The sequence below is a fragment of the Camelina sativa genome, chromosome 20 (assembly GCF_030686135.1).
Source record: "Camelina sativa cultivar CO46 ecotype springtype chromosome 20, ASM3068613v1".
Taxonomy (NCBI): Eukaryota; Viridiplantae; Streptophyta; class Magnoliopsida; order Brassicales; family Brassicaceae; genus Camelina; species Camelina sativa.
Window position 1 is genome coordinate 20,620,787 of NC_141899.1, and position 72,089 is coordinate 20,692,875.

Sequence of the window (72,089 nt, forward strand, 5' to 3'; positions counted from 1 at the left end):
CAAATTCTCAATATTAAGAAAGTTATGAAACTAACAATATTGAGGAATTTAGTCTTTTTCAAGTACAAGATCTAAGAAAAATAAAAGTGCAAAAGGAATAATTCCCAAAGGGTAAAAACTAGGTTTAGAGAATATCTAAAAAGCTGGACTCCTTTGGTGGCTGCAGGTACAAGGCTTTATATAGGAGGGGAGTGGAAGCCCTAAAAATAGAAAAAGTCAGAGTAGTCGACAGCTCGGTCAACTCGACCAGTGCTCGGTCGAGTGGCTGGTCGAGCTGGCTTCTCTCGTGCAATCTCCACTCGGTCGAGTCCTCCTCAGCACACGGTCGAGTGTCTGGTCGAGTGTGCGGTCGAGTTGGACTCTGGACCTTGGTTCTTCAGCCTTAACTCCCTTGTTTCCTCCTCATGATTGCTTCACATCTCTCCTCCATTGCTTCCATACTCCTTAAGCTCCAAAATCACCTGTTTATGCATGAAAAGATGCAAATGCAATGCAACTAAACTCTAATGCATGATTAGTGCTTAAAGCTACACAATAATGGCTTAAATGATTAGCAAAAGATGCAAAAGATGTGAATAAACTAAGGGAAAAACAAGGTAAAATATATGAACATCAGATATTCATGGATGATCTTTCAGTTTATGGATCTTCATTCAAGAGCTGTTTGGATAATCTTTGTAAGGTACTAGCAAGATGTGAAGAGGAGCATTTAGTGCTTAACTGGGAGAACTGCCACTTCATGGTTACAGATGGTATTGTGCTTGGCCACCAGGTTTCAGAAGCTGGAATAGAGGTTGACCGCGCTAAGATAGAGGTGATGACAGGTCTTCAACCACCAGAAAATGTGAAGTCAGAAAGGACCTTTCTTGGGCATGAAGGGTTCTACAGTTGTTTTATTAAGGATTTCAGCATGATAGCTAGGCCACTTACTGCTTTGCTGTGTAAAGATTTCAAGCTTGAATTCATGAATGCCGCATAGATTTTGAGAGGATCAAGCAAGAGTTTGTGAGTGCTCCAATTGTTCAGCCACAGAATTGAGATTTACCATTTGAGGTAATGTGTGATGCTAGTGGTTTTGCAGTTAGAGCAGTGCTGGGACAGAGGAAAGATAAGAAACTTTATGCTATCTACTATGCAAGCAGAACACACGATGATGTACAAAGAAACTATGCAACAACAGAAAAGGAGTTGTTGGCGGTGGTGTTTGCTTTTGAGAAGTTCCGGTCTTATTTAATCGATTCCAAGGTTATTGTTCATACTGATCATGTTGCATTAAAGTATTTGATGCAGAAGAAGGATGCTAAGCCTAGACTTTTGAGATGGATTCTTCTTCTTCAAGAGTTTGACATTGAAATCAGGGATAAGAAAGGAGTTGAGAATGGTGTTTTTGATCACTTGTCAAGGATTATGATTGATGATGATGTTCCAATCCATGATTTTTTACCTGAAGAACATGTTTACTTTGTTGATACAGGTTTTCAGACTGACAACGTGATGAATACACCTTCGGCTAAACCAGCATCGACCGACACCACCTGGGTGTCGGTCGACACCACCTACGAGACCAAAGTATATGTTCGAGACAATATTTCAGCATCGACCAAAACCACCATAAGTTTCAGTCGACACCTCTCTTTTACCGAGACAAATTGGCCGCTTGATGGAGATGTAGCCGCTGTGGCTAGCTCCAACCAACCTTGGTATGCTGATATAGCCAATTATCTTGCTGCAGAAGTAGAACCAGACAAATTCACAGGCTATCACAAGAAGAGGTTCTTGAGAGAACTTAGAAGATACTATTGGGATGAGCCATACTTGTATAAGCATTGTAGTGATGGAGTTTACAGAAGATGTCTAGCTGAGACTGAAGTTCCTGATGTTCTGTTTCATTTCCATGGATCAGATTATGGTGGACTCTTTGCTACCTTTAAGACAGTGTCCAAGGTTCTACAAGCAGGGTTTTGGTGGCAACAATGTTCAAAGACGCTCATGAGTTTGTCTCTCGATGTGATGCTTGTTAGAGAAGGGGACAAATTAGTAAGAGTATGAGATGTCACAAAATTTCATCCTTGAGGTTGAAGTTTTTGATTGTTGGGGCATAGACTTTATGGGACCATTCCCTTCCTCTTACAAGAATCACTACCTCCTAGTAGTTGTTGACTATGTATCCAAGTGGGTTGAAGCAATTACAAGTCCTAATAACGATTATGCTATGGTTCTTAAGCTGTTTAAGACCATTATCTTTTCTCGGTTTGGAGTGCCTCGAATTGTTATCAGTGAGGGAGGTAAGGATTTTATCAATAAAGTGTTTGACAAGCTGTTGAAGAAGTATGGAGTTCAACATAGAGTCACTACTCCATATCACCCGCAGACTAGTCGACAAGTTGAGGTTTCCAACCGTCAGATTAAGGAGATTCTTGAGAAAAAGGTAGGTGTTACAAGGAAAGATTGGGCTATGAAGTTAGATGATGCATTTTAGGATTATCGGACCGCTTATAAAACACCACTTGGCACTACTCTTTTCCATCTACTTTATGGGAAAGCATGTCATCTTCCAGTGAAATTAGAGCACAAAGCAGCCTGGACTGTTAAATTGATGAATTTTGATGCCAAGATAGCTTCAGAGAAGGTTAGTACAACTAAATAAGTTGGATGAGTTATGTTTTCATGCATTTGAGAATTCTAAACTGTACAAGGAGAGGACAAAGGATTATCATGATAAAAAGATCATCTCACGACACTTTGAGCCTAATGACCAGGTACTTCTATACAACTACCGCTTGACGCTGTTTCTAGGTAAGCTATGTTCCTCTTAATCCGGTCCTTTTGCCATTCAAGAGGTTAGACCATATGGAGCCATTGTGTTGCCGAACTCCAAAGGAGAGAAATTTATCGTTAATGGTCAGAGGGTGAAATATTATTGGGCGAAAGCCGAGATACCAGACGTACACATTGTGCATTTGGACGATCCACCCTCAGCCTAATCTGTTGCCAAGTCAAGCTAATGACTTAAAAGAAGCGTTTGGTGGGAGGCAACCCACCGGTAGAAACTAATTATTTTCTATTTTCTTATTTTTGTTAATATATTAACTTTTAGTTTTGAGTTTTATTTGTTTCAGAAAAATAATATAAAAAACAATAAAAATGTTCGGACAGCATTGATTAGAGCATAGCATCGACCGACACCACTTGGGAGTCGTTCGACACCGGTGTTGGACCGCATAACAGATAAAAGGCTATCCGGCTACATACTTTTGGATTTGTTTAATGGGCTTTGAATTTTTAGTGGGCTGGGTTTAACTGATGAGCATCGACCGACACCACTAATTGGGTGTCGGTCGACATCGAGAACAGACGCGAAAAACCTTTATAACCCTAGCCGTCTTCTTCATTATTCACCTTCCTCCAAAACCCGACCAAACACTTCAAAACTTCATAACTTCTTCAATTTTGTTCCGTCTTGAGTGATTTTTGGTGCTAACCCACTCAATTTTCCCTCTTTTTTTCAGATCCAGTGTCAATTTCCTGGTTTGGAGCGATGTCACTCCTGAAAAAACAGAAAATGACTGGTGGCAAAGCTTCTTCTTCTCGCCAGTCCGGCCACCGTCAGCCACCGCGAGCTCCGGCGAGACCCTCCACCACCTTGCCTGACCTCTCTCTTCCTTCTCCCATTCCATCTCTCCCTCCATGGCCAAAGGAGGAACATGCCAAGATTAGCACTGAAAAGAAATGGGATGATGAACCTCTTGTTGAGCTTGGGAAGCCTGTATTCATCAACAGGCCATTGCTGAATCAGTGGGGGGAGAGTATGAGACAATGGTGTACAATGCTTGGTTAGAAGTTACTATCAAACCCACCAGGTTTGTTGATCCTGCTATTATTCATAGGATGGTAATTTATGCTGAGGTTTTAGGTTTGTTAGAGAAGATGCGCTTGGGAACTGTATGCTCTAAGCAATATGATTGTTATCCGGATTTAGTGCGTAAGTTTATGGCTTTTATTAGTATTACTTATGAGGATAAGCAGGATCCGCAGTCTTATGGCATAAGATTTTCTGAGATTTGTGATATCTACGAGTGGCCCCATTTCTTTCAGCACACTTCTCTGCCAAAGCAGTATTTGGGTGTTTCTACTCTTTGGTATTTCATAGGCATTGGAGAGTATAACTCCAAGGAGTCTCTTCAGTCAGATGTCAGACATCCAGCGCTCAGGTATATTCATCGTGCCATTGGCAACACTTTCTTTTGTAAGATGGAACCAGGAAAGATGAGAGCTTGAGAGCTTCAGAGCTGTACTTGTTAGGCCTCAGAGTTGGTGACTTGATTCACCCTTTTACTGAGCGTAGTGATCCTGGAGCTATTAACTTTGGGAGTGTTTTTGCACATCACATGGTCTCTCTGCAGGCCAAGCCGTTTATGGGTATTGGTATTAAGACTGAGTCTGTGGGGAGCCTTCTTACCACGATTTTTCAGTTCAAGAACATATCTACCAACGGTTTCAGTGTCATCACCAAGAGGAATCTCATGGATGAAGGTTACTTGAAGAGTGCTACTTGGCTGAAACAGGATTTGATGTGGAGGTTTTCTAATGACACTGGAGAGCATTTGATTCGGCCGCCGCGACCTGATCTTACCACCATTGGTGATGAGGCGGAGCAGTTACGTTTTACTCCTACTGCTGATGACTTTGTTGCTTGTCCTCCTACTCGTCTCCATCGAGTACCGCGGACTACTCCTGCTGTTGCACCTGCGGTTGACCCTGATGGGGGTTTTGAGGTTGGTTCTTCTTCTGGGACCGCGGCATTTGAGTTTCCAGAGCCTCCACAACCTTTTGCTACCATGGAATAGGGAGCTTATCAGGAGTACCAGACCTCCACTATGTGTGCCATCTGAAACGCTATTGCTGAATTTTCTAGGTGTCGCTGCATTTTTCCTACTAGGCGCAGATCACCATCCCCTCCTGCCGGTCGAGGTGCTGATACTGCCTAGCTTCTAATCATGGTTTTCTTTATCTTTTTCCTTTTTAGGTTGAGTCATTTTTCTTCTTGCATTGAGTCAGTTTGAGTTTGGATTTGTATGAAACTAATGAAATATCTATCTATCATGTTGCTTTTAACTTGTGTTTGAATGCTTCTTAACAGACTAATCATCCAAGGATTACTTACCAACACAATCTAACTGCAACTAACAAAGGATTTTCGATCATGTTTTGTCCGCAGAGGGTGTCAATCAACACCTTCATGGTGTCGGTCGACACTGTGAACTTCACAGAATAACATTGGTTGACCCATGGGTAACCTGTAACCAGTTCATCTTTTCATTACAATTTTCAATACATTTTTGTTTAACTTTGCTTCTCTCTTTCTTGATAACACTGGAGACAATGTTGTTTAAGTCTGGGGGAGGTGTCTACTAACTACTAACTATGTTTTTGTTTCTATTGTGTCAGTCAAAACCGTATTTTATTTTTATTGAGTCAAATTTTTCAAATTTTTCTTCTGGGTATGATCTTTAACTAACAGTTTCTATTCTTTTGCTAACACTCTAATGACTCTTGATTAAGTTTGACCTCAGAACCGAAGTGTGGAAAAGACTATGAGTTGTATGAACAATCCCGAAAGCCTTATTCAATGGATATCTGGTTAAATTAAAGTTTTCTCAATTTTTATCAAGATTTTAACTGGACTTAATCTCTTACTTTGGGAGTTGGAAATCAATGGACTAGACTTCTTCTTTGGGCCATACAAGACAGTGCAAGTTTTCAAAATATGTCTCCCCTCTCTCTTCCCTTCAGTACTCTAAAAAAAAAAGAGAAAGATCATAAAAAAATGGAGAAACAAAAAAAGAAGAAGGATATAAGTGAGCTGAGGGATGTCGCGTAAACCTGTGCATACTTCTATAAAAAATTGTTTGATAAAAAATGTAAAATGATACTCTAGAAAATTAGAGAAAAATCAACCCCTTGTAAGTGAGAAAAGAGAGAGGAAAAGAGATGTATGAAGAATGTCTTGGCAAGAAGATAGATCATATGCCACTGATCGATATTCCCAAGGTAAGAACTCGCTTTTATTTGCTTTAATTTATTTAATGAGATTACAATGGCAAAACTAGAGACTCTAGAGGATTGTGGGATTTGAGTAAGGAATGTTGATGCTTTTTATTGACAAGTTGTATGAAGTAAATTCTTGAGAGTCAAGGCGATGAAGTGCGAAGATCAATTGCTTGCAGTTGAGTGAGTTCATATGTTTTCAAACGTCTTTAACAGGTCTAAGTTTCTGTTTTGCTTGAAGGCAAGCAAAAGCTAAGCCTGGGGGAGTTGATATATCATGGTTTTTACGGTTTTTAACCATGATATAAGTGTGCCCATAGAGCATCATCCAACTTCTTTGTCCAATCCTTCCTTGTGATACCTACTGTTTTCAAAAGAATTACCTTGATTTCCCTGTTGGAAACTTCAAATCGACCACTAGTTTGAGGATGGTAAGGAGTAGCAACCTTATGCTTCACTCCATGCTTCTTGAGAAGAATCTCAAAGACCTTGTTGATCAAGTGTCTTCCTCCATCACTTATGACCACTCTTGGAATACCAAACCTTGGAAAGATGATTGTCTTAAACAACTTCAACACCACCTTTGCATCATTAGTAGGACTAGCTATGGCTTCTACCTATTTAGACACATAATCAACAGCCACAAGTATGTAGTTATTACCATATGAAGAAGGGAATGGTCCCATGATGTCTATATCCCATACATCAAACACTTCAACTTAGTTTGAGGCATTTCATCGCTCATGCTGATGTTTCCCTTTCTTTGACATAAATCACACTTGGAGATAATCTCTTTAGTGTCCTTGAACATTTTTGGCCACCACAAACCAGCTTGAAGGATTTTTGTAACTGTCTTGAATGTGGTGAAGTGACCCCCATAGGCTGCTCCATGACAAAGTTCTACTACCCTTCTATCTCTTCTTTAGAAACACATCTTCTATAAATTTTGTCCTACAAAAAGCGAAGAGATAAGGTGCATCCTAGTAGTAGTTATTGATGTCCTTAAATAACTTTTTTCTAGCATATCCCACCAAGTTTGGTGGCTAAAGACCACAAGCTAGGTAGTTAACATAATCTGCATACGAAGGACTATTCTCTTCTAAACTTATGACCTCTACAAGCTTTTTCCAAGTCTCATGGCTCTTATCTAGAAGTTGAATTGCCATTAGCCGCTATTCCAGAAGTGAATCATTGATTGGAATCTCATTGTCAATCCTCAATCTAGATAGATGAAAAGCTACTCAATTCTCAATGCCTTTCTTATCTTTAATCTCCAAATCAAACTCTTGAAGCAACAATATCCAACTCTTGAGCTTGAACTCCAATCTAGAGCTTGAACTATTGGAGCACTAACCAACTCCAGATTTGGAGATTTGGAGATTAAAGACAAGAAAGGCATTGATATTCAAATGGTAAACTAGATTTGGAGAGTGTTCCATATAAAGAAAGAGTTGGTTAGTGCTCCAATAGTTCAATATCAATTTGGAGCTTGAACTATTAGAGCACTAACCAACTCTTCATTTATCTTCTTGAAAGCTTGTAGACACTCCTCATCAAACTCAAATGCAACATATTTACACAACAACCTTGTAAGAGGCCTAGCAATCTTTGAGAAGTCTTTTATAAACCTTCTATAAAACCCAGCATGGTCCAAGAAACTTCTCATTTCCTTGCTGAATTTGGTGGTGCTAGATTGGTCATCACATCAATCTTAGCTCTATCAACCTCAATGCCCTTCTCTGAAATCTTGTGTCCCAACAAAATCCCTTCTTTCACCATGAAGTGACACTTCTCCCAATTCGAAACCAAATTGGTTTCTTCACATCTCTTTAAAACCCTGCAAAGATTAGAAAGGCAAGAAAAAAAAATCTTCATATACAAAGAAGTCATCCATGAATACTTCAACAACATTTTCAATGAGATCCGAGAAAATGGACATCATACACCGTTGGAAAGTAGCGGGTGCATTACATAGTCCAAACAGCATTCTATATATATATGAAGGTACCGAGACATGTAAATATTGATATACGAAATAATCCTGAGTAACCGTCTAAAAAGCAATAATGACTATGGTTTGCTAACCGTTCTAACATTTGATCGATAAACAGTAAAGGGAAGTGATATTCTAGAGGCGGCATTAACTTTTCTATAATCAATACACATGCAATGTCCAATTATAATCCTTGAAGGAATTAACTCATCTTTATCATTCTTAACAACAGTGACTCCTCCTTTATAGGGTACCACATGTACCGGTGAAACCCATGTACTATCCGATATAGGATATATGATACCTGTATTGGAGCTTTAGAATCTCTTTCCTCACTAGATCTCTTAGGTTAGGATTTAACAATCTTTGTGGTTCAATGGAAGTCATTGATTCATCATCTAAATGTATCCTATGCATGCAAAGAGATTCAAAGATTCCTTTAATATCATCTAGTGAAAAACCAATAGCTCTCCTTTAGTTCTTTAATTTACCTAGGAGAGTAACAGTTTATAGTTCACTAAATTCTTCATTGATAATAACAGGATAAGTAGAGTTTTGTTCCAAGAAAATCATACCTTAGCCCTTTAGGAAATGGTTTAAAATCAATCTTGGGTTCTTTAAGCTCACTCAAATCATCATTTGAGTCCCATTCAACTGAGTTCACCACCTGCTCTTTCAACTCAAGGAAGCTTCCATTATCACTAGAAGGCTTGCGAGAGTCAAGAATCTTCTCATACCCTTCACTATCTTCCTTTAGTAACCCAAACTCTCCTTGTTTAACAGTCAAAGTGTTTTGGGGCTCATCTTCTATGGCTAACTCTTCCAAAAGCTTATCAGCCAAAACATCCATTTCTTCAATGTAGAAAGCTTGTCTTTTAATTTTAGGCTTCCTCATCACCTTGTTGATGTCAAAACACAAGGCTTCCTTTCCTAAATTCAAATGAATCTTTCCTCTTTTCACATCAATCATAGCTCCTGCGGTTCTTAGAAATGGGCGTCCCAAGATGAGTGGGTCCTTTGGTTCGTCATACATTTCTAATTCAACAAAGTTAGTTGGAATCTCAAAATTCCCTACCATGACGGGTAAGTCTTCAAGCAGTCCTACCGGGGTTCTAACTGACCTATCCGACCTATCCGCAAGAACAAGGGAGATTCTACACTCTTTGTAGCGAGTGAAACCTAATCTTTTGGCAACCGAGAGAGGCATCAAGCTCACACTATCCCCAAGATCACATAAACAATGGCTAAAAGATAAAGGTCCCAATGAACAAGAGTGAAACTACCAGGATCATCAAGCTTCTTTGCTACTATCTTGTTTTGAATGATAGCACTACACTCATGGGTTAATATTATCATTCCTTGAGGAACTTGTCGTATGATGGGTTCAGCAAGAATGCATCAATGAGTGGCATTGTAATAGCAACATCTATTATTTGTGCATCAAACATAGCTCTATACTTGTCCACTTGTTGTTTCTTAAACCGACCAGGAAATGACAATCTTGGCTCAAGCCCTGGATCTTCACTCCCATAGAAAGATCTCCAAGGAAAAGCACCAAAACTCCAAAATCTCCCAAGAACGCTCTCTTTCTCTCTGTTTCTCTCTGAAAAACGGAAACAACACTGAAACCACGACCTAGGTCGACTTTCCACTTAAATAACCCCATTTTAAGGTTTCACTTAAATCAAACCAAACAAAATAAATAATTTAAATCAATATGGTCGAACCAAAAATTGATGGTGTCGATCGACACTTCCTTTGGTGTCGATCGACACCCATCCCCAAAACCAACAAATAGATAAGATTTTAAAATTAAACCTAATTATTCTACTGAACAAAACCAGGGCCGACCCATAAATTACCTCTTAATCGATGAATCCCAAAAAAATTTTCAAAAAATCCGAAACTTTGCTGTCCACCAACAAACTTCGCAGTCGACCCAGGAAATTTCAAGTGGACTCTTCCTTTTCTTCCCCACTTCCGTTGTTTATTACATCCTTTTACTCTTCGCCAACATCTTTTAGAATTCGCCTCGCTCCATTGTTATTGTCGATTTGATACCTATCAACAAGTTCGTTCTTTAGTTCCCAAATCATACCACAACATAATCTTCATAATTTATTGAACATAACATCTTCTTAAATTAATTGTACCAGAATTGTTGACAAAAGCCACTTGAATCACTACTCCGGTTCAAACGACACAAACGACTCCTTGGTTTCTATTGTTGTTTAGGGTTTAATGTTTCATTGTGTTTTTATTATTCATTTTTTCCATTTTATAAATGAAAATGACACTTTTGTAGTTACGAAATTAATACATGGTTTAAAGTCTTTTTACAACAAATTAGTACTATTCTAGTAAGTAACACTTTATATGTGTTAGTCTAGTAATAAACCAAAATATATGCGCTACTTTAGTAATTCTTTCAAAATGAAATATTTTCAAACCTGCTATATTACTTCTAATAATTAGCTAATAAAAAGTATTTTTAAATAAAAATAGCTGGTCATAACGCCCCTAAAGGTATTATATCTAATATATTTTTTTTCTATATTTCAAATTTTATTCACAAAAGTATTCTTATATTACTAACCGCACGTTCTAGATATGTTCTTCCTTTTTTTTTTGGACAAAATTCTTCCAAATTTAACAATCTATGAACAAATTAAGCTAGATAAAATTAGTTTTAATAATAAAAATAACTTATATGTATATATATATATATATTATATTATATTAAGTAATAAGCTAATGATAATGCACCAACTACACACAGAAATATAAGGATCTATATATAGATAAACACAGTAAATTGATAAAAGATTTATTGCCTCTAATTTGGACTTAGTGATAAGAAACCTAATGAATAGGGAAATCCTTTCGTTGCTATATAAACAGTCTTTGTGCCAACAAACTAGACAAACCATACAAAATAAAAGAAAAAAGATAATGAGGAAATTGAAATTATCTTTGATAGCCAATGAGAGATCAAGAAAAAAAACATTCATGAAGAGGAAGAAAGGGATAACGAAGAAACTTCACGAGTTGACAACTCTTTGTGGTGTCCAAGCTTGTGGGGTCATATACAGTCCGTATATGTCGGTACCAGAGGTTTGGCCGTCAAAGGAAGGTGCACAAGAGGTGGCAATGAAGTTTATGGAGATGCCGATGGCAACAAGAAACAAAAAGATGATGGATCAAGAAACATATTTGCGGGAGCAGATTACCAAAATCAAAGAGCAAGTATACAAGCTGGCTGTTGAGAATCGGGAGTTACAAGTTAAACGATTTATGTTTGATTGTCTTGAAGGAAATATGTCGGAGTATCATTATGGTGCAAATGACCTTCACGATTTGCATCGCTATATTGATCAATATATCAATCAGCTTACTCAAAGGATGCAAATTCATTTAGAAAATGGTGAGTCTTCTTCTTTCTCTCCTCTTCCTGTTGGAGTTGCGGATATAGATCCTCCTGCTCTTGCAGATTTTGCTGTTGGTGTGAATACAGCCGCGGTAAGTGCTACTAGAGAGTTTTGTGCTCATATTCCATACCAAAATATGAATATGAATCAAAATCTGCAAGAACCGGTTCAATATCATACTTCGCATGATTTTTATGGTCATATTCAAGGAGTCTACAATAACATGACTTGGAATCATGATTTGAATTTTGATTTAAATCATAACATGAATTTGAATGTAGATCTGAATTCCAATCAGTAATTGAATCAAGAAAACTCATTTAATGATATGATGCTGGCACAAAATGTGGGTTATGCTGGAGGACATGCTAGAATTCCTTTGATAGATGGAAACCACTACAACTATCACCAACAACCAACTGTTGATCTTGCCATCACCAATCACATGCCTTCCATCACCTCCTCTACCACCTCTACTACTAGTGTTTATGCTTCATACAGTAACAATAATCTTTAATTAAAAGAAGCATATTTTTACTGTAGTTTTCAGTTGTCTGAATTTATGAGTTTTATTTTCTTCATTTCAGAAAAAAATATTTAATGTTGTCTTTATTTTTATTCTTTTTTCAATTAATTGTTGTTGGCTAAGGGTTCTACCTGAATGCATTTATCTTGTTTTGATTATTAAGAAATGTATTTGTGCATCATAGCGTATCAATTTTAGTTTTATTGAAGAAGTTTAGTTTTTCGAAATAAAATAATTAGGTTTTTTGAAATATAATAAAACAATTAAGCAGGTACAACCAAAGATGTGGGCAAATTAACTAGAGTTTGTTTTTTCACAAAATATCTTATTCTTATCATCATATTTGCCACCCAAAAATGTGGGCAAGTTTATTTTTTATTTTTTTTTTTTTTTTTTTTTGTGAAGTAGTATGTTTAATCACCATCAAAATTAGTTTGACTTTTCAGAAAACGATGATATTTAGTGCTAAAATTCGAAAAATAAAGAGCATGTTAAGTACCCACATTCGTAGACACATTTCAGTGACCAAAATATTTATTACATTTTTGTGGTTTATTCATTATAATTCCTTTAAGTCTGGTACTAAATTCAGGACAATGATTCAATGAAACTACCGGACGTGTTTTTAAAAATAATAGAATTAAATACTCTATTATATTTAATTACACCCAAAAATAAACCAACAACAAACCAATATGCATAGCGGAAGGAATATATACCAAACCAATTCTAATTTATTATGAATATAATATCCATTATAACCAATAAAAATCAGTAAACTAAGACCATCTCCACTAAATAACTTGTATTCACTTGCTTATAATTAAAATAATCATATAATTAATATTACACTAATCAAACCAATCCACTTACAAGTTTAAAAATCCAATCCACTAGAGATCTCCTATCAAAATTTCCTAATCATTAAAATAATAATTTTTAAAAAATTTGTTTATTATTTATCAAATTTTCATAAATTATTAAATAATCCAAGATAACAAAACAATTATTTCAATTACTTAATTACATTAAAAAGAAAACAATTATTTTTACATAATTGGGAAGTATTAGCATCCTCTAGGACCGGAGAGACGACCAACAAAATTGTACTGCAAATTATCAAATTATATAGTTTATACTTTGGCAAGATAGTTTAGGCTCTCAGCATGGAAAGTAAAGATTCATACGTTTGGGTATGTGTCGACTGGAATATCCACCCTGATTGGCTGCTTGACGATGAGACCGGACGAGCTACCGGGAGAGTTTAGCCAATTTGGTGCTGGAGGGTGATGAAACAGATCTCTGCAAAGTAAAAGATAAACCAACAACCTGTTAAAAGTCATTTAAACCTTAACGCATAAGAACCTGTCAAAGATATATATGATTGCAGCATCAAAACCAAGAAGAAAATGAAATACATTTTATCAAATACTTCTTCCACGGAATAAGGGGCAATGTATTGCATTGTCGCAACTTAGCAACCTGTAATTTCTTATCCTAATTCATAATATTCATGGAATAATGATAGTGGAATGGAGAGATATCATAGTCTCAACTAAGTTAGTGAATAATAAAAACGTTCACACTAGTTAAAATAGATTGTAACAGACTGCAAACAAAGACTATGCACTAACCTTTGCTATGATCTCTACGAAGGTCACACTTGTGATCTGTATGATATCAAAAAGGTTTTGTATGCATGGATTCCTGTGAGACAACTCAGAATAAGAATTCCAAGAAATTAGTTCTTCATAATAAGATCAACATCATTTGTTTTTTGCTAACATCTAACTAAACATTTGTTTTTTGTATAAAAGTCCTAGTTCTGACGCAAGAAACAAAAAATTAAAGTAGATCTTACGAAGAAGAAAAGAAACTCTAACTATAACAGTATGGCGTAAGCTTGTGACGTTCTAAAGATACTTGCCAACAGAAAAATTGCAAATGATCCAAATCAGTATGACCTTGAGCATACAAGAATACATGAAGTTCCACTCCTTTTCACTTAGCAATCACGTTGATAAGGGTATGTAAGAAAATGTCAGATCTTAAGCAGAGTGGAGTATTTATAGCTTCACGAAGTCAACCATCACAAAACGAAGAAAAAAGCTGATTCTATAAGATATTGAGGCACTAACAATCCATTACCCAATCGAGGCCAGACAAACAGGGTTCCTAGGTTTAGATAAATGTTTTAAAATTATAAGCATAAGACTTTTTATAGAATCCAGTACACAATTGCAGTAGTTTGAGCTAAAATAAAGAGCTTAATTTGCAGTGGTGGGTAGATAGCAACTCATATTTGAAGATCCAAATCAGTAGAACAGAGATAGAACAAAAAAAAGAAAACAAGTCAACAACAACACGAAGAAGAATAAGAAAAAAAAAACATTTAGGTGACTGAGAAGGGTGCAGAGTGAGATGGTGATTGGTTTAAATTACTTATCTTGCTCAACGGGGAAAGAAGGCTGTGATCGGAGACCACCACCATAGAAGTTAGGTGACTGAGAAGCCGACGGAGACACAGTAAAAGGCGTCGATACGTAACGAATCTCCCTCCACCAGTAACACCAAGGTAGATTAAATGATCCTGTATCTTCAAGTTTTGTTGGTATAACAGCTTCCCCAATCTCTTTTAGATCCTTCATGTCTTGTTCCTGAGCTTTCATCTTGGATAATTCAAGCAGCATGTCCTTGTAGGAAGGATTTTGAACAAATTTGCTCAAGTCAGGCCCTCTCTCCTCTTCCTTGTAAGCAATGGTAATCTCTTGTATAGCCATTACTTCCTTCAAGACTTTCACTTCCTCCTTCTTCTCAATGACAACCTCTTGTTGTATGGCCATTACTTCCTTCTTTTCAATGACTGCTTCTTCCTTCAAAGCCATCACTTCATCTTTCTTCTCAATGACAACCTCTTCTTTCAAAGCTGTCACTTCCTCTTGTTGCAAAGCCATCAATCTGCTTATTGGTTCAGCTTTTCAAACTGCCTTGCCTCCTCAATCTGCTTATTGGCTTGCCCAAGCAACAATTGTTGCATCATAGTGCATAAGTCAGGTGCTTGGGCTTGGTAGGTCTGAAACATTGGAGTGTGACACCATTGAGTCTGGAAACCTTGTTGTTGGTGCATGGGTGCATAATAGAACTCACTGCCTTGAAACATGGTTACTGACTCGAACAGACACTCCGTCGAGCACAGGCTCGAGTTGATGGTCGAGTCGACTGGGAAGTGCTGTCTATTTAGATCCGGCGTCTGACTCAATCAAGTGCTCGATCACGACTCGGTCGAGTGGTGGTCGAGTTGATGGTCGAGCTGGCACCTGAAACTCAATCACAGACAAGCAGGAGAAGAAACAAGAGCAGTAGTGAACAAGTGGTTATACGAACTTAATCTTAGACTAATATGGATCCTAAATGTCACAAAAACACACTCAAATGGGCAACGGCGCCAAATTGAAACAGGCTTATTTTGTATGGTGGTTAATGATGATGGATGTAAGCAATGGTGATATGAATGGAATGATGGATGGGTGTTTCAATTCCCCTTATGCTATTGCAGTACAAGAGGTATCAATCCTATCTGAGTGTTTGTGAACAGTTAAGATGTGCATATGAATCTAAGTTAAGACAAATGTAAAGATTGCTTGTCACTAACAATCCTAAAATGATAATGTAAAATGCAGAAAATAAACTACAAGAACCAAGAACTAATGCAAATGAAACTGAATGATTGAAACAGTAATGAAGCAAGAACAGAAATAGAAACTACTACTAATGAACTAATGCAAGACAATCAATGAACTGAAAACTAAATGTATGCAACAGGAATGAAACAGGAATGAGACAGGAATGAAATGCAAAACATAAACCAGAGTTCTGGGGATGAACTCGAGCAAACACTCGACCGAGTGTAGGTCGAGTGGGAGGTCGAGTTGGCTAAATCCGGAAAACAGAGCAACACAATAAAAACAGAGCAATGCAAATACGAATCATTCACAAGCAAGCAACAGGGTTAAGACTTTAAAATCAATAAACAAAGAAGGTCCTGAGGATGGATTCATGGGATGAACTAATCATTGTGGTTATCTAACTTGGTCAACAAATCTCAAGCAAACTTTGAGCTAACCTCTAGACATATGAATCTAAGACAAGTTTCTCCCACTCTCATGGTCAAGAAACAATCAAACCTATGCAATTCTAGACTTGTTCTCACACAGTAAAGAATCTACACAAGCAGGCATTAAGCAATACATCTCAAACCAAACAAGACCTCTAATCTCTTAGCAAGCCTAATGGTAAGCTCTAGATCTAGCCTTATCTATGCTTCTTAAACATTGGTGTGATGCTAAGGAGCTTGAAATCAGATCCTAACCTCTCAGTTCAGGATCAGCATTAAGAACATCTAGCCTAGAAGAGATCTACAACAATCAAGCTTGACCAAATCACACAAACCACAAGATCAATCCATCCTAACCATCCTCAAGATCCTAAGAAGACTACTCACAACAAGACATGATGAAACAAATCAAAAACCCAGAAAATATTGAAACTTGCATTATTAGAAAGATGAAACAAAGATCTTCAATATTAATCAAAGGATCAAACTCAAATTCTCAATATTAAGAAAGTTATGAAACTAACAATATTGAGGAATTTAGTCTTTTTCAAGTACAAGATCTAAGAAAAATAAAAGTGCAAAAGGAATAATTCCCAAAAGGGTAAAAACTAGGTTTAGAGAATATCTAAAAAGCTGGACTCCTTTGGTGGCTGCAGGTACAAGGCTTTATATAGGAGGGGAGTGGAAGCCCTAAAAATAGAAAAAGTCAGAGTAGTCGACGGCTCGGTCAATTCGACCAGTGCTCGGTCGAGTGGCTGGTCGAGCTGGCTTCTCTCGTGCAATCTCCACTCGGTCGAGTCCTCCTCAGCACACGGTCGAGTGTCTGGTCGAGTGTGCGGTCGAGTTGGACTCTAGACCTTGGTTCTTCAGCCTTAACTCCCTTGTTTCCTCCTCATGATTGCTTCACATCTCTCCTCCATTGCTTCCATACTCCTTAAGCTCCAAAATCACCTGTGTATGCATGAAAAGATGCAAATGCAATGCAACTAAACTCTAATGCATGATTAGTGCTAAAGCTACACAATAATGGCCTAAATGATTAGCAAAAGATGCAAAAGATGTGAATAAACTAAGGGAAAAACAAGGTAAAATATATGAACATCAGATATTCATGGATGATCTTTCAGTTTATGGATCTTCATTCAAGAGCTGTTTGGATAATCTTTGTAAGGTACTAGCAAGATGTGAAGAGGAGCATTTAGTGCTTAACTGGGAGAACTGCCACTTCATGGTTACAGATGGTATTGTGCTTGGCCACCAGGTTTCAGAAGCTGGAATAGAGGTTGACCGCGCTAAGATAGAGGTGATGACAGGTCTTCAACCACCAGAAAATGTGAAGTCAGAAAGGACCTTTCTTGGGCATGAAGGGTTCTACAGTTGTTTTATTAAGGATTTCAGCATGATAGCTAGGCCACTTACTGCTTTGCTGTGTAAAGATTTCAAGCTTGAATTCATGAATGCCGCATAGATTTTGAGAGGATCAAGCAAGAGTTTGTGAGTGCTCCAATTGTTCAGCCACAGAATTGAGATTTACCATTTGAGGTAATGTGTGATGCTAGTGGTTTTGCAGTTAGAGCAGTGCTGGGACAGAGGAAAGATAAGAAACTTTATGCTATCTACTATGCAAGCAGAACACACGATGATGTACAAAGAAACTATGCAACAACAGAAAAGGAGTTGTTGGCGGTGGTGTTTGCTTTTGAGAAGTTCCGGTCTTATTTAATCGATTCCAAGGTTATTGTTCATACTGATCATGTTGCATTAAAGTATTTGATGCAGAAGAAGGATGCTAAGCCTAGACTTTTGAGATGGATTCTTCTTCTTCAAGAGTTTGACATTGAAATCAGGGATAAGAAAGGAGTTGAGAATGGTGTTTTTGATCACTTGTCAAGGATTATGATTGATGATGATGTTCCAATCCATGATTTTTTACCTGAAGAACATGTTTACTTTGTTGATACAGGTTTTCAGACTGATAACGTGATGAATACACCTTCGGCTAAACCAGCATCGACCGACACCACCTGGGTGTCGGTCGACACCACCTACGAGACCAAAGTATATGTTCGAGACAATATTTCAGCATCGACCAAAACCACCATAAGTTTCAGTCGACACCTCTCTTTTACCGAGACAAATTGGCCGCTTGATGGAGATGTAGCCGCTGTGGCTAGCTCCAACCAACCTTGGTATGCTGATATAGCCAATTATCTTGCTGCAGAAGTAGAACCAGACAAATTCACAGGCTATCACAAGAAGAGGTTCTTGAGAGAACTTAGAAGATACTATTGGGATAAGCCATACTTGTATAAGCATTGTAGTGATGGAGTTTACAGAAGATGTCTAGCTGAGACTGAAGTTCCTGATGTTCTGTTTCATTTCCATGGATCAGATTATGGTGGACTCTTTGCTACCTTTAAGACAGTGTCCAAGGTTCTACAAGCAGGGTTTTGGTGGCAACAATGTTCAAAGACGCTCATGAGTTTGTCTCTCGATGTGATGCTTGTTAGAGAAGGGGACAAATTAGTAAGAGTATGAGATGTCACAAAATTTCATCCTTGAGGTTGAAGTTTTTGATTGTTGGAGCATAGACTTTATGGGACCATTCCCTTCCTCTTACAAGAATCACTACCTCCTAGTAGTTGTTGACTATGTATCCAAGTGGGTTGAAGCAATTACAAGTCCTAATAACGATTATGCTATGGTTCTTAAGCTGTTTAAGACCATTATCTTTTCTCGGTTTGGAGTGCCTCGAATTGTTATCAGTGAGGGAGGTAAGGATTTTATCAATAAAGTGTTTGACAAGCTGTTGAAGAAGTATGGAGTTCAACATAGAGTCACTACTCCATATCACCCGCAGACTAGTCGACAAGTTGAGGTTTCCAACCGTCAGATTAAGGAGATTCTTGAGAAAAAGGTAGGTGTTACAAGGAAAGATTGGGCTATGAAGTTAGATGATGCATTTTGGGATTATCGGACCGCTTATAAAACACCACTTGGCACTATTCTTTTCCATCTACTTTATGGGAAAGCATGTCATCTTCCAGTGAAATTAGAGCACAAAGCAGCCTGGACTGTTAAATTGATGAATTTTGATGCCAAGATAGCTTCAGAGAAGGTTAGTACAACTAAATGAGTTGGAAGAGTTATGTTTCATGCATTTGAGAATTCTAAACTGTACAAGGAGAGGACAAAGGATTATCATGATAAAAAGATCATCTCACGACACTTTGAGCCTAATGACCAGGTACTTCTATACAACTACCGCTTGACGCTGTTTCTAGGTAAGCTATGTTCCTCTTAATCCGGTCCTTTTGCCATTCAAGAGGTTAGACCATATGGAGCCATTGTGTTGCCGAACTCCAAAGGAGAGAAATTTATCGTTAATGGTCAGAGGGTGAAATATTATTGGGCGAAAGCCGAGATACCAGACGTACACATTGTGCATTTGGACGATCCACCCTCAGCCTAATCTGTTGCCAAGTCAAGCTAATGACTTAAAAGAAGCGTTTGGTGGGAGGCAACCCACCAGTAGAAACTAATTATTTTCTATTTTCTTATTTTTGTTAATATATTAACTTTTAGTTTTGAGTTTTATTTGTTTCAGAAAAATAATATAAAAAACAATAAAAACGTCCGGACAGCATTGATTAGAGCATAGCATCGACCGACACCACTTGGGAGTCGTTCGACACCGGTGTTGGACCGCATAACTGATAAAAGGCTATCCGGCTACATACTTTTGGATTTGTTTAATGGGCTTTAAATTTTTAGTGGGCTGGGTTTAACTGATGAGCATCGACCGACACCACTAATTGGGTGTCGGTCGACATCGAGAACAGACGCGAAAAACCTTTATAACCCTAGCCGTCTTCTTCATTATTCACCTTCCTCCAAAACCCGACCAAACACTTCAAAACTTCATAACTTCTTCAATTTTGTTCCGTCTTGAGTGATTTTTGGTGCTAACCCACTCAATTTTCCCTCTTTTTTTTCAGATCCAGTGTCAATTTCCTGGTTTGGAGCGATGTCACTCCTGAAAAAACAGAAAATGACTGGTGGCAAAGCTTCTTCTTCTCGCCAGTCCGGCCACCGTCAGCCACTGCGAGCTCCGGCGAGACCCTCCACCACCTTGCCTGACCTCTCTCTTCCTTCTCCCATTCCATCTCTCCCTCCATGGCCAAAGGAGGAACATGCCAAGATTAGCACTGAAAAGAAATGGGATGATGAACCTCTTGTTGAGCTTGGGAAGCCTGTATTCATCAACAGGCCATTGCTGAATCAGTGGGGGGAGAGTATGAGACAATGGTGTACAATGCTTGGTTAGAAGTTACTATCAAACCCACCAGGTTTGTTGATCCTGCTATTATTCATAGGATGGTAACTTATGCTGAGGTTTTAGGTTTGTTAGAGAAGATGCGCTTGGGAACTGTATGCACTAAGCAATATGATTGTTATCCGGATTTAGTGCGTAAGTTTATGGCTTTTATTAGTATTACTTATGAGGATAAGCAGGATCCGCAGTCTTATGGCATAAGATTTTCTGAGATTTGTGATATCTACGAGTGGCCCCGTTTCTTTCAGCACACTTCTCTGCCAAAGCAGTATTTGGGTGTTTCTACTCTTTGGTATTTCATAGGCATTGGAGAGTATAACTCCAAGGAGTCTCTTCAGTCAGATGTCAGACATCCAGCGCTCAAGTATGTTCATCGTGCCATTGGCAACACTTTCTTTTGTAAGATGGAACCAGGAAAGATGAGAGCTTGAGAGCTTCAGAGCTGTACTTGTTAGGCCTCAGAGTTGGTGACTTGATTCACCCTTTTACTGAGCGTAGTGATCCTGGAGCTATTAACTTTGGGAGTGTTTTTGCACATCACATGGTCTCTCTGCAGGCCAAGCCGTTTATGGGTATTGGTATTAAGACTGAGTCTGTGGGGAGCCTTCTTACCACGATTTTTCAGTTCAAGAACATATCTACCAACGGTTTCAGTGTCATCACCAAGAGGAATCTCATGGATGAAGGTTACTTGAAGAGTGCTACTTGGCTGAAACAGGATTTGATGTGGAGGTTTTCTAATGACACTGGAGAGAATTTGATTCGGCCGCCGCGACCTGATCTTACCACCATTGGTGATGAGGCGGAGCAGTTACGTTTTACTCCTACTGCTGATGACTTTGTTGCTTGTCCTCCTACTCGTCTCCATCGAGTACCGCGGACTACTCCTGCTGTTGCACCTGCGGTTGACCCTGATGGGGGTTTTGAGGTTGGTTCTTCTTCTGGGACCGCGGCATTTGAGTACCAGACCTCCACTATGTGTGCCATCTGAAACGCTATTGCTGAATTTTCTAGGTGTCGCTGCATTTTTCCTACTAGGCGCAGATCACCATCCCCTCCTGCCGGTCGAGGTGCTGATAATGCCTAGCTTCTAATCATGGTTTTCTTTATCTTTTTCGTTTTTAGGTTGAGTCATTTTTCTTCTTGCATTGAGTCAGTTTGAGTTTGGATTTGTATGAAACTAATGAAATATCTATCTATCATGTTGCTTTTAACTTGTGTTTGAATGCTTCTTAACAGAGTAATCATCCAAGGATTACTTACCAACACAATCTAACTGCAACTAACAAAGGATTTTCGATCATGTTTTGTCCGCAGAGGGTGTCAATCAACACCTTCATGGTGTCGGTCGACACTGTGAACTTCACAGAATAACATTGGTTGACCCATGGGTAACCTGTAACCAGTTCATCTTTTCATTACAATTTTCAATACATTTTTGTTTAACTTTGCTTCTCTCTTTCTTGATAACACTGGAGACAATGTTGTTTAAGTCTGGGGGAGGTGTCTACTAACTACTAACTATGTTTTTGTTTCTATTGTGTCAGTCAAAACCGTATTTTGTTTTTATTGAGTCAAATTTTTCAAATTTTTCTTCTGGGTATGATCTTTAACTAACAGTTTCTATTCTTTTGCTAACACTCTAATGACTCTTGATTAAGTTTGACCTCAGAACCGAAGTGTGGAAAAGACTATGGTTGTATGAACAATCCCGAAAGCCTTATTCAATGGATATCTGGTTAAATTAAAGTTTTCTCAATTTTTATCAAGATTTTAACTGGACTTAATCTCTTACTTTGGGAGTTGGAAATCAATGGACTAGACTTCTTCTTTGGGCCATACAAGACAGTGCAAGTTTTCAAAATATGTCTCCCCTCTCTCTTCCCTTCAGTACTCTAAAAAAAAAGAGAAAGATCATAAAAAAATGGAGAAACAAAAAAAGAAGAAGGATATAAGTGAGCTGAGGGATGTCGCGTAAACCTGTGCATACTTCTATAAAAAATTGTTTGATAAAAAATGTAAAATGATACTCTAGAAAATTAGAGAAAAATCAACCCCTTGTAAGTGAGAAAAGAGAGAGGAAAAGAGATGTATGAAGAATGTCTTGGCAAGAAGATAGATCATATGCCACTGATCGATATTCCCAAGGTAAGAACTCGCTTTTATTTGCTTTAATTTATTTAATGAGATTACAATGGCGAAACTAGAGACTCCAGAGGATTGTGGGATTTGAGTAAGGAATGTTGATGCTTTTTATTGACAAGTTGTATGAAGTAAATTCTTGAGAGTCAAGGCGATGAAGTGCGAAGATCAATTGCTTGCAGTTGAGTGAGTTCATATGTTTTCAAACGTCTTTAACAGGTCTAAGTTTCTGTTTTGCTTGAAGGCAAGCAAAAGCTAAGCCTGGGGGAGTTGATATATCATGGTTTTTACGGTTTTTAACCATGATATAAGTGTGCCCATAGAGCATCATCCAACTTCTTTGTCCAATCCTTCCTTGTGATACCTACTGTTTTCAAAAGAATTGCCTTGATTTCCCTGTTGGAAACTTCAAATCGACCACTAGTTTGAGGATGGTAAGGAGTAGCAACCTTATGCTTCACTCCATGCTTCTTGAGAAGAATCTCAAAGACCTTGTTGATCAAGTGTCTTCCTCCATCACTTATGACCACTCTTGGAATACCAAACCTTGGAAAGATGATTGTCTTAAACAACTTCAACACCACCTTTGCATCATTAGTAGGACTAGCTATGGCTTCTACCTATTTAGAGACATAATCAACAGCCACAAGTATGTAGTTATTACCATATGAAGAAGGGAATGGTCCCATGATGTCTATATCCCATACATCAAACACTTCAACTTAGTTTGAGGCATTTCATCGCTCATGCTGATGTTTCCCTTTCTTTGACATAAATCACACTTGGAGATAATCTCTTTAGTGTCCTTGAACATTTTTGGCCACCACAAACCAGCTTGAAGGATTTTTGTAACTGTCTTGAATGTGGTGAAGTGACCCCCATAGGCTGCTCCATGACAAAGTTCTACTACCCTTCTATCTCTTCTTTAGAAACACATCTTCTATAAATTTTGTCCTACAAAAAGCGAAGAGATAAGGTGCATCCTAGTAGTAGTTATTGATGTCCTTAAATAACTTTTTTTCTAGCATATCCCACCAAGTTTGGTGGCTAAAGACCACAAGCTAGGTAGTTAACATAATCTGCATACGAAGGACTATTCTCTTCTAAACTTATGACCTCTACAAGCTTTTTCCAAGTCTCATGGCTCTTATCTAGAAGTTGAATTGCCATTAGCCGCTATTCCAGAAGTGAATCATTGATTGGAATCTCATTGTCAATCCTCAATCTAGATAGATGAAAAGCTACTCAATTCTCAATGCCTTTCTTATCTTTAATCTCCAAATCAAACTCTTGAAGCAACAATATCCAACTCTTGAGCTTGAACTCCAATCTAGAGCTTGAACTATTGGAGCACTAACCAACTCCAGATTTGGAGATTTGGAGATTAAAGACAAGAAAGGCATTGATATTCAAATGGTAAACTAGATTTGGAGAGTGTTCCATATAAAGAAAGAGTTGGTTAGTGCTCCAATAGTTCAATATCAATTTGGAGCTTGAACTATTAGAGCACTAACCAACTCTTCATTTATCTTCTTGAAAGCTTGTAGACACTCCTCATCAAACTCAAATGCAACATATTTACACAACAACCTTGTAAGAGGCCTAGCAATCTTTGAGAAGTCTTTTATAAACCTTCTATAAAACCCAGCATGGTCCAAGAAGCTTCTCATTTCCTTGCTGAATTTGGTGGTGCTAGATTGGTCATCACATCAATCTTAGCTCTATCAACCTCAATGCCCTTCTCTGAAATCTTGTGTCCCAACAAAATCCCTTCTTTCACCATGAAGTGACACTTCTCCCAATTCGAAACCAAATTGGTTTCTTCACATCTCTTTAAAACCCTGCAAAGATTAGAAAGGCAAGAAAAAAAGAATCTTCATATACAAAGAAGTCATCCATGAATACTTCAACAACATTTTCAATGAGATCCGAGAAAATGGACATCATACACCGTTGGAAAGTAGCGGGTGCATTACATAGTCCAAACAGCATTCTATATATATATGAAGGTACCGAGACATGTAAATATTGATATACGAAAGAATCCTGAGTAACCGTCTAAAAAGCAATAATGACTATGGTTTGCTAACCGTTCTAACATTTGATCGATAAACAGTAAAGGGAAGTGATATTCTAGAGGCGGCATTAACTTTTCTATAATCAATACACATGCAATGTCCAATTATAATCCTTGAAGGAATTAACTCATCTTTATCATTCTTAACAACAGTGACTCCTCCTTTATAGGGTACCACATGTACCGGTGAAATCCATGTACTATCCGATATAGGATATATGATACCCGTATCATGGAGCTTTAGAATCTCTTTCCTCACTAGATCTCTTAGGTTAGGATTTAACAATCTTTGTGGTTCAATGGAAGTCATTGATTCATCATCTAAATGTATCCTATGCATGCAAAGAGATTCAAAGATTCCTTTAATATCATCTAGTGAAAAACCAATAGCTCTCCTTTAGTTCTTTAATTTACCTAGGAGAGTAACAGTTTATAGTTCACTAAGTTCTTCATTGATAATAACAGGATAAGTAGAGTTTTGTTCCAAGAAAATCATACCTTAGCCCTTTAGGAAATGGTTTAAAATCAATCTTGGGTGCTTTAAGCTCACTCAAATCATCATTTGAGTCCCATTCAACTGAGTTCACCACCTGCTCTTTCAACTCAAGGAAGCTTCCATTATCACTAGAAGGCTTGCGAGAGTCAAGAATCTTCTCATACCCTTCACTATCTTCCTTTAGTAACCCAAACTCTCCTTGTTTAACAGTCAAAGTGTTTTGGGGCTCATCTTCTATGGCTAACTCTTCCAAAAGCTTATCAGCCAAAACATCCATTTCTTCAATGTAGAAAGCTTGTCTTTTAATTTTAGGCTTCCTCATCACCTTGTTGATGTCAAAACACAAGGCTTCCTTTCCTAAATTCAAATGAATCTTTCCTCTTTTCACATCAATCATAGCTCCAGCGGTTCTTAGAAATGGGCGTCCCAAGATGAGTGGGTCCTTTGGTTCGTCATACATTTCTAATTCAACAAAGTCAGTTGGAATCTCAAAATTCCCTACCATGACGGGTAAGTCTTCAAGCAGTCCTACCGGGGTTCTAACTGACCTATCCGACCTATCCGCAAGAACAAGGGAGATTCTACACTCTTTGTAGCGAGTGAAACCTAATCTTTTGGCAACCGAGAGAGGCATCAAGCTCACACTATCCCCAAGATCACATAAACAATGGCTAAAAGATAAAGGTCCCAATGAACAAGAGTGAAACTACCAGGATCATCAAGCTTCTTTGCTACTATCTTGTTTTGAATGATAGCACTACACTCATGGGTTAATATTATCATTCCTTGAGGAACTTGTCGTATGATGGGTTCAGCAAGAATGCATCAATGAGTGGCATTGTAATAGCAACATCTGTTATTTGTGCATCAAACATAGCTCTATACTTGTCCACTTGTTGTTTCTTAAACCGACCAGGAAATGACAATCTTGGCTCATAAGGTGGAGGCACAAATAGAGTCTCTTTGGCAGCCACTTGACTCTTCTTGGAAACTCCATCAATGATCTTGTCCTGCTTAGGATCCTCCACCACTTTACTCTTCCCTTTGTCAACCACAACCTCTTCAGATTCTATGTCTTTACCATAATCTTGCTCTATCAACTCATCTTCAACTTCAATCTCAACCACTACCTCCCCTTCTTTAGGCTCAATGTCCCTATTGAGCTATTGAGTAGACAACTTCTTATCACTTCTCAGTGTTATTGAAACGACCTAACCCTTTTTTCTAATATTAATAACTAATAATCTAGTGATCTCATAGTCACTAACATCCTAACCCCAATCAAACAACAGCGGATAACATAAACGATACCATTAAACCAATGAATTAACCAATAACCAAATATCCAACATTAATTCCATAACAAATAAACCAACAAACCAATCCAACATAAAACAAAGAACCAACAATCTTAGACAACATTCTAAGGATTCAACTCTAGCAACCTACAGAAGCCAAACAACAACCAATCGAGCCACTAGAACACCCTCCTCTTTATTGCCTTGATTCCAGGATCACACTTTGCCTTTACCTGCACCACAAACACAAATTGAGATGCCAGAGTATTGTCATAAACACTCAGTGATGCAATCCTCCCATCTATTGGGCTACACACACAAGCAACTGAGATTCCAATGTCAAACAATTATCAAACAAACATAACTAACAAGGGAAACAAGTATCATCTGCTCGTTGAAAAGGGAGGTGTCGACCGACACCAGCCAAGTGTCGATTGACACAGGCTATTGGTGTCGACCGACACTACCCCTCAGTGTCGATCAATACTACTCCATGGTGTCGATCGACACTAACTCCGCAGATGCGATCTGATCAAAGCCAAGAGTCGAATCTCGCTCCTCTTCACCTCCTATCTGTCCATAACTTGACCAAAAGTCATATGAAACCGTAAGAACCCTATAGCAATCATAACAAGCAAGAAAAACACCACAACATCACATAAAAAGCAAGACAAAGGTAATCTCAGGCTTAGATCAGCCATGGTCATGCACTCACCTCTTTTGTAGAAAGTTTCTGACCCAAACTGACGAATCCAACACCCAAGCAACCTCGTATTACGTCTCAAGCCGTGGATCTTCACTCCCATAGAAAGATCTCCAAGGAAAAGCACCAAAACTCCAAAATCTCCCAAGAACGCTCTCTTTCTCTCTGTTTCTCTCTGAAAAACGGAAACAACACTGAAACCATGACCTAGGTCGACTTTCCACTGCTATATTACTTCTAATAATTAGCTAATAAAAAGTATTTTTAAATAAAAATAGCTGGTCATAACGCCCCTAAAGGTATTATATCTAATATATTTTTTTCTATATTTCAAATTTTATTCACAAAAGTATTCTTATATTACTAACCGCACGTTCTAGATATGTTCTTCCTTTTTTTTTGGACAAAATTCTTCCAAATTTAACAATCTATGAACAAATTAAGCTAGATAAAATTAGTTTTAATAATATAAGTAACTTATATGTATATATATATATATATATATATATTATATTAAGTAATAAGCTAATGATAATGCACCAACTACACACAGAAATATAAGGATCTATATATAGATAAACACAGTAAATTGATAAAAGATTTATTGCCTCTAATTTGGACTTAGTGATAAGAAACCTAATGAATAGGGAAACCCTTTCGTTGCTATATAAACAGTCTATGTGCCAACAAACTAGACAAACCATACAAAATAAAAGAAAAAAGATAATGAGGAAATTGAAATTATCTTTGATAGCCAATGAGAGATCAAGAAAAAAAACATTCATGAAGAGGAAGAAAGGGATAACGAAGAAACTTCACGAGTTGACAACTCTTTGTGGTGTCCAAGCTTGTGGGGTCATATACAGTCCGTATATGTCGGTACCAGAGGTTTGGCCGTCAAAGGAAGGTGCACAAGAGGTGGCAATGAAGTTTATGGAGATGCCGATGGCAACAAGAAACAAAAAGATGATGGATCAAGAAACATATTTGCGGGAGCAGATTACCAAAATCAAAGAGCAAGTATACAAGCTGGCTGTTGAGAATCAGGAGTTACAAGTTAAACGATTTATGTTTGATTGTCTTGAAGGAAAGATGTCGGAGTATCATTATGGTGCAAATGACCTTCACGATTTGCATCGCTATATTGATCAATATATCAATCAGCTTACTCAAAGGATGCAAATTCATTTAGAAAATGGTGAGTCTTCTTCTTTCTCTCCTCTTCCTATTGGAGTTGCGGATATAGATCCTCCTGCTCTTGCAGATTTTGCTGTTGGTGTGAATACAGCCGCGGTAAGTGCTACTAGAGAGTTTTGTGCTCATATTCCATACCAAAATATGAATATGAATCAAAATCTGCAAGAACCGGTTCAATATCATACTTCGCATGATTTTTATGGTCATATTCAAGGAGTCTACAATAACATGACTTGGAATCATGATTTGAATTTTGATTTAAATCATAACATGAATTTGAATGTAGATGTGAATTCCAATCAGTAATTGAATCAAGAAAATTCATTTAATGATATGATGCTGGCACAAAATGTGGGTTATGCTGGAGGACATGCTAGAATTCCTTTGATAGATGGAAACCACTACAACTATCACTAACAACCAACTGTTGATCTTGCCATCACCAATCACATGCCTTCCATCACCTCCTCTGACACCTCTACTACTATTGTTTATGCTTCATACAGTAACAATAATCTTTAATTAAAAGAAGCATATTTTTACTGTAGTTTTCAGTTGTCTGAATTTATGAGTTTTATTTTCTTCATTTCAGAAAAAAATATTTAATGTTGTCTTTATTTTTATTCTTTTTTCAATTAATTGTTGTTGGCTAAGGGTTCTACCTGAATGCATTTATCTTTTTTTGATTATTAAGAAATGTATTTGCATCATAGCGTATCAATTTTAGTTTTATTGAAGAAGTTTAGTTTTTCGAAATAAAATAATTAGGTTTTTTGAAATATAATAAAACAATTAAGCAGGTACAACCAAAGATGTGGGCAAATTAACTAGAGTTTGTTTTTTCACAAAATATCTTATTCTTATCATCATATTTGCCACCCAAAAATGTGGGCAAGTTTTTTTTTTTTTTTTTTTTGTGAAGTAGTATGTTTAATCACCATCAAAATTAGTTTGACTTTTCAGAAAACGATGATATTTAGTGCTAAAATTCGAAAAATAAAGAGCATGTTAAGTACCCACATTCGTAGACACATTTCAGTGACTAAAATATTTATTACATTTTTGTGGTTTATTCATTATAATTCCTTTAAGTCTGGTACTAAATTCAGGACAATGATTCAATGAAACTACCGGACGTGTTTTTAAAAATAATAGAATTAAATACTCTATTATATTTAATTACACCCAAAAATAAACCAACAACAAACCAATATGCATAGCGGAAGGAATATATACCAAACCAATTCTAATTTATTATGAATATAATATCCATTATAACCAATAAAAATCAGTAAACTAAGACCATCTCCACTAAATAACTTGTATTCACTTGCTTATAATTAAAATAATCATATAATTAATATTACACTAATCAAACCAATCCACTTACAAGTTTAAAAATCCAATCCACTAGAGAACTCCTATCAAAATTTCCTAATCATTAAAATAATAATTTTTAAAAAATTTGTTTATTATTTATCAAATTTTCATAAATTATTAAATAATCCAAGATAACAAAACAATTATTTCAATTACTTAATTACATTAAAAAGAAAACAATTATTTTTACATAATTGGGAAGTATTAGCATCCTCTAGGACCGGAGAGACGACCAACAAAATTGTACTGCAAATTATCAAATTATATAGTTTATACTTTGGCAAGATAGTTTAGGCTCTCAGCATGGAAAGTAAAGATTCATACGTTTGGGTATGTGTCGACTGGAATATCCACCCTGATTGGCTGCTTGACGATGAGACCGGACGAGCTACCGGGAGAGTTTAGCCAATTTGGTGCTGGAGGGTGATGAAACAGATCTCTGCAAAGTAAAAGATAAACCAACAACCTGTTAAAAGTCATTTAAACCTTAACGCATAAGAACGTGTCAAAGATATATATGATTGCAGCATCAAAACAAAGAAGAAAATGAAATACATTTTATCAAATACTTCTTCCACGGAATAAGGGGCAATGTATTGCATTGTCGCAACTTAGCAACCTGTAATTTCTTATCCTAATTCATAATATTCATGGAATAATGATAGTGGAATGGAGAGATATCATAGTCTCAACTAAGTTAGTGAATAATAAAAACGTTCACACTAGTTAAAATAGATTGTAACAGACTGCAAACAAAGACTATGCACTAACCTTTGCTATGATCTCTACGAAGGTCACACTTGTGATCTGTATGATATCAAAAAGGTTTTGTATGCATGGATTCCTGTGAGACAACTCAGAATAAGAATTCCAAGAAATTAGTTCTTCATAATAAGATCAACATCATTTGTTTTTTGCTAACATCTAACTAAACATTTGTTTTTTGTATAAAAGTCCTAGTTCTGACGCAAGAAACAAAAAATTAAAGTAGATCTTACGAAGAAGAAAAGAAACTCTAACTATAACAGTATGGCGTAAGCTTGTGACGTTCTGCAAGTATCTCAGAAAGATACTTGCCAACAGAAAAATTGCAAATGATCCAAATCAGTATGACCTTGAGCATACAAGAATACATGAAGTTCCACTCCTTTTCACTTAGCAATCACGTTGATAAGCGTATGTAAGAAAATGTCAGATCTTAAGCAGAGTGGAGTATTTATAGCTTCACGAAGTCAACCATCACAAAACGAAGAAAAAAGCTGATTCTATAAGATATTGAGGCACTAACAATCCATTACCCAATCGAGGCCAAACAAACAGGGTTCCTAGATTTAGATAAATGTTTTAAAATTATAAGCATAAGACTTTTTATAGAATCCAGTACACAATTGCAGTAGTTTGAGCTAAAATAAAGAGCTTAATTTGCAGTGGTGGGTAGATAGCAACTCATATTTGAAGATCCAAATCAGTAGAACAGAGATAGAACAAAAAAAAGAAAACAAGTCAACAACAACACGAAGAAGAATAAGAAAAAAAAAACATTTAGGTGACTGAGAAGGGTGCAGAGTGAGATGGTGATTGGTTTAAATTACTTATCTTGCTCAACGGGGAAAAAAGGCTGTGATCGGAGACCACCACCATAGAAGTTAGGTGACTGAGAAGCCGACGGAGACACAGTAAAAGGCGTCGATACGTAACGAATCTCCCTCCACCAGTAACACCAAGGTAGATTAAATGATCCTGGATCTTCAAGTTTTGTTGGTATAACAGCTTCCCCAATCTCTTTTAGATCCTTCATGTCTTGTTCCTGAGCTTTCATCTTGGATAATTCAAGCAGCATGTCCTTGTAGGAAGGATTTTGAACAAATTTGCTCAAGTCAGGCCCTCTCTCCTCTTCCTTGTAAGCAATGGTAATCTCTTGTATAGCCATTACTTCCTTCAAGACTTTCACTTCCTCCTTCTTCTCAATGACAACCTCTTGTTGTATGGCCATTACTTCCTTCTTTTCAATGACTGCTTCTTCCTTCAAAGCCATCACTTTATCTTTCTTCTCAATGACAACCTCTTCTTTCAAAGCTGTCACTTCCTCTTGTTGCAAAGCCATCAATCTGCTTATTGGTTCAGCTTTTCAAACTGCCTTGCCTCCTCAATCTGCTTATTGGCTTGCCCAAGCAACAATTGTTGCATCATAGTGCATAAGTCAGGTGCTTGGGCTTGGTAGGTCTGAAACATTGGAGTGTGACACCATTGAGTCTGGAAACCTTGTTGTTGGTGCATGGGTGCATAATAGAACTCACTGCCTTGAAACATGGTTACTGACTCGAACAGACACTCCGTCGAGCACAGGCTCGAGTTGATGGTCGAGTCGACTGGGAAGTGCTGTCTATTTAGATCCGGCGTCTGACTCGATCAAGTGCTCGATCACGACTCGGTCGAGTGGTGGTCGAGTTGATGGTCGAGCTGGCACCTGAAACTCAATCACAGACAAGCAGGAGAAGAAACAAGAGCAGTAGTGAACAAGTGGTTATACGAACTTAATCTTAGACTAATATGGATCCTAAATGTCACAAAAACACACTCAAATGGGCAACGACGCCAAATTGAAACAGGCTTATTTTGTATGGTGGTTAATGATGATGGATGTAAGCAATGGTGATATGAATGGAATGATGGATGGGTGTTTCAATTCCCCTTTTGCTATTGCAGTACAAGAGGTATCAATCCTATCTGAGTGTTTGTGAACAGTTAAGATGTGCATATGAATCTAAGTTAAGACAAATGTAAAGATTGCTTGTCACTAACAATCCTAAAATGATAATGTAAAATGCAGAAAATAAACTACAAGAACCAAGAACTAAATGCAAATGAAACTGAATGATTGAAACAGTAATGAAGCAAGAACAGAAATAGAAACTACTACTAATGAACTAATGCAAGACAATCAATGAACTGAAAACTAAATGTATGCAACAGGAATGAAACAGGAATGAGACAGGAATGAAATGCAAAACATAAACCAGAGTTCTGGGGATGAACTCGAGCAAACACTCGACCGAGTGTAGGTCGAGTGGGAGGTCGAGTTGGCTAAATCCGGAAAACAGAGCAACACAATAAAAACAGAGCAATGCAAATACGAATCAATCACAAGCAAGCAACAGGGTTAAGACTTTAAAATCAATAAACAAAGAAGGTCCTGAGGATGGATTCATGGGATGAACTAATCATTGTGGTTATCTAACTTGGTCAACAATTCTCAAGCAAACTTTGAGCTAACCTCTAGACATATGAATCTAAGACAAGTTTCTCCCACTCTCATGGTCAAGAAACAATCAAACCTATGCAATTCTAGACTTGTTCTCACACAGTAAAGAATCTACACAAGCAGGCATTAAGCAATACATCTCAAACCAAACAAGACCTCTAATCTCTTAGCAAGCCTAATGGTAAGCTCTAGATCTAGCCTTATCTATGCTTCTTAAACATTGGTGTGATGCTAAGGAGCTTCAAATCAGATCCTAACCTCTCAGTTCAGGATCAGCATTAAGAACATCTAGCCTAGAAGAGATCTACAACAATCAAGCTTGACCAAATCACACAAACCACAAGATCAATCCATCCTAACCATCCTCAAGATCCTAAGAAGACTACTCACAACAAGACATGATGAAACAAATCAAAAACCCAGAAAATATTGAAACTTGCATTATTAGAAAGATGAAACAAAGATCTTCAATATTAATCAAAGGATCAAACTCAAATTCTCAATATTAAGAAAGTTATGAAACTAACAATATTGAGGAATTTAGTCTTTTTCAAGTACAAGATCTAAGAAAAATAAAAGTGCAAAAGGAATAATTCCCAAAAGGGTAAAAACTAGGTTTAGAGAATATCTAAAAAGCTGGACTCCTTTGGTGGCTGCAGGTACAAGGCTTTATATAGGAGGGGAGTGGAAGCCCTAAAAATAGAAAAAGTCAGAGTAGTCGACGGCTCGGTCAACTCGACCAGTGCTCGGTCGAGTGGCTGGTCGAGCTGGCTTCTCTCGTGCAATCTCCACTCGGTCGAGTCCTCCTCAGCACACGGTCGAGTGTCTGGTCGAGTGTGCGGTCGAGTTGGACTCTGGACCTTGGTTCTTCAGCCTTAACTCCCTTGTTTCCTCCTCATGATTGCTTCACATCTCTCCTCCATTGCTTCCATACTCCTTAAGCTCCAAAATCACCTGTTTATGCATGAAAAGATGCAAATGCAATGCAACTAAACTCTAATGCATGATTAGTGCTAAAGCTACACAATAATGGCCTAAATGATTAGCAAAAGATGCAAAAGATGTGAATAAACTAAGGGAAAAACAAGGTAAAATATATGAACATCAGATATTCATGGATGATCTTTCAGTTTATGGATCTTCATTCAAGAGCTGTTTGGATAATCTTTGTAAGGTACTAGCAAGATGTGAAGAGGAGCATTTAGTGCTTAACTGGGAGAACTGCCACTTCATGGTTACAGATGGTATTGTGCTTGGCCACCAGGTTTCAGAAGCTGGAATAGAGGTTGACCGCGCTAAGATAGAGGTGATGACAGGTCTTCAACCACCAGAAAATGTGAAGTCAGAAAGGACCTTTCTTGGGCATGAAGGGTTCTACAGTTGTTTTATTAAGGATTTCAGCATGATAGCTAGGCCACTTACTGCTTTGCTGTGTAAAGATTTCAAGCTTGAATTCATGAATGCTGCATAGATTTTGAGAGGATCAAGCAAGAGTTTGTGAGTGCTCCAATTGTTCAGCCACAGAATTGAGATTTACCATTTGAGGTAATGTGTGATGCTAGTGGTTTTGCAGTTAGAGCAGTGCTGGGACAGAGGAAAGATAAGAAACTTTATGCTATCTACTATGCAAGCAGAACACACGATGATGTACAAAGAAACTATGCAACAACAGAAAAGGAGTTGTTGGCGGTGGTGTTTGCTTTTGAGAAGTTCCGGTCTTATTTAATCGATTCCAAGGTTATTGTTCATACTGATCATGTTGCATTAAAGTATTTGATGCAGAAGAAGGATGCTAAGCCTAGACTTTTGAGATGGATTCTTCTTCTTCAAGAGTTTGACATTGAAATCAGGGATAAGAAAGGAGTTGAGAATGGTGTTGTTGATCACTTGTCAAGGATTATGATTGATGATGATGTTCCAATCCATGATTTTTTACCTGAAGAACATGTTTACTTTGTTGATACAGGTTTTCAGACTGACAACGTGATGAATACACCTTCGGCTAAACCAGCATCGACCGACACCACCTGGGTGTCGGTCGACACCACCTACGAGACCAAAGTATATGTTCGAGACAATATTTCAGCATCGACCAAAACCACCATAAGTTTCAGTCGACACCTCTCTTTTACCGAGACAAATTGGCCGCTTGATGGAGATGTAGCCGTTGTGGCTAGCTCCAACCAACCTTGGTATGCTGATATAGCCAATTATCTTGCTGCAGAAGTAGAACCAGACAAATTCACAGGCTATCACAAGAAGAGGTTCTTGAGAGAACTTAGAAGATAGTATTGGGATGAGCCATACTTGTATAAGCATTGTAGTGATGGAGTTTACAGAAGATGTCTAGCTGAGACTGAAGTTCCTGATGTTCTGTTTCATTTCCATGGATCAGATTATGGTGGACTCTTTGCTACCTTTAAGACAGTGTCCAAGGTTCTACAAGCAGGGTTTTGGTGGCAACAATGTTCAAAGACGCTCATGAGTTTGTCTCTCGATGTGATGCTTGTTAGAGAAGGGGACAAATTAGTAAGAGATATGAGATGTCACAAAATTTCATCCTTGAGGTTGAAGTTTTTGATTGTTGGGGCATAGACTTTATGGGACCATTCCCTTCCTCTTACAAGAATCACTACCTCCTAGTAGTTGTTGACTATGTATCCAAGTGGGTTGAAGCAATTACAAGTCCTAATAACGATTATGCTATGGTTCTTAAGCTGTTTAAGACCATTATCTTTTCTCGGTTTGGAGTGCCTCGAATTGTTATCAGTGAGGGAGGTAAGGATTTTATCAATAAAGTGTTTGACAAGCTGTTGAAGAAGTATGGAGTTCAACATAGAGTCACTACTCCATATCACCCGCAGACTAGTCGACAAGTTGAGGTTTCCAACCGTCAGATTAAGGAGATTCTTGAGAAAAAGGTAGGTGTTACAAGGAAAGATTGGGCTATGAAGTTAGATGATGCATTTTGGGATTATCGGACCGCTTATAAAACACCACTTGGCACTACTCTTTTCCATCTACTTTATGGGAAAGCATGTCATCTTCCAGTGAAATTAGAGCACAAAGCAGCCTGGACTGTTAAATTGATGAATTTTGATGCCAAGATAGCTTCAGAGAAGGTTAGTACAACTAAATGAGTTGGATGAGTTGTGTTTTCATGCATTTGAGAATTGTAAACTGTACAAGGAGAGGACAAAGGATTATCATGATAAAAAGATCATCTCACGACACTTTGAGCCTAATGACCAGGTACTTCTATACAACTACCGCTTGACGCTGTTTCTAGGTAAGCTATGTTCCTCTTAATCCGGTCCTTTTGCCATTCAAGAGGTTAGACCATATGGAGCCATTGTGTTGCCGAACTCCAAAGGAGAGAAATTTATCGTTAATGGTCAGAGGGTGAAATATTATTGGGCGAAAGCCGAGATACCAGACGTACACATTGTGCATTTGGACGATCCACCCTCAGCCTAATCTGTTGCCAAGTCAAGCTAATGACTTAAAAGAAGCGTTTGGTGGGAGGCAACCCACCGGTAGGAACTAATTATTTTCTATTTTCTTATTTTTGTTAATATATTAACTTTTAGTTTTGAGTTTTATTTGTTTCAGAAAAATAATATAAAAAACAATAAAAACGTTCGGACAGCATTGATTAGAGCATAGCATCGACCGACACCACTTGGGAGTCGTTCGACACCGGTGTTGGACCGCATAACAGATAAAAGGCTATCCGGCTACATACTTTTGGATTTGTTTAATGGGCTTTGAATTTTTAGTGGGCTGGGTTTAACTGATGAGCATCGACCGACACCACTAATTGGGTGTCGGTCGACATCGAGAACAGACGCGAAAAACCTTTATAACCCTAGCCGTCTTCTTCATTATTCACCTTCCTCCAAAACCCGACCAAACACTTCAAAACTTCATAACTTCTTCAATTTTGTTCCGTCTTGAGTGATTTTTGGTGCTAACCCACTCAATTTTCCCTCTTTTTTTTCAGATCCAGTGTCAATTTCCTGGTTTGGAGCGATGTCACTCCTGAAAAAACAGAAAATGACTGGCGGCAAAGCTTCTTCTTCTCGCCAGTCCGGCCACCGTCAGCCACCGCGAGCTCCGGCGAGACCCTCCACCACCTTGCCTGACCTCTCTCTTCCTTCTCCCATTCCATCTCTCCCTCCATGGCCAAAGGAGGAACATGCCAAGATTAGCACTGAAAAGAAATGGGATGATGAACCTCTTGTTGAGCTTGGGAAGCCTGTATTCATCAACAGGCCATTGCTGAATCAGTGGGGGGAGAGTATGAGACAATGGTGTACAATGCTTGGTTAGAAGTTACTATCAAACCCACCAGGTTTGTTGATCCTGCTATTATTCATAGGATGGTAATTTATGCTGAGGTTTTAGGTTTGTTAGAGAAGATGCGCTTGGGAACTGTATGCACTAAGCAATATGATTGTTATCCGGATTTAGCGCGTAAGTTTATGGCTTTTATTAGTATTACTTATGAGGATAAGCAGGATCCGCAGTCTTATGGCATAAGATTTTATGAGATTTGTGATATCTACGAGTGGCCCCGTTTCTTTCAGCACACTTCTCTGCCAAAGCAGCATTTGGGTGTTTCTACTCTTTGGTATTTCATAGGCATTGGAGAGTATAACTCCAAGGAGTCTCTTCAGTCAGATGTCAGACATCCAGCGCTCAGGTATGTTCATCGTGCCATTGGCAACACTTTCTTTTGTAAGATGGAACCAGGAAAGATGAGAGCTTGAGAGCTTCAGAGCTGTACTTGTTAGGCCTCAGAGTTGGTGACTTGATTCACCCTTTTACTGAGCGTACTGATCCTGGAGCTATTAACTTTGGGAGTGTTTTTGCACATCGCATGGTCTCTCTGCAGGCCAAGCCGTTTATGGGTATTGGTATTAAGACTGAGTCTGTGGGGAGCCTTCTTACCACGATTTTTCAGTTCAAGAACATATCTGCCAATGGTTTCAGTGTCATCACCAAGAGGAATCTCATGGATGAAGGTTACTTGAAGAGTGCTACTTGGCTGAAACAGGATTTGATGTGGAGGTTTTCTGATGACACTGGAGAGCATTTGATTCGGCCGCCGCGACCTGATCTTACCACCATTGGTGATGAGGCAGAGCAGTTACGTTTTACTCCTACTGCTGATGACTTTGTTGCTTGTCCTCCTACTCGTCTCCATCGAGTACCGCGGACTACTCCTGCTGTTGCACCTGCGGTTGACCCTGATGGGGGTTTTGAGGTTGGTTCTTCTTCTGGGACCGCGGCATTTGAGTTTCCAGAGCCTCCACAACCTTTTGCTACCATGGAATAGGGAGCTTATCAGGAGTACCAGACCTCCACTATGCGTGCCATCTGAAACGCTATTGCTGAATTTTCTAGGTGTCGCTGCATTTTTCCTACTAGGCGCAGATCACCATCCCCTCCTGCCAGTCGAGGTGCTGATAATGCCTAGCTTCTAATCATGGTTTTCTTTATCTTTTTCCTTTTTAGGTTGAGTCATTTTTCTTCTTGCATTGAGTCAGTTTGAGTTTGGATTTGTATGAAACTAATGAAATATCTATCTATCATGTTGCTTTTAACTTGTGTTTGAATGCTTCTTAACAGAGTAATCATCCAAGGATTACTTACCAACACAATCTAACTGCAACTAACAAAGGATTTTCGATCATGTTTTGTCCGCAGAGGGTGTCAATCAACACCTTCATGGTGTCGGTCGACACTGTGAACTTCACAGAATAACATTGGTTGACCCATGGGTAACCTTTAACCAGTTCATCTTTTCATTACAATTTTCAATACATTTTTGTTTAACTTTGCTTCTCTCTTTCTTGATAACACTGGAGACAATGTTGTTTAAGTCTGGGGGAGGTGTCTACTAACTACTAACTATGTTTTTGTTTCTATTGTGTCAGTCAAAACCGTATTTTGTTTTTATTGAGTCAAATTTTTCAAATTTTTCTTCTGGGTATGATCTTTAACTAACAGTTTCTATTCTTTTGCTAACACTCTAATGACTCTTGATTAAGTTTGACCTCAGAACCGAAGTGTGGAAAAGACTATGAGTTGTATGAACAATCCCGAAAGCCTTATTCAATGGATATCTGGTTAAATTAAAGTTTTCTCAATTTTTATCAAGATTTTAACTGGACTTAATCTCTTACTTTGGGAGTTGGAAATCAATGGACTAGACTTCTTCTTTGAGCCATACAAGACAGTGCAAGTTTTCAAAATATGTCTCCCCTCTCTCTTCCCTTCAGTACTCTAAAAAAAAAAGAGAAAGATCAGAAAAAAATGGAGAAACAAAAAAAGAAGAAGGATATAAGTGAGCTGAGGGATGTCGCGTAAACCTGTGCATACTTCTATAAAAAATTGTTTGATAAAAAATGTAAAATGATACTCTAGAAAATTAGAGAAAAATCAACCCCTTGTAAGTGAGAAAAGAGAGAGGAAAAGAGATGTATGAAGAATGTCTTGGCAAGAAGATAGATCATATGCCACTGATCGATATTCCCAAGGTAAGAACTCGCTTTTATTTGCTTTAATTTATTTAATGAGATTACAATGGCGAAACTAGAGACTCCAGAGGATTGTGGGATTTGAGTAAGGAATGTTGATGCTTTTTATTGACAAGTTGTATGAAGTAAATTCTTGAGAGTCAAGGCGATGAAGTGCGAAGATCAATTGCTTGCAGTTGAGTGAGTTCATATGTTTTCAAACGTCTTTAACAGGTCTAAGTTTCTGTTTTGCTTGAAGGCAAGCAAAAGCTAAGCCTGGGGGAGTTGATATATCATGGTTTTTACGGTTTTTAACCATGATATAAGTGTGCCCATAGAGCATCATCCAACTTCTTTGTCCAATCCTTCCTTGTGATACCTACTGTTTTCAAAAGAATTGCCTTGATTTCCCTGTTGGAAACTTCAAATCGACCACTAGTTTGAGGATGGTAAGGAGTAGCAACCTTATGCTTCACTCCATGCTTCTTGAGAAGAATCTCAAAGACCTTGTTGATCAAGTGTCTTCCTCCATCACTTATGACCACTCTTGGAATACCAAACCTTGGAAAGATGATTGTCTTAAACAACTTCAACACCACCTTTGCATCATTAGTAGGACTAGCTATGGCTTCTACCTATTTAGAGACATAATCAACAGCCACAAGTATGTAGTTATTACCATATGAAGAAGGGAATGGTCCCATGATGTCTATATCCCATACATCAAACACTTCAACTTAGTTTGAGGCATTTCATCGCTCATGCTGATGTTTCCCTTTCTTTGACATAAATCACACTTGGAGATAATCTCTTTAGTGTCCTTGAACATTTTTGGCCACCACAAACCAGCTTGAAGGATTTTTGTAACTGTCTTGAATGTGGTGAAGTGACCCCCATAGGCTGCTCCATGACAAAGTTCTACTACCCTTCTATCTCTTCTTTAGAAACACATCTTCTATAAATTTTGTCCTACAAAAAGCGAAGAGATAAGGTGCATCCTAGTAGTAGTTATTGATGTCCTTAAATAACTTTTTTCTAGCATATCCCACCAAGTTTGGTGGCTAAAGACCACAAGCTAGGTAGTTAACATAATCTGCATACGAAGGACTATTCTCTTCTAAACTTATGACCTCTACAAGCTTTTTCCAAGTCTCATGGCTCTTATCTAGAAGTTGAATTGCCATTAGCCGCTATTCCAGAAGTGAATCATTGATTGGAATCTCATTGTCAATCCTCAATCTAGATAGATGAAAAGCTACTCAATTCTCAATGCCTTTCTTATCTTTAATCTCCAAATCAAACTCTTGAAGCAACAATATCCAACTCTTGAGCTTGAACTCCAATCTAGAGCTTGAACTATTGGAGCACTAACCAACTCCAGATTTGGAGATTTGGAGATTAAAGACAAGAAAGGCATTGATATTCAAATGGTAAACTAGATTTGGAGAGTGTTCCATATAAAGAAAGAGTTGGTTAGTGCTCCAATAGTTCAATATCAATTTGGAGCTTGAACTATTAGAGCACTAACCAACTCTTCATTTATCTTCTTGAAAGCTTGTAGACACTCCTCATCAAACTCAAATGCAACATATTTACACAACAACCTTGTAAGAGGCCTAGCAATCTTTGAGAAGTCTTTTATAAACCTTCTATAAAACCCAGCATGGTCCAAGAAGCTTCTCATTTCCTTGCTGAATTTGGTGGTGCTAGATTGGTCATCACATCAATCTTAGCTCTATCAACCTCAATGCCCTTCTCTGAAATCTTGTGTCCCAACAAAATCCCTTCTTTCACCATGAAGTGACACTTCTCCCAATTCGAAACCAAATTGGTTTCTTCACATCTCTTTAAAACCCTGCAAAGATTAGAAAGGCAAGAAAAAAAGAATCTTCATATACAAAGAAGTCATCCATGAATACTTCAACAACATTTTCAATGAGATCCGAGAAAATGGACATCATACACCGTTGGAAAGTAGCGGGTGCATTACATAGTCCAAACAGCATTCTATATATATATGAAGGTACCGAGACATGTAAATATTGATATACGAAATAATCCTGAGTAACCGTCTAAAAAGCAATAATGACTATGGTTTGCTAACCGTTCTAACATTTGATCGATAAACAGTAAAGGGAAGTGATATTCTAGAGGCGGCATTAACTTTTCTGTAATCAATACACATGCAATGTCCAATTATAATCCTTGAAGGAATTAAGTCATCTTTATCATTCTTAACAACAGTGACTCCTCCTTTATAGGGTACCACATGTACCGGTGAAACCCATGTACTATCCGATATAGGATATATGATACCCGTATCATGGAGCTTTAGAATCTCTTTCCTCACTAGATCTCTTAGGTTAGGATTTGACAATCTTTGTGGTTCAATGGAAGTCATTGATTCATCATCTAAATGTATCCTATGCATGCAAAGAGATTCAAAGATTCCTTTAATATCATCTAGTGAAAAACCAATAGCTCTCCTTTAGTTCTTTAATTTACCTAGGAGAGTAACAGTTTATAGTTCACTAAGTTCTTCATTGATAATAACAGGATAAGTAGAGTTTTGTTCCAAGAAAATCATACCTTAGCCCTTTAGGAAATGGTTTAAAATCAATCTTGGGTGCTTTAAGCTCACTCAAATCATCATTTGAGTCCCATTCAACTGAGTTCACCACCTGCTCTTTCAACTCAAGGAAGCTTCCATTATCACTAGAAGGCTTGCGAGAGTCAAGAATCTTCTCATACCCTTCACTATCTTCCTTTAGTAACCCAAACTCTCCTTGTTTAACAGTCAAAGTGTTTTGGGGCTCATCTTCTATGGCTAACTCTTCCAAAAGCTTATCAGCCAAAACATCCATTTCTTCAATGTAGAAAGCTTGTCTTTTAATTTTAGGCTTCCTCATCACCTTGTTGATGTCAAAACACAAGGCTTCCTTTCCTAAATTCAAATGAATCTTTCCTCTTTTCACATCAATCATAGCTCCTGCGGTTCTTAGAAATGGGCGTCCCAAGATGAGTGGGTCCTTTGGTTCGTCATACATTTCTAATTCAACAAAGTTAGTTGGAATCTCAAAATTCCCTACCATGACGGGTAAGTCTTCAAGCAGTCCTACCGGGGTTCTAACTGACCTATCCGACCTATCCGCAAGAACAAGGGAGATTCTACACTCTTTGTAGCGAGTGAAACCTAATCTTTTGGCAACCGAGAGAGGCATCAAGCTCACACTATCCCCAAGATCACATAAACAATGGCTAAAAGATAAAGGTCCCAATGAACAAGAGTGAAACTACCAGGATCATCAAGCTTCTTTGCTACTATCTTGTTTTGAATGATAGCACTACACTCATGGGTTAATATTATCATTCCTTGAGGAACTTGTCGTATGATGGGTTCAGCAAGTATGCATCAATGAGTGGCATTGTAATAGCAACATCTGTTATTTGTGCATCAAACATAGCTCTATACTTGTCCACTTGTTGTTTCTTAAACCGACCAGGAAATGACAATCTTGGCTCATAAGGTGGAGGCACAAATAGAGTCTCTTTGGCAGCCACTTGACTCTTCTTGGAAACTCCATCAATGATCTTGTCCTGCTTAGGATCCTCCACCACTTTACTCTTCCCTTTGTCAACCACAACCTCTTCAGATTCTATGTCTTTACCATAATCTTGCTCTATCAACTCATCTTCAACTTCAATCTCAACCACTACCTCCCCTTCTTTAGGCTCAATGTCCCTATTGAGCTATTGAGTAGACAACTTCTTATCACTTCTCAGTGTTATTGAAACGACCTAACCCTTTTTTCTAATATTAATAACTAATAATCTAGTGATCTCATAGTCACTAACATCCTAACCCCAATCAAACAACAGCGGATAACATAAACGATACCATTAAACCAATGAATTAACCAATAACCAAATATCCAACATTAATTCCATAACAAATAAACCAACAAACCAATCCAACATAAAACAAAGAACCAACAATCTTAGACAACATTCTAAGGATTCAACTCTAGCAACCTACATAAGCCAAACAACAACCAATCGAGCCACTAGAACACCCTCCTCTTTATTGCCTTGATTCCAGGATCACACTTTGCCTTTACCTGCACCACAAACACAAATTGAGATGCCAGAGTATTGTCATAAACACTCAGTGATGCAATCCTCCCATCAATTGGGCTACACACACAAGCAACTGAGATTCCAATGTCAAACAATTATCAAACAAACATAACTAAAAAGGGAAACAAGTATCATCTGCTCGCTGAAAAGGGAGGTGTCGACCGACACCAGCCAAGTGTCGATTGACACAGGCTATTGGTGTCGACCGACACTACCCCTCAGTGTCGATCAATACTGCTCCATGGTGTCGATCGACACTAACTCCGCAGATGCGATCTGATCAAAGCCAAGAGTCGAATCTCGCTCCTCTTCACCTCCTATCTGTCCATAACTTGACCAAAAGTCATATGAAACCGTAAGAACCCTATAGCAATCATAACAAGCAAGAAAAACACCACAACATCACATAAAAAGCAAGACAAAGGTAATCTCAGGCTTAGATCAGCCATGGTCATGCACTCACCTCTTTTGTAGAAAGTTTCTGACCCAAACTGACGAATCCAACACCCAAGCAACCTCGTATTACGTCTCAACCCCTGGATCTTCACTCCCATAGAAAGATCTCCAAGGAAAAGCACCAAAACTCCAAAATCTCCCAAGAACGCTCTCTTTCTCTCTGTTTCTCTCTGAAAAACGGAAACAACACTGAAACCACGACCTAGGTCGACTTTCCACTTAAATAACCCCATTTTAAGGTTTCACTTAAATCAAACCAAACAAAATAAACAATTTAAATCAATATGGTCGAACCAAAAATTGATGGTGTCGATCGACACTTCCTTTGGTGTCGATCGACACCCATCCCCAAAACCAACAAATAGATAAGATTTTAAAATTAAACAGAATTATTCTACTGAACAAAACCAGGGCCGACCCATAAATTACCTCTTAATCGATGAATCCCAAAAAAAATTTCAAAAAATCCGAAACTTTGCTGTCCACCAACAAACTTCGCAGTCGACCCAGGAAATTTCAAGTGGACTCTTCCTTTTCTTCCCCACTTCCGTTGTTTATTACATCCTTTTACTCTTCGCCAACATCTTTTAGAATTCGCCTCGCTCCATTGTTATTGTCGATTTGATACCTATCAACAAGTTCGTTCTTTAGTTCCCAAATCATACCACAACATAATCGTCATAATTTATTGAACATAACATCTTCTTAAATTAATTCTACCAGAATTGTTGACAAAAGCCACTTGAATCACTACTCCGGTTCAAACGACACAAACGACTCCTTGGTTTCTATTGTTGTTTAGGGTTTAATGTTTCATTGTGTTTTTATTATTCATTTTTTCCATTTTATAAATGAAAATGACACTTTTGTAGTTACGAAATTAATACATGGTTTAAAGTCTTTTTACAACAAATTAGTACTATTCTAGTAAGTAACACTTTATATGTGTTAGTCTAGTAATAAACCAAAATATATGCGCTACTTTAGTAATTCTTTCAAAATGAAATATTTTCAAACCTGCTATATTACTTCTAATAATTAGCTAATAAAAAGTATTTTTAAATAAAAATAGCTGGTCATAACGCCCCTAAAGGTATTATATCTAATATATTTTTTTCTATATTTCAAATTTTATTCACAAAAGTATTCTTATATTACTAACCGCACGTTCTAGATATGTTCTTCCTTTTTTTTTTGGACAAAATTCTTCCAAATTTAACAATCTATGAACAAATTAAGCTAGATAAAATTAGTTTTAATAATAAAAATAACTTATATATATATATATATATTATATTATATTAAGTAATAAGCTAATGATAATGCACCAACTACACACAGAAATATAAGGATCTATATATAGATAAACACAGTAAATTGATAAAAGATTTATTGCCTCTAATTTGGACTTAGTGATAAGAAACCTAATGAATAGGGAAACCCTTTGTGGTGTCCAAGCTTGTGGGGTCATATACAGTCCGTATATGTCGGTACCAGAGGTTTGGCCGTCAAAGGAAGGTGCACAAGAGGTGGCAATGAAGTTTATGGAGATGCCGATGGCAACAAACAACAAAAAGATGATGGATCAAGAAACATATTTGCGGGAGCAGATTACCAAAATCAAAGAGCAAGTATACAAGCTGGCTGTTGAGAATCGGGAGTTACAAGTTAAACGATTTATGTTTGATTGTCTTGAAGGAAAGATATCGGAGTATCATTATGGTGCAAATGACCTTCATGATTTGCATCGCTATATTGATCAATATATCAATCAGCTTACTCAAAGGATGCAAATTCATTTAGAAAATGGTGAGTCTTCTTCTTTCTCTCCTCTTCCTATTGGAGTTGCGGATATAGATCCTCCTGCTCTTGCAGATTTTGCTGTTGGTGTGAATACAGCCGCGGTAAGTGCTACTAGAGAGTTTTGTGCTCATATTCCATACCAAAATATGAATATGAATCAAAATCTGCAAGAACCGGTTCAATATCATACTTTGCATGATTTTTATGGTCATATTCAAGGAGTCTACAATAACATGACTTGGAATCATGATTTGAATTTTGATTTAAATCATAACATGAATTTGAATGTAGATGTGAATTCCAATCAGTAATTGAATCAAGAAAACTCATTTAATGATATGATGCTGGCACAAAATGTGGGTTATGCTGGAGGACATGCTAGAATTCCTTTGATAGATGGAAACCACTACAACTATCACCAACAACCAACTGTTGATCTTGCCATCACCAATCACATGCCTTCCATCACCTCCTCTACCACCTCTACTACTAGTGTTTATGCTTCATACAGTAACAATAATCTTTAATTAAAAGAAGCATATTTTTACTGTAGTTTTCAGTTGTCTGAATTTATGAGTTTTATTTTCTTCATTTCAGAAAAAAATATTTAATGTTGTCTTTATTTTTATTCTTTTTTCAATTAATTGTTGTTGGTTCTACCTGAATGCATTTATCTTGTTTTGATTATTAAGAAATGTATTTGTGCATCATAGCGTATCAATTTTAGTTTTATTGAAGAAGTTTAGTTTTTCGAAATAAAATAATTAGGTTTTTTGAAATATAATAAAACAATTAAGCAGGTACAACCAAAGATGTGGGCAAATTAACTAGAGTTTGTTGTTTCACAAAATATCTTATTCTTATCATCATATTTGCCACCCAAAAATGTGGGCAAGTTTTTTTTTTTTTTTTTTTTTTTTTTTTTTTTGTGAAGTAGTATGTTTAATCACCATCAAAATTAGTTTGACTTTTCAGAAAACGATGATATTTAGTGCTAAAATTCGAAAAATAAAGAGCATGCTAAGTACCCACATTCGTAGACACATTTCAGTGACCAAAATATTTATTACATTTTTGTGGTTTATTCATTATAATTCCTTTAAGTCTGGTACTAAATTCAGGACAATGATTCAATGAAACTACCGGACGTGTTTTTAAAAATAATAGAATTAAATACTCTATTATATTTAATTACACCCAAAAATAAACCAACAACAAACCAATATGCATAGCGGAAGAAATATATACCAAACCAATTCTAATTTATTATGAATATAATATCCATTATAACCAATAAAAATCAGTAAACTAAGACCATCTCCACTAAATAACTTGTATTCACTTGCTTATAATTAAAATAATCATATAATTAATATTACACTAATCAAACCAATCCACTTACAAGTTTAAAAATCCAATCCACTAGAGAACTCCTATCAAAATTTCCTAATCATTAAAATAATAATTTTTAAAAAATTTGTTTATTATTTATCAAATTTTCATAAATTATTAAATAATCCAAGATAACAAAACAATTATTTCAATTACTTAATTACATTAAAAAGAAAACAATTATTTTTACATAATTGGGAAGTATTAGCATCCTCTAGGACCGGAGAGACGACCAACAAAATTGTACTGCAAATTATCAAATTATATAGTTTATACTTTGGCAAGATAGTTTAGGCTCTCAGCATGGAAAGTAAAGATTCATACGTTTGGGTATGTGTCGACTGGAATATCCACCCTGATTGGCTGCTTGACGATGAGACCGGACGAGCTACCGGGAGAGTTTAGCCAATTTGGTGCTGGAGGGTGATGAAACAGATCTCTGCAAAGTAAAAGATAAACCAACAACCTGTTAAAAGTCATTTAAACCTTAACGCATAAGAACCTGTCAAAGATATATATGATTGCAGCATCAAAACCAAGAAGAAAATGAAATACATTTTATCAAATACTTCTTCCACGGAATAAGGGGCAATGTATTACATTGTCGCAACTTAGCAACCAGTAATTTCTTATCCTAATTCATAATATTCATGGAATAATGATAGTGGAATGGAGAGATATCATAGTCTCAACTAAGTTAGTGAATAATAAAAACGTTCACACTAGTTAAAATAGATTGTAACAGACTGCAAACAAAGACTATGCACTAACCTTTGCTATGATCTCTACGAAGGTCACACTTGTGATCTGTATGATATCAAAAAGGTTTTGTATGCATGGATTCCTGTGAGACAACTCAGAATAAGAATTCCAAGAAATTAGTTCTTCATAATAAGATCAACATCTTTTTTTTTTTGCTAACATCTAACTAAACATTTGTTTTTTGTATAAAAGTCCTAGTTCTGACGCAAGAAACAAAGTAGATCTTACGAAGAAGAAAAGAAACTCTAACTATAACAGTATGGCGTAAGCTTGTGACGTTCTGCAAGTATCTCAGAAAGATACTTGCCAACGGAAAAATTGCAAATGATCCAAATCAGTATGACCTTGAGCATACAAGAATACATGAAGTTCCACTCCTTTTCACTTAGCAATCACGTTGATAAGCGTATGTAAGAAAATGTCAGATCTTAAGCAGAGTGGAGTATTTATAGCTTCACGAAGTCAACCATCACAAAACGAAGAAAAAAGCTGATTCTATAAGATATTGAGGCACTAACAATCCATTACCCAATCGAGGCTAGACAAACAGGGTTCCTAGATTTAGATAAATGTTTTAAAATTATAAGCATAAGAATTTTTATAGAATCCAGTACACAATTGCAGTAGTTTGAGCTAAAATAAAGAGCTTAATTTGCAGTGGTGGGTAGATAGCAACTCATATTTGAAGATCCAAATCAGTAGAACAGAGATAGAACAAAAAAAAGAAAACAAGTCAACAACAACACGAAGAAGAATAAGAAAAAAAAAAATATTTAGGTGACTGAGAAGGGTGCAGAGTGAGATGGTGATTGATTTAAATTACTTATCTTGCTCAACGGGGAAAGAAGGCTGTGATCGGAGACCACCACCATAGAAGTTAGGTGACTGAGAAGCCGACGGAGACACAGTAAAAGGCGTCGATACGTAACGAATCTCCCTCCACCAGTAACACCAACACCTCTGCCTCCACCACCACCACCACCAAGTGAAGTCATCATCATCAGCACCACCACGACGGTTGTTACCAGGAGAATTAAACAACTGAATAGAGATAGAAAAGAACAGAGCTGGGCGTAGATTGAGGAAGTGCAGTGGCGGCGGAAAGCCGGAAAAATCAATCATTCAAGGTGAACTAATTGATTTTTATGGAATTTAGGTGTGAATCGCCGGTTACGTCGAGAGGGAATCGCGAAAAAGGAAAGAAGAAAATGAAAAAAAAAAGTTGTATTTTTTATTTATTTATTATCTAACTAAATATGGGTTGCTTCCGTTGCTATCTTCAGAAACGATTCTACGAGAAATAGGTTATATTTTAAGGTTTTTGATTTATTTTTGAACAACAAAAGTATAAAGTAACTTCCAAACTAGGTTCCAATAATAATAACAATCCAACAACATACAAATTAGACCCTAGATAATTCTGCTCTTTATCCCTATGATTTCACGGCACACATTATCTGCACCATATAGACAATGAGATGCGTGAGTATTACCAGAAAAATTTTATGAGGTGATCCTTCCATCTACAAACTATACACACAATCAATCGGAATAACAACCATAAATAAAACATAAACAAATAAGCCAATAAGCAGAACATCTAAAAACAAATTCATCATCTGTAACGCCCGAACCATGCTATGGTTGGACAAGCCAACAAACAGCTACGAGCCACTACGATTGAAACTTTATCAAGTTGGTCTGGTCAAGGTTTGGAAGTGTAACGCCTGCAAACCGGAATCCCGGTTTTGGGTGTGCATTGGTCGATGCAAGGTACTTTTTTGTGGGACAGCTTGGATGGTTTATTACTATTTATAATGAATTGATTATTGGTTTATTGGTTATTGGGTTAATGGTATCGTTTTATATTATTGGTTCAATGAGATTTCATGGTAAGTTGTGTTTCTGTGTATGGTTTTGGATTTTTTTTTCTTAGCCTTCTGTTCATGGTAGTGCAATAGTTAGAGGTGGTGCTGTCACGGGTCGTGGACGCGGACGTGGTCGTGGACAAGATCGTGGACTCGGACGTGTTCATGGTAGGGGCAGAGGCCTAGTTGTTAGTGTCACCGTGGACCAGAGTGTGATAGTCGAGGGCGTCGGCGAGTCGCAGAAATTCCAGGAGGGGTCCACCACTTGGCAGATGATGCTCACTTGTGGTGGAGGTCGGTGGCTGCCAGGAGGGTGCAGAGTGAGATGGCTTGGGTTGATTTTGTGGAGGAGTTCAACCGCTAGTATTTCCCTTGAGAAGCACTAGACCATATGGAGTTGAAGCTTCTGCAGTTGTCTTAGGGGACTCGGTTGGTTCGTGAGCTTAATGTGAAATTCAGTCCACTTGTGGTATATGGGGCCGAGAAATGGAGTATGAGGAGTGTCAGGTCAGGAGGTTCATGCCGGTGATTTGAGGGTACATTGTGGAGGGCGGAGTTATACCAGAAGAGCGGAGTTGGTTAAGACCGCAGCTGAGATCGAGGAGAACATTTGGGCACATGTCGTGACGGTTAGTCCAGCGGTTCAGCCGAGAAGGGCTCATCATCATGGAGGTTCTGGCAAGGGCTGCAAGATTGCGCAGGGAACCAAGAGCAAGTGGGAGGCTATGCAGAGACCGAGGGGTGTGGGATACTTTAGGTGCAGTAGCTTGGATCACAAGATGGCGATCTGTCCATAAAGGAGTGGCCCAACGGCAGCTTGAGTGTGTTTTCACTGCAGGGAGTCTGGGCACATCAAGCCCAAGTATCCCAAGTTGCACTAGATGGCGGTGGCAACAGCGCAGCATGGAAAGATTAGGATTAGTTTGTTTATCTAAGACTCGGACTAAGAAACACGAAAGAAACATTAACTTATAGGTCACAAGCAAACCGTCTAAGATCCCTATACTCCATTACTCAACTATCGCAGGCAACGACGCATAGATCAAATCATTTAAAACAGGTTTGATTCTAATCCATGAAGTTCCATAGGTACGTGGTATGTGCTTCCTATGACACGACACACATCTCAGCTAGGTCAAGCACATATGCAAGTTTTAGTGACGCACACACACTTTAGATCATAATTAGTTCATGACGCTAAATTAAAGTATTAAGCAAAGACTTAGAATTAAAGTATATAATAAACAGCATATAAATCTAACAAACCCTAAGAATTGTCACCTAAACTAAGATCATTTTCCCCCTTTGATTATCCCTTTAAACCCAACTAGAAAACTACTCTAGCATGTTTAAGGGAATCATAAAAGCAAGGTTGAATAAACTCATAAACATAAAAGAATAAATAGTAATAATAAGGTTTAGAGATTAATTCTTAAAATCGAGTACAAGATGTAAAGACTTCTCCTTATGAACACTAGTGTATCAAACGAACAAAAGAAAGAGAAAGAGTTGGTGAACTTCAAAGGCTTCAAGGAGAGGAACGAGAGAGAGCTTCTGGTCGTCGGCTGCTCCTCTGGTCGTCTCTTGGCTGCTCCAATGATTACACACTCTAAATCCTAGGGCTTAGATGAGTATTTATAAGGTTTTGAAGGCTTAGGGTTTTGTACGAGTAAAAACATATTTTCTTGTTGAGTGCAGGACAAGGAGCGGCTGAGGAAGATTCTGGACCGTCGTGACTCCTCTGGACCGGGCCGCCGTGAAGGTTGCTAATCGGACCGTCATCAAAGTCCACTTGCTTCAAACTTATCTTCTCGTCGGTTTAATACACTTTCTGGTAACTCTGGCATATCTTCCAACTGACTGAACGAAACAAGTTGATTTCATTTGGAGGAGAACGATGACTCTTCCATCTTTCCATAGACACCAATATCCTCAAAATGTGGGTTCTGGAAGTCCTTTAAAAGTATCCCGTACTGTAAACTCTGAATCTATCCTGAAACGTATTTTCCTTGTCTTTTAGTCTTTTTTGCTATAAAACCTGTAAAACCTTCTTGAAACCTAAATAATGTCATTAAAGCCTTGAAATCATGTAAAACTCTTCCTAAATGCATACTATAACTATAGCTAAAATAGGTAAATTAATGATGTTATCAGTGAGTTTCTGAGAGTCCTTGGACGGGCGAGGGATGTGGATATTCATATAGCGGGGGAGTTGAGGCCAGCGGATTTGATTATCAGTACTGTAGAGTTGTATGATGTTATCATGGGGATGGATTTATTGGGTCGTCATAGGCTACATCAGGATTTTCATCAGGGTAGAGTGGTGTTTGAGCGTCCAGAAGGGAAGTTGGTATTTGAGGGAGTGAGACCGACTTCAGGGAGTCTTGTGATCTCGGACATGTAGGCCGGGAAGATGATCGAGAAGGGGTGTGCGGCCTATCTGGTTACAATTTGGATGTCGGAGTCAGTGGGACAGTCTACAATTGGCGATATTAGGGTTGTTGAGGAGTTTGAGGATATGTTCCAGTCATTGCAGGAGTTACCACCATCTCAGTTTGATCCCTTAACGATTGAGCTGGAACCGGGGACTATGCCGGTATCCAAGGCGCCTTACAAGAAGGCTCCAGCAAAGAAGCAGTTGGAGGATCTTTTGAGGAAGGGATTGATTCATCCTAGCATTGCACCGTGGGGAGAGCTGATTTTGTTCGTTAAGAAGAAAAACAGGAGTTTCCGCTTGTGCATTGATTATCGGGGTTTGAACTGGGTCACTTTGAAGAATGAGTACCTTTTTCCCATGATCGATGAGTTGTTGGATCAGCTGAGAGGTGCTACTTGGTTCTCCAAGATTGATCCGTCGATATATCATCAGATTACGATAGATGAAGCAAATGTGAGGAAGACTGCTATTAGGATGAGATATGGGCATTATGACTATGTGGTGATGTTTTTGGGTTGCTAACGCATCAGCAGCGTTCATGAGGTTGATGAACAATGTGTTCCAAGAGTTTTTGGATGTGTCTGTTATCATCTTCATTGATGATATTTTGGTGTACTCTAAGAGTTCTGAGGAGCATGTAGTACACTTGAGAGTAATGTTGGAGAAGCTGCTGGAGCAAAAGTTGTATGCCAAGTTGAGCAAGTGCAGTTTCTAGCAGAGGGAGATGGGTTTTTTGGATCACATTGTCTGCAAAGGGAGTTTTTGTGGATCCAAAGAAGATTCACACCATCATGGATTGGCCTAGACTGCCGAATGCCACGGAGATCAGGAGTTTTCTTGGTTTGGCGGGTTACAACAGGAGATTCGTGAAGGGTTTGGCGAGCAAGGAACGACCGATGACTAATTTACAGGGAAGGATGTTCCGTTTGTTTGGTCACGGGAGTGTGAAAAGGGCTTTACAAGCCTGAAGGAGATGTTGACTAATACGCCAGTGTTTACACAAGCATTCAATCCAACATCCACCACACAAAGCATACAGCGAACCCGTACCTAGAACCGTATGGGCTCTGATACCCAACTGAAATAACCCGACCCATTATTTTTTTTTTTAATATCCTAATATCTAGTGATCTCATACTCACTAGCAACCTACCCCAAACAATAACAGCGGATAACCAATAAATAATCCAATAAACCAATAACGAATAAATGAATGACATAATACCAATTCAGCAATAATCCAAAACATAAAAACAAAGTCATAGTACCAGCAATTCTAACATTCGTTATAGACCACTAAGTTCCACTCTAGAATCCTAACAAAGACAGAGAGCAAAAAAACGAATCTCTAGAACATCCTGCTCTTCATAGCCTTGACTCCACGATCACATTTTGCCTTTACCTGCGCCACAACACAAAACAGAGGCGTAAGTATTACTAGAAATATTTAGTGAGGAAATCATTCAATCTACTTGGCTATTATACACACAAGCAATTGAGATATCTCTAACCAAAAAACAACAAACAAGAAACAAACCAGGACAACTGCATCGATCGACACTGATTGGGGTTGCATCAACCGATGCAACCCTCCATCGACCGATGCAATACTCGCCTACATCGACCGACACCAACACTGCATTGATCGATGCATGTTTGACATTTCACGAAATCCCTAATTGCATCGACCGACACCACTACATGGCATCGACCGATGCTCTTAGGTCAAATTGCACCGTCCTCACATTAAATCGATCGATGCACATGCCGAGCATTGTCTTCCCCGAAGCTCCTCACCAGATCTCCGTACCTAAACCACCAACACACGATCCAATGCCACAAAAGAGCCTCTCAAAGCCCCAAGTGACCCATAAATATTCTAACAAGCCAAGGAATCAACCACATAACACATAAACAAGAAAATCAGAGAAATCTCAAGCTTAGATAAGCCATGTTCTTGTACTCACCTTTGCCAAAGAAGAATCTGACCCTACACCAATGACTCTGCGCTCCTAACAAGCTCCTACAACAATCCCAGCTACAGATCTCCCAAAGAACAGCCAAAAATCACTAAACTCTCAGGAACGCTTAATAACTTCTTTCTCTCTTTCTTTTTCCTCTCAAAAACGGCTAATTTCCACTAATGACGACACCAACTCGACTTAAGGGTTTCCTAATCCCAAAACACAGCTAAACACGTGTGTAACTTAAGTCGTCCCGCACAAAACCGACCTTGCATCGACTGATGCAACTCCTTCATCGATCGATGAACATCCCAAACTAGGAATCCGGTTCGCGGATGTTACAATGCGTCGGTTATAGAAGTGATACAAAGTATGAGCTTTTGACTCTTGCGTCAAAAATTAAAATCATCGTAAACTCAATAAAACCGATGAAATTATATTGACGTATAAGTTAACGTCAATTGATCAACCGAAGCCAATATAATTTGCATCGGACATTGTTAAGTCAGTTTGAAAACCGACGTCAATACTTTTGTGCCATTTAGTAACCGACGTTATCATAAATATAAAACGTCGTTAAAAGCCGGTTATCTTATAGTGAGGGGTGCGTCAGTCAATGCAAGGGGGTCTGCTTCGATCGACACAAGGAGTTTGTCGGTCGATGTAACCTTCGCCAGGTGTCTGTGTCGATCGAGGGTGTCAGTCGACATAAACCTGTCAGCAGGCGGCTGACTTTTGCTGTTCCTAGTTTGATTGTTATTTATTTCTTGTTGATTGGAGATTCTCAATTGCTTGTGTGCATAGCCTAGTAGATGGGAGGATTGCCTCACTGAATATTTATGATAATACGCACGCGTCTTAATTGTTGTTTCTGATGCAGGTTAAGGCAAAGTGTTATCGTGTAATCAAAGCAGTAAAGAGGAGAATGTTCTAGAGGCTTGATTATTTGTTCTATGTTGCTGTTAGGTTGCTAGAATGAAACATAGTGGTCTTGAATGGTTGTTTAGGTTGCTGGTTCATTGTTCTATGACTTGGTTATGCTATTTGGTATTGATGGTTAGATGTTATGGAATTAATAATGGTTATTTGGTTTAATGTTTGGTTATTTCCGCTGTTTGGTTTGAATGTGGTTAGGAGGATAGTGAGTATGGGATCACTAGTTTAATATTATATTTAAAAAAAATGGGTTGGGTCGTTTCACTCCGACATCAGCCAAACCATGCCCCAAACATCAAAAATAACAGGCACACAAGAGAAAAATCAACCACACAATTACATAAAGAGAGATTTAATCGCTTATATTAGTTATAGTAGTGCACTCACCTCTAAAACACAAAGTGTCTAACAAAGAGAACGACACATACAGCCACATCAGCCTCCTAACCGTCACCACACACTCAAATCTCCTTCTCCACAAATCTCTCAAGAACATGCACATAAAACTCTCTTTTCGATCAAATAAAATCTCAGGAAACTTTCTCTCTTCTCTTTCACAAAGGAGAAATAAAAAGAGACTCCTAAAACCCTAAAATGTTGAGACTCCCCTCTTAAACTGAGTCCTAAAGTTTTCTTTCAACCACACCAAACCGGAGAAACATAAATCAAACAACAATCCAAATCAGCTTATGGTGGCAAGCAATACCACCTACCACCTATGGTGTCGATTGATACCCCCAACCAAAAACCAGTTCGCGGACGCTACATTTTTTCTTTGTTAACTAGTCACTTTTAATATCGTCGGTTTTTATTTGAACAAATTAGCAACAAAAACACAAGTGAATATTATTGACAACAAAATAGAAACTGATAGTAAAAATATAATGTAAGTGTATGTGGGCAAGCTCAAGTTGAAGATGAAGTTTAGGAAGCTGTACAAAATATGTTTGCACAAGCTTCTGTCTTGGCACATGCATCTGATGTATGCTCAAGCCTCTGTCCTACAAAAGAGCATCAAAGACCTGTTGATCTTGTCTGTATGTCTCGGTTTTGAAGATTTATGAAGATATATTTAAGGCACGTTTTGGGATATTACTTGGAGTTAAAGCACGAAGAAAAATAAAGCTTGAAGATATTTAGAAGATTTAATGGGATTAGAAAATATTCGTTTAACAAAGAATAAAGTTAAATGAAATATTTCCTCTTGATTTTAGGAAAGTTGTTAACCTTGGGAGAGACACGAAATCCCTTAAATATAGAGAGTCTAGGACTTAGAAACTTATCTCTCTAGAACGTGAAAAAAAGAGGAAAAATCTTGTAAGCCTTTTGACAAAATGGAAACTGATAGTAAAAATATAATACAAGTACTCGATCTAGGTAAATTTTTGTTATAAAAATCATATACTTTATAAATTGTGCAAACTTTTAAAAAAAATAATAATAAAGAAATCAGGTAAACATTTTAAAATATATAACCACATTATATAAAATATGCTTTAGACCTCATACATTCTAGGACTGGCCCAGTGTACGAACCTTGAATCTACTAATGTGTAAATAAATTGTTCTATAGATTGACGCAAGTATTTATTGTTATATTGGAATGTGATAAATTCAGAAGGTTTTCTAAAATACAAAAGGTTGAATTTGTGGGTAAATCTTATTTTTTATTATAGATTTCTAAACAATATTTAATGTTCTGTTTGGAAGATTTACATACTATTTATTGGCATATTTGATTTTTAAAGTTTTGGAAAGATATCCAAGTCTAAATAGAAAAGGTTGAATTGGTGGGAAAATCTTATTATTTTGAATAGATTTATATTTTCTAAATACTAATTAACTTTTTCTGTTACTTATTCTAAATATTTACATAAGTATTTATTGTCACATTGAATTTTAATGGATTTCTAAATATTAGTTTATATCAACAGGTTGAAATTTAAAATCATTATGAATTATCAAGTTTTTATAAATCTTATATACATTTCCAAATTAATTAACATATACAAAAAAATGCCCTCTTAAGATAATTTAATTTTTAATTTATTTTTGAACAACTTTTTAAAAATATATTTAAAGATATGTAAGGTATGTGTGTCTTAGTAGTGAAATTAACCCCGAAATAATATATTTCCCTCTGTTTGATTGGATTTTTAAGGCATCCAATTAAGAATAATGATTGGATAAGAAAAAAAATTATTAAAATCAGCCCTATTACCCACGTTTTCTATACAACTAGATGAGGACCCGCTCGATGTGCGGGTTTAAAATTTTATAAATTATATTAAAATTTGTTGTACGTTATTTATAAATTTTATTTTTGTTATAATACACTAATTTATATCCATTTACAAATCAGTTATGTATGTTACCATTTAAAGTATATTTTTTTATATCTAAATATACTCTGAATTACAAATATATTCACCCACCTAGGAAATGTCTGTATGAACTGAACACATTAAGCCAACTATTTTACTTTCACTTCTGCATAGTTTTTAAATTACTAAAATTGTTGTCTAAAAAAACATTTCGAATAAAAAATGCATTACATAATATACTGATCAATGATGTATCATCATAATAGTGTATGATCACATAGAAAAAACCGCAGATCCATCCTCATCTCTTATGGAGAGAACCTTACGTCCAACCTCCTCCACCATAGAGAGAACCTTGGCTCTGCCTTCCTCACTTGGGGAGATAACCTTGCGTCAAAAACCTTGTGTCCAACCTTTTACACCATTGAGAGAATCTCGGCTCTGCCCTCCTCCTGTTTGGAGAAAATATGTTCACGTCTTTTTTTTATCTCAAAATGGCTTGCTCCGACAACCACTAAAAGTAAAAACTTTTTTCTAACGTCACAAATTTTTTTTGATAGTAACTAATGTTAAATTTCCCAGTATATTCGTGGAAATTTCTTTGACACACCATGATATAGCCCCTGTCTCTGTAACGCCTCAACCGCCACCTTGCTTAGTGAGCCCATGTCCACTCTCAGTCTATAGACTCACCTTCCTAAGTGGGCCCTACATCTATTTCGATGGCCGGTTTGTTACGTGGGAAGCTTTAAAAACTTGTTTGCCGATCCTACAAATTAACAAATGATCCTTTTCTGTGTTTTGTTCTCACTCGCACAGTTCCGACAATCACTTCCAGGAAGATCACCCATCATGAAATTCTCTCAGGACCCTTGACCGGAAAAATAAGTGCATTTTGGTGATATGTAGCTAAAATCAATTCTTTTAAACCTTTCCGCAAACCAGGGTGTCACAGTCTTTGAGCTCATATGGATCTATCAACAACAATATATGTTTTCCAATATATCTATCTATGTTTGTTGTAAGCTTGTGTTTGATTAGCCTATTTTATCCATTCATTATGTTGATAAGCTTCTACTCGTTATCTCCCTTTGGAATTGAATGAATAATGGTAATAATTATGTTTGCAAAATAAAGAAGAGTTTATGACCAACCAATCAAGGTTGAAAAATTAGAAGAAAATTAATTCGACATAATTAAAAAAACAATATAAAATTATAAGCAAGGTATACATGAATCCCAAGTAATTCAAAGATGAAAATATAAATTAAATAAAATAATCTAAAAATACTACAATAAATGTTTAAAAATACAGTATTAAGAAAAGTAGACGCATATATTATTATTTTTTTGGGTCAACATATTAATCTTACATATTCCCAACTGAAAAAGGAGAAAGTAGAAGAAAATTTTGGTTTAAATAAATAAGAAAAATTTAACTTCCCATTAAAAAAAATTCTCAATTAAAAAAAGTTGAAAGTAGTGTTCTTGAATAACTTAAAATTAAAAATAATTAAATAATATTGTAATTTCGAATTTAATATATATATATATATATATAATCTTCTTATAACTATTTTAAAAACTTTGTATTTTTTATAAATTCTGTAACTTTTGATAATTATCTACTTACATTATTAATATTTTTTTAAAACAAAATATTTTATTTTTGTTGTAATGAAATTCATCCTATTAAATATTAATTTTTACACATGTCAAAATCTGAGATTGATAACTTGACACATGTCAAAATCTTGTTAATGGCTAACTTTCAAAACCCAACTTTATATAATAAGATTGTCAGTTCTTGTTAATACCCACACTTTTGCATATCAAGGAAAATTAATAGTTGATAAAGTGGGTAGTAATAAATATATTTTAACAGGAAAAAAAAATCTATTCAGACTCCTTGATAGTAAACTAGAAAAGAAAAAAATTAGTAAATAAAAGTAAAAACAATTACCCATAGTTGAATAGTAAATTTACTTCTATAAATATAAATATTTCTTTCCATTCAGTTATTACCAATTATGATATCTTTTACAAGGTATGATATAGATTTGTATATGTTTGAATTGTGATAAATTTTCTTTTCTTTTTTTAATTGTGATAAAATTTCCTTATCTCAAACAATCAGATTATATATATATAAGGAGCACTAGTCCCTTCATAAAATATAACAAATATCAAAAACAAAAGCAAAATAAAAAAATAAAAAAAAAATAATGACGAGAAAGAAAGTGAAAATGGCTTTCATTGAAAATGAGACAGCAAGAAAATCAACATTCAAGAAAAGAAAAAGAGGTGTTCTGAAGAAAGCTCATGAGTTGGCAACTCTATGTGACGTCCCCATCTGTGTTATCGTCAACAGTGCGTACGAGTCGAACCCGGAGGTGTGGCCATCGAGAGAGGCGGCTGACAAGGTTGTGTCCCAGTGGATGATGATGTCGGTGATGGACAAGACCAAGAAGATGGTGAACCAGGAGACCTTTCTCAAACAAAGGATCACCAAAGCCACAGAGTCTTGGAGGAAGGCATGGAGAGAGAATAAAGAGCTGGAGATGAAAAACATCATGTTTGATTGTCTTAGTGCCAGAACTTTGGTTTCTCATCTCCCGAAAAGTGATCTTCGAGATTTTAGTTCTGTCATTGAACAATATCTCAAAGATGTTAATCGTAGGATGGAGATTCTGAAGAGGAACGATGATGAATCATCTTCGTCCCTAGTTCCTATTGATGTCGCTACAACATCAAGTGTCATGCCTATGATTGAGATGGGATCTTCATCTGTTGGATTTCATGAAAAGATTCAGAACACCAATATGGATTTGGATCTGAATAAGAAACAGTGGTGATCAGAATTTGATTGTATCTTAAGTTTTTGTTACTTAAATTTTCAATAAACCTTTATATTTGAGTTATGTTTGTTTTAGTTACATGTTTGGGTTGATCTTGACATGTTGTTGTATTTTGTCATGAATGAAATTTCATTTTCTCTATTTAATAAATGTTTTGCCCATGATGTTATCTTGCTAACGAAGTTATTTATTAAACTTTACCCATAAAAACGATCGAAGTTGGATAAACTCTTACATCAAATAAGTACTTAAAACATGTTTATCAGTGAATCTAAAAATCAAGAGCTAGGATTATGAGAGACAATTTTATTAATCCCCAACTTTTGGTTGTTTTCTTCAATGTTTCATTAATTTAATTAAGGATATATAATCTTCAAAACTATAAAATAATTTTTAAAACTGTCAGTATCTTCGGGTTGAATATGATTTTGTAAACCAGAGAAAATGAAAGTCAAATTTAAAACTTTTATAAAGGTTTACTAACACTAAAACTAAAACTAATTTAGCTAAGTTAACGTAAATAGGAACTAATCTCGCCAAAAAACAAAGAAATTACAAATTCTCTTGGCAATTTAAAAAGTAAGATTGACCAAAACATGTAAATCGAGATTTTTACAATTCTTTACTATGTTTTTTTATAAAAAAAAATATTTATTCTATAATTTTTTTGGGCTAAGTTAACGTAAATAGGAACTAATCTCGCCAAAAAATAAAAAAATTACATATTCTCTTGGCAATTTAAAAAGTAAAATTGACCAAAACACGTAAATCAAGATTTTTACAATTTTAAACCATTTTGAATATAGAAAAATTATTATATTTTAATTACTATAAAAATCAAGATTTGTTAGTTTCTACAATAATTTCTTTATTTTTGAATTATAATAACACACGATCGTATATTCACAAAATACACACATTTTTAAATATTTTTATATAGGGAAAATCCCACAAAAAAACCTCAAAGTGACACCAGCTTCCAGTTTAAACATTGAAGGTTTTGTACTTCCACTTTTATACCTTAAAATGATAATATTGCTAATATAATACCCTAAATTAGCTTATATGTTCGTGACATCACAAAATTTAACAGAATTTCAGAATCTGTTAACAGAACTGTTAACAAAAGTTATCTCAGTTTAATTATTCGATTTATTGGCCACGTGCATCTGTTTTTTTTTTTTTTTAATACTACTACATAAAACAAAATTTTAAATAAACTACAATTATTAAAAATGCTAAAATCCCCAAATCGTTTTGGGGGAGTTCATAAAAAAAAAAAAGACTCGACGAAAGAGAGAGACGTAGAGTAGAGAAAAGGAGAATCAAAGAATATAGCATTCCACTGATCGAAATGGGGTAAGAATTGTTTCAGCCTATCAGTTTTAGTTGATTATTACTGTTTATGATCTTCCCAATTGATTAGAAAGATTTCTGGGTTTCTGATTTTGACTTTTGCGATGTAATGTATCGATTGAATTCGTGTTTCTGGGTTTGAGTGGGTGGTTTCGTATGAAAATTGCAAGTGTTTTCATTTTTTTTTCCTTTTTACGAGACTAGAGATTGATGTTCTGCTTTTTTTTTTTCATTTTGTTATTATACAGTGAGGAGATGATTAAACTAACAATCCACTATGGTGGAGAAATGAAGAAAGTAGAAGATGATTACAACTATCTTCATGAATTAGGTTGTAAAATTGTCTTCTGGAAATTGGCAGAGGTTGGATGGATGAAGTTTGAAGACTGCTGTAGGTCTGAATGTGTTAAGGCCCCAATAAGTATCATTTGGTTCAAAGATGCAAGAGAGGAGATGAAGATGTTGCAGTATGTGTTTGATAGCTCAAATTTTGACATGCCCGAGCTACATTCTTCTGCAAAATCAACAGGTGAGATTGATGTATTTATTGAGCATGGTTGTCCAGATCATTTGATTGGTTCTGTTGATGGAACAAGTATAATGGCTGAGGGGATGGGAGAAAAAGGATATGAAGCTGATGAAGATGAGAGGATGGAAGAAGAAATGGATTATGAATCAGGTAATGATGATGACAGGCCGCCAAAGGAAGAAGATGACCCTGAGGAATCTGAAGATGAAACACATGTAGTTGAGAAAGAGGTTGATAACAATGAAAAAGAAGTAGTTAGTGGAACTGATATGTTGAATGAGAATCAGAATGAAGGTAAGGGTCAAACAGAGATCGATGATGGAGATGACGTTGTGATAGATGCAGGAAATGGGGCTAATGATGATAGGTTTCAGACAGTGTTTGACGAAGGTACAAAGACAACTGCAGAGTTTGATGAAGCTATGCGTAAATTGGCTGAAGAAGATGCAAAAAAAAAAAGACGAAGAAGAAGAAGAAACAGATCCAGAGTTTGGCTTAGAGGATGTAAATTATCCAGATACTCCAATAGAGTCAGAAGAGGAGTGGGAGCAATGGAAGAATCCACAACGAGAAAAAAGAAATCAGAAGTATCATGGAGATTTAAATACGAAGCCCTATATCTGGTTGTTTCAAACATTCAACAGTGGATTGGAGTTTAAAGATCAATTATTACGTTATTCTTTGAATACTCAATATGATATAAAGATGGCCAGGTCAGAAGCAAGTAGGATAGCTGCCATTTGTCGCACAAAGAAGTGCAATTGGAGAGTGTATTGTTCAGTGGAGCCTAGATTGAATAAGTGGATGGTGAAGGTATGTCACTACAAGCACAATCATGGAAAATCAAGTCGGGTATCAATGTTGAAACAAGGTGTGATTGGAGGGTTGTTTAGAGAAGAGATAAGAAGGAATGTTAACTTACCAGCTGCAGCGATAAAAGACATTATCAAGGAACGCTATGACATTGTTGTTAACATATCAAAGTGCTACAAAGGAAGACGAATTGCTCTAGATTCAGTCCTTGAAGCTCAATCAATACAATTTGGCAAACTATGGGATTATGAGAAAGAGCTTAGAAGGTCTAACAAGGACATCACTACTGAGATATTAACAGTTGACATCAATGGTAGACAACAGTTTAATGGTTTCTACATTTGTTTTAAAGAGTTTAGGGAGAGTTGGTAGAAGTGTTGTAGACCTGTGATTGGCTTGGATGGTTGCTTTTTGAAGTGGGATTTAGAGGGTGATTTACTTGCAGCTATTGGTAGAGATGCAGATAACAAGATGTATCCAATAGCTTGGGCAGTTGTAACAGGGGAAAATAAAGATACCTGGGGCTGGTTTTTGCAGAAGCTTAAGTTGGATTTAAACTTGGGAATTGGCAAAAATCTTACCATCATTTCTGATAAACAGAAGGTAACATTTTGTTTTACTTTGGAAATTTATTTAAGAAAATTATTTTGATTGACAATTCCTAAACCTTAATGTCTTGACAACTATTTCAGGGTCTTGTTATTGCGGTTGCTGCTGAACTTCCTCAAGCAGAGCATCGTATGTGTGCAAGACATATTTATGCTAATTGGAAGAAGTCTTTCAACAGGTCAGAGTATAAAAACTTGTTTTGGGGTGTTGCTTACAGTTACCATGAAGGAGAATATGAAAAAAATATGCAGATGGTACATGCATATGATCCTACTGCATATGAGGCGTTGCTTGTGATAGAGCCAAGAAGGTGGTGTAGAGCATTTTTCAACCCAGAATCTCATTGTGCTGATGTCCACAACAATCTCTCAGAAGCTTTCAATAGGACTATTAAAATGGCCAGAACAAAGCCTGTTATAACAATGTTGGAGGATATACGAAGACAAGCTATGACAAGGATATCTCGCAGGTGGTTAAAAGCATACAAGTTAGACTCTCATCTCACACCTATCACACTTGCTATATTGGAGAAAGCAAGAAAGGATAAGAAGTATTGTAATGTATTGCAAGACATTACGCAGCAGCAAATACTTGTATGAAGTTACAGAGTTCAACATTGGTTATTCAGTTGATTTGGCAACACATCAATGTGCATGTCGCCGATGGGATTTGACAGGTATTTTCTGTGAACCTGAATTTGAGTTTAATTTTTTGATGATATTAATCTAAGTCTCATTAACTATGTTTGTTAGGCATACCATGCAAACATGCTGTATGTGTTTTAGACGACAATCAAGATAATCCAGAGAAGTATGTGGCTGATTATTACCAATCCTCTTACTTGAAGAACACATATGTGGATAATATAAAACATGTCAATGGTGAGCAACTGTGGACGAAAACATGGAAACCTCCCCATTGGGATCCCTAATATTCGCAAGCCAAGAGGTAGACCAAAGAATCGTGACAGAAAAAAAAGAACCTTTTGAATCACTCCAAAATGCAGGAAAATCAACTAGACATGGGAGGATACCACATTGTAGCCAATGTGGTCAAGCTGGTCATATTAAAAGTGGTTGTAAAAATGAAACTGTTGTTGTGGAGGGACCAAAAAACAGACGTGGTAGACCTCGGAAACTTCCATTAGTTGAGGTACTTTCTCTCTCTTTTTTATTTGACCAATGCTTGATAATTGGTTTTAAATTTTCTCTGTTTTATTTGTGTGAATTAGGTTCAGCCACTACGTCAACCAAAGACAAGGAAACCTAGAGCCAATTCAGCTGTTAGCTCTCATCCATTACCAACCACTGAATCCACCACAATCGATCAAACTTCTTCTGCAATTAGCTCTCAACCGTTTCAACCGAATCAATTATCTTCTGCAGTTCATGCTTCTTCAAGTACACCACAGCCTTCAGTCTCCTCCAACAAACCAAAAAACAAGAAGCGTGGACGACCTTTAAAGACAAGAAAAGTGGAAAATGTTTCAAGAGGAGTTGGAACATTTTATAGTCCATTCACAGGTCGGCCATTTCAAGTGTTTGGAGACAAGGTGTATGATATGTCTAACAATGACCATCAACCTCCTCTTTGAATGTTTATGTCTTTCAGTTTCAGTTTTGGGATGAAAACTTTATGGTTTTTGTGTTGTCAATTTTAGATTTTGGGACAAAATATGTTTTTTTAAACAAGTTCTGGGAATTTTTTACTATGAATTATGTGTGTTTTATATTTATTTATTGTTTTTTTTTCCCTAAAGTTTTCCAGATTATCTATTCTAATTTATATAAAATAATATTTTATTAACACAAACAACGTTAACTACTGTTAACTGTTCTGTTAACAAATTAAAATTTCCGTAAAACTTCTGTTAACTTTTGTGATGCCACGAACGTGTAAGCCAATATGGGGTATTATAGTAGCAATATTATTACTTTGAGGTATAAAAGTGGAAGTGCAAAACTTCTAAGGTTTAAACTGGGAGCTGGTGTCACATTGAGGTTTTTTTGTGGGATTTTCCCTTTTTATATATCAACATTGAATAATTAAATATTATTATCACTCTATTTTATATAAGATTTCTGTTTTACAGTACACGTCTTAATAAATTTTATGAAATTATATCTAAATAATATCAGTCACATATAATATAATAAATAACGTAAATAATATATCAAGGCAATGAGTAATTCTTGGATCACAAACAAGGTTTGAGGAAGACAACTTAATTAACAGCAATTTTGGTAATTTTTCTTTTGTTCAACATTTCTTTAATTTAATTATAGGAATTAAATCGTCAAAAAATTAATATGTACTAATTTAAAAAATCGTCATCTTATTATTTTTGACCAAATAAATCATCTATTTTGCATAGATTTTGCTGAACTACAGCTAGTGAAAAGCAAATTGAAAAATCTATTAATTTTGACTAACATTGAAGCTATATTTGGTTAAGTTTAACGTGAACAAGAACTTCTCTCGCCAAAAACAAAATTACAAATTACCTTGGAAAATAAAACTCTTAGAATTTTAATGGCCAAATCACTGAAGTTTCATTTTTTTAGTTTGATATTTTTTGTGAATTGAAACAGCAGACAGAATTTGTATTCACAAAAACATAAATTTTTTAAGTTTCTCATTAATCTTCTATAAACCTTGTTAGTATCAAAACCGAATAACTACGTACATTCACTATATTTTTATAATTTAATAGTTTCTACAATAAATGTCTTAATTTACACAAAACATAAATATGTATTTTGATAAATGTCTTAAATTACAGAAACATAAAATTGTATGTCGTTTATAATCTATTAAAATATGATAAAATATCCTCCCTCCATTTTTTATAGAATGATTTCCTGAGTTTATCACACATATTAATAAGAAACATTTAATGTTAACTTTTTTTAATTCATTTGATTTACAAATAACACCACATTCAAGAAACTTATATTAACTCTATTCTATATTATAATTATTATTTAATAATAGACCAATTAAATGTAGTTATCTAATTGTAATTAATTATCAAGTAAAAAGAAATGTAATAATTAGGGTCTAAAATCAACGATCGGTAGTGTATACAAACATATATAAACGATCGAAAAGTTTTTATTAGTAAAACTTAAAATCACATATTAGGTTTCCAAGAGAAAATTTTCATTAATGAACGGGGAGCCCGTTGCACGTTTTTTTTGTTTGGCCGGCCTATCTTCATAAGTATCCCCTATTGTCAAAGTAAGTGATGCTAGTTCTAGAGCCATTGATAGTCCAATTTAATACTATGTTAAACTGATTAACATTATAATAAAATTAAGTCAAATTTAACATAAATACGATTTTACCTCATCAAAAAAAAAGATACAAATTCTATTGAGAAATAACATTTTAAGATTTTTATTGTCCTAAATGCTTAAAATAAGTGTTTTAAAAGTTTTCTATTTAATTTATGTTTGAAATTATATTAATGAACAATATGTTCATATAATAGACATGTTATAAAGTTTTTCCTCTTATAAATATTTTATAAACCATATTACATATCAATATTAAATAAATTAATAAAAATTTACAAAAAATAGAATTAATAAAATAAATATATATATCAATATTAATGGCTTTTTCAGAAAACATAAAATTGTATTAAAATAAAATCCTTATAACAGTTAAATAAACAAAATAATATTTTCTCTATATATTTAAAAAGAGACATCAATTCTTACATGTCAAACTAATAACTATTCTCAGTTTTTTATTTTTCTTTGCTAAGTTAGACTATATCGATTTTTAAACACTTTTATTCCATAATATTTATCTTTATTATTCGAAAATAATTGCAAACATGTATAAATATTAACTAGAACTTATGAAAATTACATATTTTAAGTTTTTAAATAGTAAAAGCTTCCCTTATAACCCTTATAACACTTTTATTTAACAATTAAATGCATTTCAACACCATGCAATTATTTCACATGTATAACTTCTGAGACTAATTTCAGTACTTCTGATTTATGAATTGCCTGTGATAAATGTTAGGTTCTTAGCACATGAGTTTTGTGTACGGACCTTATTGGTGGGCAGGTTGAAGTCCCACTCTCACATTTTTTTGATTCTGGAGCAACTCATTGCTTCATTACCCTGGAGTGCGCCGAAAGCGCCAATATCAAAGGAGATCCTAGAAAGCAGTTGGGAGTTGTTAGATTCGCGGGAGGCCAGTTTCTAAGGGTGTTTGGATGGGCGAGAGGTGTTGATATTCAGATTGCAGGAGAGTTGATGCTAGCAGATTTGGCTATCAGCCCCGTGGAGTTGTTTGATGTCATCCTTGGTATGGATTGGTTGCATTGATACTGAGTACATATGGATTGTCATCAGGGTAGAGTAGCATTTGAGTGTCGAAGAGAGAAGTTTGTATATCAGGGAGTGAGGCCGACTTCGGGGAGTCTGGTTATGTCGGCTGTGCAGGCAGAGAAGATGATCGAGAAGGGGCTATAGGCCTATCCAGTTACAATTCCAATGTTGGAGTCAGTTGGGCAGTCTATGGTTTGAGGTATTTGGGTTGTTGAGGAGTTTGAGGACGTGTTCCAGTCGTTGCTGGGGTTACCATCATCTTGGTCTGATCCCTTCACGATTGAGATGGATCCAGGGATTTACGGCATTATCCGAGATGCCTTACAGGATGGCTCCAGCAGAGATGGCATAGTTGAAGAAGCAGCTGGAGGATTTGTTGAGCAAGGGATTCATTCGTCCTATCATTTCACCGTGGGGAGCACCGGTATTGTTCATCAGGAAGAAGGACAGGAGTTTCTGCTTGTGCATTGATTATCGGGGTATGAACCGGGTCAGTGTGAAGAACAAGTACCTTTTCTCAGGAACGATGAGTTGCTGGATCAGTTGAGAGGTGCTACTTGGTTCTCTAAGAATTATATGGCGTTGAGTTACCATCATATTCCGATAGATGAGGCAGATGTGAGGAAGACGGGTTTCAGGACAAGTTATAGGCATTATGAGTTCATGGTGATGCCTTTCGGCTTGACTAATGCACCAGCAGCTTTTATGAGGTTGATGAACTGCGTATTTCAGGAGTGTTTGAATTTTTTTATCATTATTTTCATCGACGATATTCTGATGTACTCCAAGAGTCATGAGGAGCATGCGGTGCATTTGAAAGCATTCTGGAGAAGCAGCGGGAGCATAACTATTTGCTAAGTAGAGTAAGTGCATTTTCTTGCAGAGAGATATGGGATTTCTGGATCATACTGTTTCTGCAGAATGATTTTCTGTGGATCCGAAGAAGATTTATCATAGATTGGCCTAACCACAAAATGTCACGGAGATCAGGAGTTTTCTTGGTTTGGCAGGGTACTACAGAAGGTTTGTTAGGGATTTTGCGAGCAAGGCACGACGGATGACTAGGTTGACTAGGAAGGATGTTCCTTTTGTGTGTTCACTGGAGTGTGAAGACGGTTTTGCAAGCCTGAAGGAGATTCTGACTACTACACCAGTGTTAGCATTGCAAGAGCAGACTAAGCCTTATGTGGTTTATGCAACCTATAGCATTATAAACAAAGAGGCATTACTCAACAAACAACACAAGGTTTGAAAGAAAAGGCCGGGGTTTAAAGGTATGGCAAGGGATTGGGTCAAATAAATAGAGAGAGAGATTCTTAACCCAAAATTAAGTTCCATGAGCTAGCATTCATAGCCCATAAGCAATATATTTTAAAGATCAAATTAAATTCCAAATAATATAGAGATGCAGCAATGATCATACAAGCTTCACACAAGAAGAAGATGCTTTCAAGTGACACAATGCTTTAAGCTTAGATTCTTCATTTTTTACCAATGATTAAACAAGCACCAATGAACTATAAATGAGGGCTGTGGGTTCAATCCTAAGACTCTACTTCAAACATGGCAAATTCATCAACATTCCAAATGCAAAATGCATACTATATGCTTCTAGACTCAATCCTGAAGACAATAATAAATATGCAAAACTACATGCATTTGTTTTTGATTTTTTGAAAATTTTCATTTTTTTTATTTTTCTCAACACATAGCTATTAACAATGCATCATACACAAAATAAAAATCAAAACAAAACACAATGTTAGATGGTTAGTCTCTCCCACCAAACTTATTTCACAACGTCTCGTTGTAAAAAAAAGTCGGGAAAAAGACTAACAGAAAAATAAAAACGAAAATAAGAAAAGACTCTATGTACAATGACTTGGAGTGTACCTCTAGTTCATGGAGGAGTAAAGGGAGTAGGAAGAGTTGCTATTGCATGGTGTTGGAGACTTCTATGCTCTCCTCTTCCTCCTTTGTCACCTTTCATAGGCTGAAGCTCTTGGTGGGTCATGAAAGCCAATAGCATTGCTAGCTTCCCCATGGAATGAGTGCCTCTCCATCTCATCTTCAACCATGTCTGCTGGCCCCTCACTTGAGTCCACAACCACCTGGATTAGGGTTAGAGCAACTTGCAATGGCAAGCTTTTCTTCCACATGCTTCAACTTTTTGTTCAAACCCTTCATTCCCTTTACAAGCTTCTTGATGGTCTTCCCTTTCCATTTGACAAATAGCTGGAGAAGGTGGATGTGGGTGTGCGCTTCTCTAAGAGCCTTGTTAGTAACAGCTTCTTTAAATGGTAGGAAGTCGTAGCACGCACTACCATAGACTGGACTTGGAGGAGCAGTTTGTCAAGGGTCTTTGGTTGGATCCTCCCTACATACTTCTTCTTTCTTTGAAGCTTTGAATGGCATGCAGACCCATCATCCTTGAGTTTATAGAAGTAATCATCTGCAATGTGGCAGCTTGTTACAAACTGGTGATAAAGAGATGTGACATCTTTTTGAGGGAGTAGGAGCCTCTTCTTTTGCATGCTGCGCCAAATGAAACCTATGTATGCATAGAAGCCTCTCTCAGTCTATCTATCCAAATATGTAGTCTTCTTGAGATAAACTAGATCAAGCCTTGCAATTCCATGGTCAAATGTACCAAGCTCAATGCCCTTCGCTTCTAAAATGGGAGTGACAAGCCCGCCCATACTTAGAACTGGAATACTATCTGTTGTTGTTCATACCCAGCTTTGGTAATGAACCATTTTGTGTAGGAACACTGCCGCAACACAAGTGTCTTCGGCATTGGTCATTGGCGGATGCGCGATGTTGTAACCTCTTATGAATGTTTGCAGCCTGCTATAAGACAGCCAATCTCATTGGCTTGAACTGTTCAAGTCTCTCTTCGGGGAAAGGGTATATGAGAGAGAACCTTGTGGGCATATCTCACTGTAGGATGCATGATGCTTGTGCTATTCACATGACCAGCTGTGTAGTTGCCTATGCCAATGCTTCCCCAAAAGTCATCATACTCCTCTGGGTCAGTGTAATACTCAAGCCTTGTACATGGTTGGAAAACATAAACAGTCCCCAACTCTCCAAAGGTCATCTTGTTTTGCTTCCCTTGAACCTTAAACTCAAAATGCCCAAGACCTTAGTCTCCTCCACCATCTCCTCATCATAGTAAGTGTAACGCCCGTGAACTGGAATCCCAGTTTAGGGGGTGCATTGTTATATATCATGGTTTTTTACGGTTTTTAACCATGATATAAGTATACTTTTTGAGTCTTTTGATTTGTGTTGTAGGATGTTTTTGAGTTCTTTTAGGTTTTCTAGGATTTTGGCATAGATGGAGCAAAGTGGAGCAATTTGGATCATTTTGAAGCATTGAACCAAAGAAATCAACTTGGAGTCGATCAAGAGTGATGGTGTCGATCGATGCCACCCTAGGTGTCAGTCGACACCCAAGTAAGCCGACACACAAAGCCTAAGTTTTGGAAGATTTACAAAATATCCCGAAGTTTTCCATAATTGCAAGACTAGTCCCTGACGTGTTTTAGGACATATCTTATTATATAAAGTTTGGTTCTCAAAGTTAGTAACTTACCAGATCGTGACACGTGTTAGTTTTAACGATCAGAGATTAAAATTAAAAACTCACGAGATCGTGACACGTGTCAGTTTTAACGATTATATATCCAAGTTAATAACTCATCAGATCGTGACACATGTCAATTTTAACGATCAAAAATCACATATCAAAGGTAGTAACTCATTAGATCGTGACACGTGCCAATTTTAACGATCAGAAATCACAGTTTTCAAGCTTGGTAAAACGATGCATAAGATAATTGTAATTTTATTATATTAAAAAAAAACTTTATTAATCCTAAAAGGAAAAAAAATTGTAAATACACCCCTCTACATAACCAAATAGATGATGATATATTTTTCACCAAACAAAATATTTTTGACTA

At 36.8% G+C, this 72,089-nt stretch overlaps 4 protein-coding genes and 5 pseudogenes across 6 annotated transcripts; 6 read left to right on the top strand and 3 right to left on the bottom strand.

Moving 5' to 3' along the window:
- Nucleotides 1-6,341: 6,341 nt before the first annotated feature.
- Nucleotides 6,342-6,939, bottom strand: LOC147919210 (uncharacterized). The gene is made up of 2 exons (XM_087503895.1): nucleotides 6,877-6,939; nucleotides 6,342-6,665 (listed from the first exon to the last, which is right to left on the bottom strand). Exons 1-2 carry the CDS (start codon nucleotides 6,937-6,939, stop codon nucleotides 6,342-6,344), a joined length of 387 nt encoding a protein of 128 aa, XP_087360021.1.
- A 4,054-nt stretch (nucleotides 6,940-10,993) lies between these two features.
- LOC147919211 (agamous-like MADS-box protein AGL36 pseudogene) lies at nucleotides 10,994-12,050 on the top strand (annotated as a pseudogene). Its single transcript, XR_015592143.1, has one exon. The product of XR_015592143.1 is annotated as an agamous-like MADS-box protein AGL36 pseudogene (transcript).
- A 10,833-nt stretch (nucleotides 12,051-22,883) lies between these two features.
- LOC147919212 (uncharacterized) lies at nucleotides 22,884-23,481 on the bottom strand. Its single transcript, XM_087503896.1, has 2 exons — nucleotides 23,419-23,481; nucleotides 22,884-23,207 (listed from the first exon to the last, which is right to left on the bottom strand). The coding sequence occupies exons 1-2, from the start codon at nucleotides 23,479-23,481 to the stop codon at nucleotides 22,884-22,886; spliced, it is 387 nt and encodes a 128-aa protein (XP_087360022.1).
- Nucleotides 23,482-27,887: 4,406 nt separating this feature from the next.
- LOC147919213 (agamous-like MADS-box protein AGL36 pseudogene) lies at nucleotides 27,888-28,821 on the top strand (annotated as a pseudogene).
- Nucleotides 28,822-39,835: 11,014 nt separating this feature from the next.
- On the bottom strand, nucleotides 39,836-40,433 carry LOC147919214 (uncharacterized). Its single transcript, XM_087503897.1, has 2 exons — nucleotides 40,371-40,433; nucleotides 39,836-40,159 (listed from the first exon to the last, which is right to left on the bottom strand). The coding sequence occupies exons 1-2, from the start codon at nucleotides 40,431-40,433 to the stop codon at nucleotides 39,836-39,838; spliced, it is 387 nt and encodes a 128-aa protein (XP_087360023.1).
- A 5,111-nt stretch (nucleotides 40,434-45,544) lies between these two features.
- Nucleotides 45,545-46,231, top strand: LOC147919215 (agamous-like MADS-box protein AGL36 pseudogene; annotated as a pseudogene).
- A 4,197-nt stretch (nucleotides 46,232-50,428) lies between these two features.
- Nucleotides 50,429-53,094, top strand: LOC147919216 (uncharacterized). The gene is made up of 5 exons (XM_087503898.1): nucleotides 50,429-50,457; nucleotides 50,508-50,699; nucleotides 52,097-52,292; nucleotides 52,347-52,695; nucleotides 52,910-53,094. The coding sequence occupies exons 1-5, from the start codon at nucleotides 50,429-50,431 to the stop codon at nucleotides 53,092-53,094; spliced, it is 951 nt and encodes a 316-aa protein (XP_087360024.1).
- A 6,682-nt stretch (nucleotides 53,095-59,776) lies between these two features.
- LOC104774111 (agamous-like MADS-box protein AGL80 pseudogene) lies at nucleotides 59,777-60,611 on the top strand (annotated as a pseudogene). The gene has a single exon (XR_015592438.1). The product of XR_015592438.1 is annotated as an agamous-like MADS-box protein AGL80 pseudogene (transcript).
- Nucleotides 60,612-62,072: 1,461 nt separating this feature from the next.
- Nucleotides 62,073-65,383, top strand: LOC147919217 (uncharacterized; annotated as a pseudogene).
- Nucleotides 65,384-72,089: the final 6,706 nt, after the last annotated feature.

What these genes read in the sequence shown, in the direction of transcription:
- LOC147919210 (XM_087503895.1), bottom strand. Translation starts at nt 6,939, where the DNA reads ATGGAGCAGCCTATGGGGGTCACTTCACCACATTCAAGACAGTTACAA. An exon ending in TACAAAAATCCTTCAAGCTG is followed by an intron (nt 6,666 to 6,876) that starts GTTTGTGGTGGC and finishes GTGTCTAAATAG; the next exon opens with GTAGAAGCCATAGCTAGTCC.
- LOC147919212 (XM_087503896.1), bottom strand. Translation starts at nt 23,481, where the DNA reads ATGGAGCAGCCTATGGGGGTCACTTCACCACATTCAAGACAGTTACAA. An exon ending in TACAAAAATCCTTCAAGCTG is followed by an intron (nt 23,208 to 23,418) that starts GTTTGTGGTGGC and finishes GTCTCTAAATAG; the next exon opens with GTAGAAGCCATAGCTAGTCC.
- LOC147919214 (XM_087503897.1), bottom strand. Translation starts at nt 40,433, where the DNA reads ATGGAGCAGCCTATGGGGGTCACTTCACCACATTCAAGACAGTTACAA. An exon ending in TACAAAAATCCTTCAAGCTG is followed by an intron (nt 40,160 to 40,370) that starts GTTTGTGGTGGC and finishes GTCTCTAAATAG; the next exon opens with GTAGAAGCCATAGCTAGTCC.
- LOC147919216 (XM_087503898.1), top strand. Translation starts at nt 50,429, where the DNA reads ATGGAGTATGAGGAGTGTCAGGTCAGGAG. An exon ending in GAGGAGTGTCAGGTCAGGAG is followed by an intron (nt 50,458 to 50,507) that starts GTTCATGCCGGT and finishes GAGTTATACCAG; the next exon opens with AAGAGCGGAGTTGGTTAAGA. An exon ending in CTTGTGCATTGATTATCGGG is followed by an intron (nt 52,696 to 52,909) that starts GTTTGAACTGGG and finishes CTAACGCATCAG; the next exon opens with CAGCGTTCATGAGGTTGATG.